The sequence below is a fragment of the Aulonocara sp. 'chitande type north' Nkhata Bay genome, linkage group LG17, assembly GCF_057382095.1.
Source record: "Aulonocara sp. 'chitande type north' Nkhata Bay isolate Kocher_YH1m ecotype deep benthic linkage group LG17, A_spYH_male_GT1.1, whole genome shotgun sequence".
NCBI lineage: Eukaryota > Metazoa > Chordata > Actinopteri > Cichliformes > Cichlidae > Aulonocara > Aulonocara sp. 'chitande type north' Nkhata Bay.
This window is the reverse complement of record NC_141360.1, coordinates 6812115-6873062: the sequence shown is the minus strand read 5'-3', so window position 1 is coordinate 6873062 and position 60948 is coordinate 6812115. Positions and strand designations below refer to the sequence as shown.

Here is a 60948-nt window from a genome sequence, read left to right as displayed (position 1 = left end):
CCCACTCCAGCTGTAAGGCCGGAGTCACGGAGACCTGCACCCACGTCACTGCTCTTCTGTTTAATGTAGAAGCAACAGTGTTGATCTGTGGCACAAGGACTGTTACAGGTGAACCTGCATACTGGGTTTTGCTGGGTAATGTGACCAAGATACAGTCAGAGGTTGGCCATAAGATAGACTTCTCCTCTTCCTCCTCTTATTGTATTTTGCACACCTCTGTTGCACACACATAAGAATTTCGCTCACATGTGCTGTACCAGTGTACCTGCACATGTTATGTGATACGGGAAATCTCCAATTTTTTAAATTTTTAAATTTTTTTTGAGATTAAATAATATACCATTGTAAAGACGACACAAGAGTTCCAGAGGCTCTTCTGGGAGCCAGAGTCGACCAGAAAAGGTTTCCCCGAGCTTGAGTCCTCTATGAAGAGCAGCCTTTCCTTATCGGCAGCGGTCACAGCCGCTACAGAGCGCTGGCAGGCTTGTTTCCCTGGGCCTTAAAACTGCAAAGGCGGCACGGTGCTGTCACGCTGATGGTAAAAACACAGGCCTTTACCACAGTGCCGCTGTGCCACTTTATTTTTTAACAAAACACTACGCTTTATGTATAAAGAACTGCCTATTCTACTACTTATTGAAGAAAAGAATCCACAAAAGATTAGTTTTACTTTCTTTTATTTGTTCCAGATAAATTATAAATTATTTTTTAAAAAGCAATGAAATGCATCAGATGTCTCCCATGCTTTCTTTTCTGCTGTAATTTTTTTTTTTGAACATAAATTGGTCTATTGAAAATAAAATGTAGTAAGAAACACTACATTTTTTCAATAGGCCAATTTATGTTTAAGAAAACCCCAACAAACAATCAAATGATCCCATCTGAGCAAGCACTGGGCGACGGTGGGAAGGAAAAACTCCTTTGTCTTAAAAAGAAGAAACCTTCGACAGAACCAGGCTCAGATGGTGCGGCTTCTGTCAAGACCGGTTGGGGGTTAGGTAGTTAAAAAACTACTCTAACGGTACAGCACTACAGCTTTTTGGTGGAAATGGGTGGAAGGATGGGTGTTACACCTCGTTTCATTGGAGGTCTTACAGGTGGTCGGGGTGTAGATTCAGCTTTTTTACAAATAGGTGGCAGAGGGACAGGACTAGGTTGTGGAATTATAACTGATTGGGTGGGAATCGGTTGCTTTCCACTTCTGGATATAGGTGGAACACACATCCTACGAAAAGGTGGTAGGTTGTCGGTCGAGAAAGTTTCCTTTTTCGTTGGTTGTGTGACTTGAGGAGCGGGTGTCAACTTTGTGTTTTTCGGTCTAATGGGTGGCAGTGGAGTCCGCTGTAACTGTTGTTCGTCAGATGCATCTTCCCTGCCTACGTAAATGTATTTATGTTCCTCAAAAAGGGCAATGTCTTTTTCAACTTGACTCATTGCCTCTTCAAGAAACATTTTGTAATTGTATTTTTTGTGCTGTGAAGGGGAGATAGTAAAAGGGAGGGATTGATATTCAAAGTTTAGCTCATTAAACCTCCTCTTTAGGCCCTGGAGAATGTTTTGTTTCTCCTGTTCGGCCAGTGGTTTAACTGTTTCCTGTTGTTTTGTTAACCAGGCATCATTGTCCTGCTTAGCCTTTTCTTTCTCTGCCTTTCTTCTACGCAGGTAGCCTGGAACGATTCCGTAATCGTTTTTCTGTAAATAAAAGGGGACAAGTCCAGATTTCTCAAGGAGCTGCTTGTCCCCTTTGCGTGTATCCACACAAGCAGGTTGAGCCATGACTTTCTTCATGCCTGTGTGTTCTGGTTTTTTCCTGAATGTGTGTTCAGGTTTTTCGCCTTCTGGCCTCTGTGGGCACATTTCGCGATGAGATGGGGCCTTAACTGTTCTTGGCACCATGGTCCTGTGTTCATTTTTATATTTATTTTCTAATACAATTGCTTCCCTGTATTTAGAAATATACATTTTAGGTTTGGGTGGAGGAAGAGTACTCTACTTTGGGAGAAGGTTATAAGCGCTTTCATCTGAAAACACAATTCAATCGCTAGCTTAAAATCACCTGCAAGGGAATTCTACAACTGTGTGTCGAGGCACCCCTATTTATAGATTTTTATGGCCTGGCATGTGACATCATGGTGGCCTGGCATGTGACATCATGGTGGCCTGGCATGTGACATCATGGTAGCCTGTCTTTGTTCTGTCATTTAAGCCCCACCCCCCTGGTTACTGTTGCTATTGTAACTATTATATTATGAATGCTGGTAGCTAGCATTCCACACACACACATACACTTTTTGCCAAGGTTCCAGCTGCAGTCACCAAGACATGTAAATGTATTTAGTAACCCTCTGGGGTCCAGAGTATAATTGGCCGTTTTTGACTACTTTTGATTTTACCTCTATATTTCACCTTTAAAAAAATCTTCTTCTTTTTTTTTTTTTTTTGGCACAACCTCAAATATCTGAAATTTGAGTTAATTTTTCATTTATACTATATTTGCACAATAGATCTAAATTCAGACAAAAAAAATTCAAAATCCGAGTAGAAAATACTTGTCATTTTTACTGTAAAAGCCACAAACATGTTTAAGGAATTGTTTTCATAACTTGAAATGCGAATAGAAGTTGTACATTTGTAAAAATTATGCACAAGTTTTGCAAACAACTTTATGTTCAGTATAATACTGTCGTTCTCTAAACCTAAAAGAGAATTATGGATTTGATCAACTGGTCTCTGAGTGCTATTGACACCCTTAACGAGAAGTCGGGGCTCGGGAGAGCCTGAGTGCCCTGGAGGGACTTTCCCTGCCGGTTACACGATGGACGGGTGGAGAACTGGAGGACCGTGTGCCTGGCGGGACTGTCGATCGAGGACGCTGAAGATATCTACCTATTCGGAACCATGATAACAGGGTTCATGCTGATCGGCGTTGGCTTAGCCCTGGTTTATCAGAGAAATAAGAAAGCGGAACCGGCTGTTCAAACCCCCACAAGGCTGCCCGCTGGATTCGAAGCGACGGGACGAGGTGCGACCTCTCACAACGAACGTAATATGGTCAACACCTTGGAGACGCTTACAGCTGCTGTGAAGGCTCAAAACAACACCATTGAGCGTATGAGGGGAAACATCAGAGAGAGGCCTGCTCAAAATGAGACCCTTGAGCGACAGTTGGAAAACATCGCGGAACGGATCACTGCAGTTGTGAGGTCTCAGAATCAAAAGACTGACAACACCACGGAACAGAAGTTTGATACCATCATGGGGAGGCTCGCAGCTCTTCAACGGGAGATCGAGAGACCAGCCTCGGAGTGCTAGAATTCGAGCTGCTCACAAAGGAGAAATCAACAATATTCAACATTTGGACACCACGGCCCCAGCTGCAGGCCCAAGGCTGGAGCCCACCAAAACAACTCCCTGATAACGACTGTGTGATGACTATTCTTCCCGCCCCATGAAGGACACCTGGATTGGCTGGAGGACTGTTTACTTAGCCTGATAGGCCGAAGGACACTGTCTCAGCTAAACTATGGACACGCACACACACACACTTACACTGATAAGCACTCACTCATCCCCCTCCCTTTCCAACGCCTTCGATGCTTGTGCCCTACCGGGGATGATAGCAGTCAACTGGACCAGCACAGATGCTGCAGGACCGGATGCGCTGTCTACGCCGGCTCTCTCTTACCCTTTACCCGCCCCTGTTGCTTGTCTCGTGTTTCTATGGTGTATTGATAGTCATGTGCTTTTGTGCTGAGGTGTTTTTTCTTTTATCAAACTGTTCTCCCACTAGGAGCTCAGTCTGAGTGGAGTTTTTTTTTTCTCCTCCTCTTACCTCATGTAGTGTATTTTCGTTGTTTTTTTCCTATCTGACATGTCTGCCCAATGTGATGTTTGTGTAAAGTTGGTCAGAAGGTTCCTTTGTGAGTGCGCATGCGCCATTAGCGTGCTGCCTGCTGTAACCCCTAATTTCCCTCGGGATGAATAAAGTATTCTGATTCTGATATATGCAGGTTTTCTTCCTGAATACTATCGTTGTTTATATTTACTGCGGGAAGAAACGGTTTTTATAAGGAAAAACACTAGAAAGCACTCAGTCCCCCTCCCAACTCCCCCAGCCTTTCCTATTGGTGAAAAAATATACCATGTGGACCAATCAAAAAATGATAGGGCAACATAGCATTTAGTTGTTTACGAAGGCGGGCAGGTGTATACATATAGTTTGAGTCTGACGGCTCTTTGTTTGCTTCTCATCTGTAAACTCTGCATACTCTCTCATGTGATTCAGTTTGTTTTGAAAAGTCTCAACAGGATCTTGAGCTTTATTGTGAAAGGTTTACGTGGAAAACAAACAAGCGTACAGCGGAACCACGCGATGGTTTTACCGTCATTGTTGCTAACGAAAACACGTAAAAACAGGCACTTGCCCGCCCATAGTGTGGTTATATTAAATATAAGAGAAAGAGAGAACTTTAAGAAATTAATATAGCCACTAAGGTGACCGTCAAAACGATGAAAAATACTGCTGTAAACAGTTTATTTTACGACATCGCGAAACAAACGATAGCGTAATAGGAAACGATAGACATTTTTATATCGTCATTTGATATATATCGTTATATCGAACAGCCCTAACATACACTCTTATATTTGTACATATATTTATTCTTATAATTCTCAGATTTACCCATTCGTATATTTTGCTTGTTCTTATGTTATTGTATTTTGCACACCTCTGTTGCACACACATAAGAATTTCGCTCACATGTGCTGTACCAGTGTACCTGCACATGTTATGTGATACGGGAAATCTCCAATTTTTTTTAATTTTGTTTTTTTTGAGATTAAATAATATACCATTGTAAAGACGACACAAGAGTTCCAGAGGCTCTTCTGGGAGCCAGAGTCGACCAGAAAACGTTTCCCCGAGCTTGAGTCCTCTATGAAGAGCAGCCTTTCCTTATCGGCAGCGGTCACAGCCGCTACAGAGCGCTGGCAGGCTTGTTTCCCTGGGCCTTAAAACTGCAAAGGCGGCACGGTGCTGTCACGCTGATGGTAAAAACACAGGCCTTTACCACAGTGCCGCTGTGCCACTTTATTTTTTAACAAAACACTACGCTTTATGTATAAAGAACTGCCTATTCTACTACTTATTGAAGAAAAGAATCCACAAAAGATTAGTTTTACTTTCTTTTATTTGTTCCAGATAAATTATAAATTATTTTTTAAAAAGCAATGAAATGCATCAGATGTCTCCCATGCTTTCTTTTCTGCTGTAATTTTTTTTTTTGAACATAAATTGGTCTATTGAAAATAAAATGTAGTAAGAAACACTACATTTTTTCAATAGGCCAATTTATGTTTAAGAAAACCCCAACAAACAATCAAATGATCCCATCTGAGCAAGCACTGGGCGACGGTGGGAAGGAAAAACTCCTTTGTCTTAAAAAGAAGAAACCTTCGACAGAACCAGGCTCAGATGGTGCGGCTTCTGTCAAGACCGGTTGGGGGTTAGGTAGTTAAAAAACTACTCTAACGGTACAGCACTACAGCTTTTTGGTGGAAATGGGTGGAAGGATGGGTGTTACACCTCGTTTCATTGGAGGTCTTACAGGTGGTCGGGGTGTAGATTCAGCTTTTTTACAAATAGGTGGCAGAGGGACAGGACTAGGTTGTGGAATTATAACTGATTGGGTGGGAATCGGTTGCTTTCCACTTCTGGATATAGGTGGAACACACATCCTACGAAAAGGTGGTAGGTTGTCGGTCGAGAAAGTTTCCTTTTTCGTTGGTTGTGTGACTTGAGGAGCGGGTGTCAACTTTGTGTTTTTCGGTCTAATGGGTGGCAGTGGAGTCCGCTGTAACTGTTGTTCGTCAGATGCATCTTCCCTGCCTACGTAAATGTATTTATGTTCCTCAAAAAGGGCAATGTCTTTTTCAACTTGACTCATTGCCTCTTCAAGAAACATTTTGTAATTGTATTTTTTGTGCTGTGAAGGGGAGATAGTAAAAGGGAGGGATTGATATTCAAAGTTTAGCTCATTAAACCTCCTCTTTAGGCCCTGGAGAATGTTTTGTTTCTCCTGTTCGGCCAGTGGTTTAACTGTTTCCTGTTGTTTTGTTAACCAGGCATCATTGTCCTGCTTAGCCTTTTCTTTCTCTGCCTTTCTTCTACGCAGGTAGCCTGGAACGATTCCGTAATCGTTTTTCTGTAAATAAAAGGGGACAAGTCCAGATTTCTCAAGGAGCTGCTTGTCCCCTTTGCGTGTATCCACACAAGCAGGTTGAGCCATGACTTTCTTCATGCCTGTGTGTTCTGGTTTTTTCCTGAATGTGTGTTCAGGTTTTTCGCCTTCTGGCCTCTGTGGGCACATTTCGCGATGAGATGGGGCCTTAACTGTTCTTGGCACCATGGTCCTGTGTTCATTTTTATATTTATTTTCTAATACAATTGCTTCCCTGTATTTAGAAATATACATTTTAGGTTTGGGTGGAGGAAGAGTACTCTACTTTGGGAGAAGGTTATAAGCGCTTTCATCTGAAAACACAATTCAATCGCTAGCTTAAAATCACCTGCAAGGGAATTCTACAACTGTGTGTCGAGGCACCCCTATTTATAGATTTTTATGGCCTGGCATGTGACATCATGGTGGCCTGGCATGTGACATCATGGTGGCCTGGCATGTGACATCATGGTAGCCTGTCTTTGTTCTGTCATTTAAGCCCCACCCCCCTGGTTACTGTTGCTATTGTAACTATTATATTATGAATGCTGGTAGCTAGCATTCCACACACACACATACACTTTTTGCCAAGGTTCCAGCTGCAGTCACCAAGACATGTAAATGTATTTAGTAACCCTCTGGGGTCCAGAGTATAATTGGCCGTTTTTGACTACTTTTGATTTTACCTCTATATTTCACCTTTAAAAAAATCTTCTTCTTTTTTTTTTTTTTTGGCACAACCTCAAATATCTGAAATTTGAGTTAATTTTTCATTTATACTATATTTGCACAATAGATCTAAATTCAGACAAAAAAAATTTCAAAATCCGAGTAGAAAATACTTGTCATTTTTACTGTAAAAGCCACAAACATGTTTAAGGAATTGTTTTCATAACTTGAAATGCGAATAGAAGTTGTACATTTGTAAAAATTATGCACAAGTTTTGCAAACAACTTTATGTTCAGTATAATACTGTCGTTCTCTAAACCTAAAAGAGAATTATGGATTTGATCAACTGGTCTCTGAGTGCTATTGACACCCTTAACGAGAAGTCGGGGCTCGGGAGAGCCTGAGTGCCCTGGAGGGACTTTCCCTGCCGGTTACACGATGGACGGGTGGAGAACTGGAGGACCGTGTGCCTGGCGGGACTGTCGATCGAGGACGCTGAAGATATCTACCTATTCGGAACCATGATAACAGGGTTCATGCTGATCGGCGTTGGCTTAGCCCTGGTTTATCAGAGAAATAAGAAAGCGGAACCGGCTGTTCAAACCCCCACAAGGCTGCCCGCTGGATTCGAAGCGACGGGACGAGGTGCGACCTCTCACAACGAACGTAATATGGTCAACACCTTGGAGACGCTTACAGCTGCTGTGAAGGCTCAAAACAACACCATTGAGCGTATGAGGGGAAACATCAGAGAGAGGCCTGCTCAAAATGAGACCCTTGAGCGACAGTTGGAAAACATCGCGGAACGGATCACTGCAGTTGTGAGGTCTCAGAATCAAAAGACTGACAACACCACGGAACAGAAGTTTGATACCATCATGGGGAGGCTCGCAGCTCTTCAACGGGAGATCGAGAGACCAGCCTCGGAGTGCTAGAATTCGAGCTGCTCACAAAGGAGAAATCAACAATATTCAACATTTGGACACCACGGCCCCAGCTGCAGGCCCAAGGCTGGAGCCCACCAAAACAACTCCCTGATAACGACTGTGTGATGACTATTCTTCCCGCCCCATGAAGGACACCTGGATTGGCTGGAGGACTGTTTACTTAGCCTGATAGGCCGAAGGACACTGTCTCAGCTAAACTATGGACACGCACACACACACACTTACACTGATAAGCACTCACTCATCCCCCTCCCTTTCCAACGCCTTCGATGCTTGTGCCCTACCGGGGATGATAGCAGTCAACTGGACCAGCACAGATGCTGCAGGACCGGATGCGCTGTCTACGCCGGCTCTCTCTTACCCTTTACCCGCCCCTGTTGCTTGTCTCGTGTTTCTATGGTGTATTGATAGTCATGTGCTTTTGTGCTGAGGTGTTTTTTCTTTTATCAAACTGTTCTCCCACTAGGAGCTCAGTCTGAGTGGAGTTTTTTTTTTTCTCCTCCTCTTACCTCATGTAGTGTATTTTCGTTGTTTTTTTCCTATCAGCCTACCTTCTGACATGTCTGCCCAATGTGATGTTTGTGTAAAGTTGGTCAGAAGGTTCCTTTGTGAGTGCGCATGCGCCATTAGCGTGCTGCCTGCTGTAACCCCTAATTTCCCTCGGGATGAATAAAGTATTCTGATTCTGATTCTGATTCTGATATATGCAGGTTTTCTTCCTGAATACTATCGTTGTTTATATTTACTGCGGGAAGAAACGGTTTTTATAAGGAAAAACACTAGAAAGCACTCAGTCCCCCTCCCAACTCCCCCAGCCTTTCCTATTGGTGAAAAAATATACCATGTGGACCAATCAAAAAATGATAGGGCAACATAGCATTTAGTTGTTTACGAAGGCGGGCAGGTGTATACATATAGTTTGAGTCTGACGGCTCTTTGTTTGCTTCTCATCTGTAAACTCTGCATACTCTCTCATGTGATTCAGTTTGTTTTGAAAAGTCTCAACAGGATCTTGAGCTTTATTGTGAAAGGTTTACGTGGAAAACAAACAAGCGTACAGCGGAACCACGCGATGGTTTTACCGTCATTGTTGCTAACGAAAACACGTAAAAACAGGCACTTGCCCGCCCATAGTGTGGTTATATTAAATATAAGAGAAAGAGAGAACTTTAAGAAATTAATATAGCCACTAAGGTGACCGTCAAAACGATGAAAAATACTGCTGTAAACAGTTTATTTTACGACATCGCGAAACAAACGATAGCGTAATAGGAAACGATAGACATTTTTATATCGTCATTTGATATATATCGTTATATCGAACAGCCCTAACATACACTCTTATATTTGTACATATATTTATTCTTATAATTCTCAGATTTACCCATTCTTATATTTTGCTTGTTCTTATGTTATTGTATTTTGCACACCTCTGTTGCACACACATAAGAATTTCGCTCACATGTGCTGTACCAGTGTACCTGCACATGTTATGTGATACGGGAAATCTCCAATTTTTTTTAATTTTGTTTTTTTTGAGATTAAATAATATACCATTGTAAAGACGACACAAGAGTTCCAGAGGCTCTTCTGGGAGCCAGAGTCGACCAGAAAAGGTTTCCCCGAGCTTGAGTCCTCTATGAAGAGCAGCCTTTCCTTATCGGCAGCGGTCACAGCCGCTACAGAGCGCTGGCAGGCTTGTTTCCCTGGGCCTTAAAACTGCAAAGGCGGCACGGTGCTGTCACGCTGATGGTAAAAACACAGGCCTTTACCACAGTGCCGCTGTGCCACTTTATTTTTTAACAAAACACTACGCTTTATGTATAAAGAACTGCCTATTCTACTACTTATTGAAGAAAAGAATCCACAAAAGATTAGTTTTACTTTCTTTTATTTGTTCCAGATAAATTATAAATTATTTTTTAAAAAGCAATGAAATGCATCAGATGTCTCCCATGCTTTCTTTTCTGCTGTAATTTTTTTTTTTGAACATAAATTGGTCTATTGAAAATAAAATGTAGTAAGAAACACTACATTTTTTCAATAGGCCAATTTATGTTTAAGAAAACCCCAACAAACAATCAAATGATCCCATCTGAGCAAGCACTGGGCGACGGTGGGAAGGAAAAACTCCTTTGTCTTAAAAAGAAGAAACCTTCGACAGAACCAGGCTCAGATGGTGCGGCTTCTGTCAAGACCGGTTGGGGGTTAGGTAGTTAAAAAACTACTCTAACGGTACAGCACTACAGCTTTTTGGTGGAAATGGGTGGAAGGATGGGTGTTACACCTCGTTTCATTGGAGGTCTTACAGGTGGTCGGGGTGTAGATTCAGCTTTTTTACAAATAGGTGGCAGAGGGACAGGACTAGGTCGTGGAATTATACCTAGTTGGGTGGGAATCGGTTGCTTTCCACTTCTGGATATAGGTGGAACACACATCCTACGAAAAGGTGGTAGGTTGTCGGTCGAGAAAGTTTCCTTTTTCGTTGGTTGTGTGACTTGAGGAGCGGGTGTCAACTTTGTGTTTTTCGGTCTAATGGGTGGCAGTGGAGTCCGCTGTAACTGTTGTTCGTCAGATGCATCTTCCCTGCCTACGTAAATGTATTTATGTTCCTCAAAAAGGGCAATGTCTTTTTCAACTTGACTCATTGCCTCTTCAAGAAACATTTTGTAATTGTATTTTTTGTGCTGTGAAGGGGAGATAGTAAAAGGGAGGGATTGATATTCAAAGTTTAGCTCATTAAACCTCCTCTTTAGGCCCTGGAGAATGTTTTGTTTCTCCTGTTCGGCCAGTGGTTTAACTGTTTCCTGTTGTTTTGTTAACCAGGCATCATTGTCCTGCTTAGCCTTTTCTTTCTCTGCCTTTCTTCTACGCAGGTAGCCTGGAACGATTCCGTAATCGTTTTTCTGTAAATAAAAGGGGACAAGTCCAGATTTCTCAAGGAGCTGCTTGTCCCCTTTGCGTGTATCCACACAAGCAGGTTGAGCCATGACTTTCTTCATGCCTGTGTGTTCTGGTTTTTTCCTGAATGTGTGTTCAGGTTTTTCGCCTTCTGGCCTCTGTGGGCACATTTCGCGATGAGATGGGGCCTTAACTGTTCTTGGCACCATGGTCCTGTGTTCATTTTTATATTTATTTTCTAATACAATTGCTTCCCTGTATTTAGAAATATACATTTTAGGTTTGGGTGGAGGAAGAGTACTCTACTTTGGGAGAAGGTTATAAGCGCTTTCATCTGAAAACACAATTCAATCGCTAGCTTAAAATCACCTGCAAGGGAATTCTACAACTGTGTGTCGAGGCACCCCTATTTATAGATTTTTATGGCCTGGCATGTGACATCATGGTGGCCTGGCATGTGACATCATGGTGGCCTGGCATGTGACATCATGGTAGCCTGTCTTTGTTCTGTCATTTAAGCCCCACCCCCTGGTTACTGTTGCTATTGTAACTATTATATTATGAATGCTGGTAGCTAGCATTCCACACACACACATACACTTTTTGCCAAGGTTCCAGCTGCAGTCACCAAGACATGTAAATGTATTTAGTAACCCTCTGGGGTCCAGAGTATAATTGGCCGTTTTTGACTACTTTTGATTTTACCTCTATATTTCACCTTTAAAAAAATCTTCTTCTTTTTTTTTTTTTTTGGCACAACCTCAAATATCTGAAATTTGAGTTAATTTTTCATTTATACTATATTTGCACAATAGATCTAAATTCAGACAAAAAAAATTTCAAAATCCGAGTAGAAAATACTTGTCATTTTTACTGTAAAAGCCACAAACATGTTTAAGGAATTGTTTTCATAACTTGAAATGCGAATAGAAGTTGTACATTTGTAAAAATTATGCACAAGTTTTGCAAACAACTTTATGTTCAGTATAATACTGTCGTTCTCTAAACCTAAAAGAGAATTATGGATTTGATCAACTGGTCTCTGAGTGCTATTGACACCCTTAACGAGAAGTCGGGGCTCGGGAGAGCCTGAGTACCCTGGAGGGACTTTCCCTGCCGGTTACACGATGGACGGGTGGAGAACTGGAGGACCGTGTGCCTGGCGGGACTGTCGATCGAGGACGCTGAAGATATCTACCTATTCGGAACCATGATAACAGGGTTCATGCTGATCGGCGTTGGCTTTGCCCTGGTTTATCAGAGAAATAAGAAAGCGGAACCGGCTGTTCAAACCCCCACAAGGCTGCCCGCTGGATTCGAAGCGACGGGACGAGGTGCGACCTCTCACAACGAACGTAATATGGTCAACACCTTGGAGACGCTTACAGCTGCTGTGAAGGCTCAAAACAACACCATTGAGCGTATGAGGGGAAACATCAGAGAGAGGCCTGCTCAAAATGAGACCCTTGAGCGACAGTTGGAAAACATCGCGGAACGGATCACTGCAGTTGTGAGGTCTCAGAATCAAAAGACTGACAACACCACGGAACAGAAGTTTGATACCATCATGGGGAGGCTCGCAGCTCTTCAACGGGAGATCGAGAGACCAGCCTCGGAGTGCTAGAATTCGAGCTGCTCACAAAGGAGAAATCAACAATATTCAACATTTGGACACCACGGCCCCAGCTGCAGGCCCAAGGCTGGAGCCCACCAAAACAACTCCCTGATAACGACTGTGTGATGACTATTCTTCCCGCCCCATGAAGGACACCTGGATTGGCTGGAGGACTGTTTACTTAGCCTGATAGGCCGAAGGACACTGTCTCAGCTAAACTATGGACACGCACACACACACACTTACACTGATAAGCACTCACTCATCCCCCTCCCTTTCCAACGCCTTCGATGCTTGTGCCCTACCGGGGATGATAGCAGTCAACTGGACCAGCACAGATGCTGCAGGACCGGATGCGCTGTCTACGCCGGCTCTCTCTTACCCTTTACCCGCCCCTGTTGCTTGTCTCGTGTTTCTATGGTGTATTGATAGTCATGTGCTTTTGTGCTGAGGTGTTTTTTCTTTTATCAAACTGTTCTCCCACTAGGAGCTCAGTCTGAGTGGAGTTTTTTTTTTTCTCCTCCTCTTACCTCATGTAGTGTATTTTCGTTGTTTTTTTCCTATCAGCCTACCTTCTGACATGTCTGCCCAATGTGATGTTTGTGTAAAGTTGGTCAGAAGGTTCCTTTGTGAGTGCGCATGCGCCATTAGCGTGCTGCCTGCTGTAACCCCTAATTTCCCTCGGGATGAATAAAGTATTCTGATTCTGATTCTGATTCTGATATATGCAGGTTTTCTTCCTGAATACTATCGTTGTTTATATTTACTGCGGGAAGAAACGGTTTTTATAAGGAAAAACACTAGAAAGCACTCAGTCCCCCTCCCAACTCCCCCAGCCTTTCCTATTGGTGAAAAAATATACCATGTGGACCAATCAAAAAATGATAGGGCAACATAGCATTTAGTTGTTTACGAAGGCGGGCAGGTGTATACATATAGTTTGAGTCTGACGGCTCTTTGTTTGCTTCTCATCTGTAAACTCTGCATACTCTCTCATGTGATTCAGTTTGTTTTGAAAAGTCTCAACAGGATCTTGAGCTTTATTGTGAAAGGTTTACGTGGAAAACAAACAAGCGTACAGCGGAACCACGCGATGGTTTTACCGTCATTGTTGCTAACGAAAACACGTAAAAACAGGCACTTGCCCGCCCATAGTGTGGTTATATTAAATATAAGAGAAAGAGAGAACTTTAAGAAATTAATATAGCCACTAAGGTGACCGTCAAAACGATGAAAAATACTGCTGTAAACAGTTTATTTTACGACATCGCGAAACAAACGATAGCGTAATAGGAAACGATAGACATTTTTATATCGTCATTTGATATATATCGTTATATCGAACAGCCCTAACATACACTCTTATATTTGTACATATATTTATTCTTATAATTCTCAGATTTACCCATTCGTATATTTTGCTTGTTCTTATGTTATTGTATTTTGCACACCTCTGTTGCACACACATAAGAATTTCGCTCACATGTGCTGTACCAGTGTACCTGCACATGTTATGTGATACGGGAAATCTCCAATTTTTTTTAATTTTGTTTTTTTTGAGATTAAATAATATACCATTGTAAAGACGACACAAGAGTTCCAGAGGCTCTTCTGGGAGCCAGAGTCGACCAGAAAACGTTTCCCCGAGCTTGAGTCCTCTATGAAGAGCAGCCTTTCCTTATCGGCAGCGGTCACAGCCGCTACAGAGCGCTGGCAGGCTTGTTTCCCTGGGCCTTAAAACTGCAAAGGCGGCACGGTGCTGTCACGCTGATGGTAAAAACACAGGCCTTTACCACAGTGCCGCTGTGCCACTTTATTTTTTAACAAAACACTACGCTTTATGTATAAAGAACTGCCTATTCTACTACTTATTGAAGAAAAGAATCCACAAAAGATTAGTTTTACTTTCTTTTATTTGTTCCAGATAAATTATAAATTATTTTTTAAAAAGCAATGAAATGCATCAGATGTCTCCCATGCTTTCTTTTCTGCTGTAATTTTTTTTTTTGAACATAAATTGGTCTATTGAAAATAAAATGTAGTAAGAAACACTACATTTTTTCAATAGGCCAATTTATGTTTAAGAAAACCCCAACAAACAATCAAATGATCCCATCTGAGCAAGCACTGGGCGACGGTGGGAAGGAAAAACTCCTTTGTCTTAAAAAGAAGAAACCTTCGACAGAACCAGGCTCAGATGGTGCGGCTTCTGTCAAGACCGGTTGGGGGTTGGGTAGTTAAAAAACTACTCTAACGGTACAGCACTACAGCTTTTTGGTGGAAATGGGTGGAAGGATGGGTGTTACACCTCGTTTCATTGGAGGTCTTACAGGTGGTCGGGGTGTAGATTCAGCTTTTTTACAAATAGGTGGCAGAGGGACAGGACTAGGTCGTGGAATTATAACTGATTGGGTGGGAATCGGTTGCTTTCCACTTCTGGATATAGGTGGAACACACATCCTACGAAAAGGTGGTAGGTTGTCGGTCGAGAAAGTTTCCTTTTTCGTTGGTTGTGTGACTTGAGGAGCGGGTGTCAACTTTGTGTTTTTCGGTCTAATGGGTGGCAGTGGAGTCCGCTGTAACTGTTGTTCGTCAGATGCATCTTCCCTGCCTACGTAAATGTATTTATGTTCCTCAAAAAGGGCAATGTCTTTTTCAACTTGACTCATTGCCTCTTCAAGAAACATTTTGTAATTGTATTTTTTGTGCTGTGAAGGGGAGATAGTAAAAGGGAGGGATTGATATTCAAAGTTTAGCTCATTAAACCTCCTCTTTAGGCCCTGGAGAATGTTTTGTTTCTCCTGTTCGGCCAGTGGTTTAACTGTTTCCTGTTGTTTTGTTAACCAGGCATCATTGTCCTGCTTAGCCTTTTCTTTCTCTGCCTTTCTTCTACGCAGGTAGCCTGGAACGATTCCGTAATCGTTTTTCTGTAAATAAAAGGGGACAAGTCCAGATTTCTCAAGGAGCTGCTTGTCCCCTTTGCGTGTATCCACACAAGCAGGTTGAGCCATGACTTTCTTCATGCCTGTGTGTTCTGGTTTTTTCCTGAATGTGTGTTCAGGTTTTTCGCCTTCTGGCCTCTGTGGGCACATTTCGCGATGAGATGGGGCCTTAACTGTTCTTGGCACCATGGTCCTGTGTTCATTTTTATATTTATTTTCTAATACAATTGCTTCCCTGTATTTAGAAATATACATTTTAGGTTTGGGTGGAGGAAGAGTACTCTACTTTGGGAGAAGGTTATAAGCGCTTTCATCTGAAAACACAATTCAATCGCTAGCTTAAAATCACCTGCAAGGGAATTCTACAACTGTGTGTCGAGGCACCCCTATTTATAGATTTTTATGGCCTGGCATGTGACATCATGGTGGCCTGGCATGTGACATCATGGTGGCCTGGCATGTGACATCATGGTAGCCTGTCTTTGTTCTGTCATTTAAGCCCCACCCCCCTGGTTACTGTTGCTATTGTAACTATTATATTATGAATGCTGGTAGCTAGCATTCCACACACACACATACACTTTTTGCCAAGGTTCCAGCTGCAGTCACCAAGACATGTAAATGTATTTAGTAACCCTCTGGGGTCCAGAGTATAATTGGCCGTTTTTGACTACTTTTGATTTTACCTCTATATTTCACCTTTAAAAAAATCTTCTTCTTTTTTTTTTTTTTTTGGCACAACCTCAAATATCTGAAATTTGAGTTAATTTTTCATTTATACTATATTTGCACAATAGATCTAAATTCAGACAAAAAAAATTCAAAATCCGAGTAGAAAATACTTGTCATTTTTACTGTAAAAGCCACAAACATGTTTAAGGAATTGTTTTCATAACTTGAAATGCGAATAGAAGTTGTACATTTGTAAAAATTATGCACAAGTTTTGCAAACAACTTTATGTTCAGTATAATACTGTCGTTCTCTAAACCTAAAAGAGAATTATGGATTTGATCAACTGGTCTCTGAGTGCTATTGACACCCTTAACGAGAAGTCGGGGCTCGGGAGAGCCTGAGTGCCCTGGAGGGACTTTCCCTGCCGGTTACACGATGGACGGGTGGAGAACTGGAGGACCGTGTGCCTGGCGGGACTGTCGATCGAGGACGCTGAAGATATCTACCTATTCGGAACCATGATAACAGGGTTCATGCTGATCGGCGTTGGCTTAGCCCTGGTTTATCAGAGAAATAAGAAAGCGGAACCGGCTGTTCAAACCCCCACAAGGCTGCCCGCTGGATTCGAAGCGACGGGACGAGGTGCGACCTCTCACAACGAACGTAATATGGTCAACACCTTGGAGACGCTTACAGCTGCTGTGAAGGCTCAAAACAACACCATTGAGCGTATGAGGGGAAACATCAGAGAGAGGCCTGCTCAAAATGAGACCCTTGAGCGACAGTTGGAAAACATCGCGGAACGGATCACTGCAGTTGTGAGGTCTCAGAATCAAAAGACTGACAACACCACGGAACAGAAGTTTGATACCATCATGGGGAGGCTCGCAGCTCTTCAACGGGAGATCGAGAGACCAGCCTCGGAGTGCTAGAATTCGAGCTGCTCACAAAGGAGAAATCAACAATATTCAACATTTGGACACCACGGCCCCAGCTGCAGGCCCAAGGCTGGAGCCCACCAAAACAACTCCCTGATAACGACTGTGTGATGACTATTCTTCCCGCCCCATGAAGGACACCTGGATTGGCTGGAGGACTGTTTACTTAGCCTGATAGGCCGAAGGACACTGTCTCAGCTAAACTATGGACACGCACACACACACACTTACACTGATAAGCACTCACTCATCCCCCTCCCTTTCCAACGCCTTCGATGCTTGTGCCCTACCGGGGATGATAGCAGTCAACTGGACCAGCACAGATGCTGCAGGACCGGATGCGCTGTCTACGCCGGCTCTCTCTTACCCTTTACCCGCCCCTGTTGCTTGTCTCGTGTTTCTATGGTGTATTGATAGTCATGTGCTTTTGTGCTGAGGTGTTTTTTCTTTTATCAAACTGTTCTCCCACTAGGAGCTCAGTCTGAGTGGAGTTTTTTTTTTCTCCTCCTCTTACCTCATGTAGTGTATTTTCGTTGTTTTTTTCCTATCAGCCTACCTTCTGACATGTCTGCCCAATGTGATGTTTGTGTAAAGTTGGTCAGAAGGTTCCTTTGTGAGTGCGCATGCGCCATTAGCGTGCTGCCTGCTGTAACCCCTAATTTCCCTCGGGATGAATAAAGTATTCTGATTCTGATTCTGATATATGCAGGTTTTCTTCCTGAATACTATCGTTGTTTATATTTACTGCGGGAAGAAACGGTTTTTATAAGGAAAAACACTAGAAAGCACTCAGTCCCCCTCCCAACTCCCCCAGCCTTTCCTATTGGTGAAAAAATATACCATGTGGACCAATCAAAAAATGATAGGGCAACATAGCATTTAGTTGTTTACGAAGGCGGGCAGGTGTATACATATAGTTTGAGTCTGACGGCTCTTTGTTTGCTTCTCATCTGTAAACTCTGCATACTCTCTCATGTGATTCAGTTTGTTTTGAAAAGTCTCAACAGGATCTTGAGCTTTATTGTGAAAGGTTTACGTGGAAAACAAACAAGCGTACAGCGGAACCACGCGATGGTTTTACCGTCATTGTTGCTAACGAAAACACGTAAAAACAGGCACTTGCCCGCCCATAGTGTGGTTATATTAAATATAAGAGAAAGAGAGAACTTTAAGAAATTAATATAGCCACTAAGGTGACCGTCAAAACGATGAAAAATACTGCTGTAAACAGTTTATTTTACGACATCGCGAAACAAACGATAGCGTAATAGGAAACGATAGACATTTTTATATCGTCATTTGATATATATCGTTATATCGAACAGCCCTAACATACACTCTTATATTTGTACATATATTTATTCTTATAATTCTCAGATTTACCCATTCGTATATTTTGCTTGTTCTTATGTTATTGTATTTTGCACACCTCTGTTGCACACACATAAGAATTTCGCTCACATGTGCTGTACCAGTGTACCTGCACATGTTATGTGATACGGGAAATCTCCAATTTTTTTTAATTTTGTTTTTTTTGAGATTAAATAATATACCATTGTAAAGACGACACAAGAGTTCCAGAGGCTCTTCTGGGAGCCAGAGTCGACCAGAAAAGGTTTCCCCGAGCTTGAGTCCTCTATGAAGAGCAGCCTTTCCTTATCGGCAGCGGTCACAGCCGCTACAGAGCGCTGGCAGGCTTGTTTCCCTGGGCCTTAAAACTGCAAAGGCGGCACGGTGCTGTCACGCTGATGGTAAAAACACAGGCCTTTACCACAGTGCCGCTGTGCCACTTTATTTTTTAACAAAACACTACGCTTTATGTATAAAGAACTGCCTATTCTACTACTTATTGAAGAAAAGAATCCACAAAAGATTAGTTTTACTTTCTTTTATTTGTTCCAGATAAATTATAAATTATTTTTTAAAAAGCAATGAAATGCATCAGATGTCTCCCATGCTTTCTTTTCTGCTGTAATTTTTTTTTTTTGAACATAAATTGGTCTATTGAAAATAAAATGTAGTAAGAAACACTACATTTTTTCAATAGGCCAATTTATGTTTAAGAAAACCCCAACAAACAATCAAATGATCCCATCTGAGCAAGCACTGGGCGACGGTGGGAAGGAAAAACTCCTTTGTCTTAAAAAGAAGAAACCTTCGACAGAACCAGGCTCAGATGGTGCGGCTTCTGTCAAGACCGGTTGGGGGTTAGGTAGTTAAAAAACTACTCTAACGGTACAGCACTACAGCTTTTTGGTGGAAATGGGTGGAAGGATGGGTGTTACACCTCGTTTCATTGGAGGTCTTACAGGTGGTCGGGGTGTAGATTCAGCTTTTTTACAAATAGGTGGCAGAGGGACAGGACTAGGTTGTGGAATTATAACTGATTGGGTGGGAATCGGTTGCTTTCCACTTCTGGATATAGGTGGAACACACATCCTACGAAAAGGTGGTAGGTTGTCGGTCGAGAAAGTTTCCTTTTTCGTTGGTTGTGTGACTTGAGGAGCGGGTGTCAACTTTGTGTTTTTCGGTCTAATGGGTGGCAGTGGAGTCCGCTGTAACTGTTGTTCGTCAGATGCATCTTCCCTGCCTACGTAAATGTATTTATGTTCCTCAAAAAGGGCAATGTCTTTTTCAACTTGACTCATTGCCTCTTCAAGAAACATTTTGTAATTGTATTTTTTGTGCTGTGAAGGGGAGATAGTAAAAGGGAGGGATTGATATTCAAAGTTTAGCTCATTAAACCTCCTCTTTAGGCCCTGGAGAATGTTTTGTTTCTCCTGTTCGGCCAGTGGTTTAACTGTTTCCTGTTGTTTTGTTAACCAGGCATCATTGTCCTGCTTAGCCTTTTCTTTCTCTGCCTTTCTTCTACGCAGGTAGCCTGGAACGATTCCGTAATCGTTTTTCTGTAAATAAAAGGGGACAAGTCCAGATTTCTCAAGGAGCTGCTTGTCCCCTTTGCGTGTATCCACACAAGCAGGTTGAGCCATGACTTTCTTCATGCCTGTGTGTTCTGGTTTTTTCCTGAATGTGTGTTCAGGTTTTTCGCCTTCTGGCCTCTGTGGGCACATTTCGCGATGAGATGGGGCCTTAACTGTTCTTGGCACCATGGTCCTGTGTTCATTTTTATATTTATTTTCTAATACAATTGCTTCCCTGTATTTAGAAATATACATTTTAGGTTTGGGTGGAGGAAGAGTACTCTACTTTGGGAGAAGGTTATAAGCGCTTTCATCTGAAAACACAATTCAATCGCTAGCTTAAAATCACCTGCAAGGGAATTCTACAACTGTGTGTCGAGGCACCCCTATTTATAGATTTTTATGGCCTGGCATGTGACATCATGGTGGCCTGGCATGTGACATCATGGTAGCCTGTCTTTGTTCTGTCATTTAAGCCCCACCCCCCTGGTTACTGTTGCTATTGTAACTATTATATTATGAATGCTGGTAGCTAGCATTCCACACACACACATACACTTTTTGCCAAGGTTCCAGCTGCAGTCACCAAGACATGTAAATGTATTTAGTAACCCTCTGGGGTCCAGAGTATAATTGGCCGTTTTTGACTACTTTTGATTTTACCTCTATATTTCACCTTTAAAAAAATCTTCTTCTTTTTTTTTTTTTTTTGGCACAACCTCAAATATCTGAAATTTGAGTTAATTTTTCATTTATACTATATTTGCACAATAGATCTAAATTCAGACAAAAAAAATTCAAAATCCGAGTAGAAAATACTTGTCATTTTTACTGTAAAAGCCACAAACATGTTTAAGGAATTGTTTTCATAACTTGAAATGCGAATAGAAGTTGTACATTTGTAAAAATTATGCACAAGTTTTGCAAACAACTTTATGTTCAGTATAATATATGCAGGTTTTCTTCCTGAATACTATCGTTGTTTATATTTACTGCGGGAAGAAACGGTTTTTATAAGGAAAAACACTAGAAAGCACTCAGTCCCCCTCCCAACTCCCCCAGCCTTTCCTATTGGTGAAAAAATATACCATGTGGACCAATCAAAAAATGATAGGGCAACATAGCATTTAGTTGTTTACGAAGGCGGGCAGGTGTATACATATAGTTTGAGTCTGACGGCTCTTTGTTTGCTTCTCATCTGTAAACTCTGCATACTCTCTCATGTGATTCAGTTTGTTTTGAAAAGTCTCAACAGGATCTTGAGCTTTATTGTGAAAGGTTTACGTGGAAAACAAACAAGCGTACAGCGGAACCACGCGATGGTTTTACCGTCATTGTTGCTAACGAAAACACGTAAAAACAGGCACTTGCCCGCCCATAGTGTGGTTATATTAAATATAAGAGAAAGAGAGAACTTTAAGAAATTAATATAGCCACTAAGGTGACCGTCAAAACGATGAAAAATACTGCTGTAAACAGTTTATTTTACGACATCGCGAAACAAACGATAGCGTAATAGGAAACGATAGACATTTTTATATCGTCATTTGATATATATCGTTATATCGAACAGCCCTAACATACACTCTTATATTTGTACATATATTTATTCTTATAATTCTCAGATTTACCCATTCGTATATTTTGCTTGTTCTTATGTTATTGTATTTTGCACACCTCTGTTGCACACACATAAGAATTTCGCTCACATGTGCTGTACCAGTGTACCTGCACATGTTATGTGATACGGGAAATCTCCAATTTTTTTTAATTTTGTTTTTTTTTGAGATTAAATAATATACCATTGTAAAGACAACACAAGAGTTCCAGAGGCTCTTCTGGGAGCCAGAGTCGACCAGAAAAGGTTTCCCCGAGCTTGAGTCCTCTATGAAGAGCAGCCTTTCCTTATCGGCAGCGGTCACAGCCGCTACAGAGCGCTGGCAGGCTTGTTTCCCTGGGCCTTAAAACTGCAAAGGCGGCACGGTGCTGTCACGCTGATGGTAAAAACACAGGCCTTTACCACAGTGCCGCTGTGCCACTTTATTTTTTAACAAAACACTACGCTTTATGTATAAAGAACTGCCTATTCTACTACTTATTGAAGAAAAGAATCCACAAAAGATTATTTTTACTTTCTTTTATTTGTTCCAGATAAATTATAAATTATTTTTTAAAAAGCAATGAAATGCATCAGATGTCTCCCATGCTTTCTTTTCTGCTGTAATTTTTTTTTTTGAACATAAATTGGTCTATTGAAAATAAAATGTAGTAAGAAACACTACATTTTTTCAATAGGCCAATTTATGTTTAAGAAAACCCCAACAAACAATCAAATGATCCCATCTGAGCAAGCACTGGGCGACGGTGGGAAGGAAAAACTCCTTTGTCTTAAAAAGAAGAAACCTTCGACAGAACCAGGCTCAGATGGTGCGGCTTCTGTCAAGACCGGTTGGGGGTTGGGTAGTTAAAAAACTACTCTAACGGTACAGCACTACAGCTTTTTGGTGGAAATGGGTGGAAGGATGGGTGTTACACCTCGTTTCATTGGAGGTCTTACAGGTGGTCGGGGTGTAGATTCAGCTTTTTTACAAATAGGTGGCAGAGGGACAGGACTAGGTCGTGGAATTATAACTGATTGGGTGGGAATCGGTTGCTTTCCACTTCTGGATATAGGTGGAACACACATCCTACGAAAAGGTGGTAGGTTGTCGGTCGAGAAAGTTTCCTTTTTCGTTGGTTGTGTGACTTGAGGAGCGGGTGTCAACTTTGTGTTTTTCGGTCTAATGGGTGGCAGTGGAGTCCGCTGTAACTGTTGTTCGTCAGATGCATCTTCCCTGCCTACGTAAATGTATTTATGTTCCTCAAAAAGGGCAATGTCTTTTTCAACTTGACTCATTGCCTCTTCAAGAAACATTTTGTAATTGTATTTTTTGTGCTGTGAAGGGGAGATAGTAAAAGGGAGGGATTGATATTCAAAGTTTAGCTCATTAAACCTCCTCTTTAGGCCCTGGAGAATGTTTTGTTTCTCCTGTTCGGCCAGTGGTTTAACTGTTTCCTGTTGTTTTGTTAACCAGGCATCATTGTCCTGCTTAGCCTTTTCTTTCTCTGCCTTTCTTCTACGCAGGTAGCCTGGAACGATTCCGTAATCGTTTTTCTGTAAATAAAAGGGGACAAGTCCAGATTTCTCAAGGAGCTGCTTGTCCCCTTTGCGTGTATCCACACAAGCAGGTTGAGCCATGACTTTCTTCATGCCTGTGTGTTCTGGTTTTTTCCTGAATGTGTGTTCAGGTTTTTCGCCTTCTGGCCTCTGTGGGCACATTTCGCGATGAGATGGGGCCTTAACTGTTCTTGGCACCATGGTCCTGTGTTCATTTTTATATTTATTTTCTAATACAATTGCTTCCCTGTATTTAGAAATATACATTTTAGGTTTGGGTGGAGGAAGAGTACTCTACTTTGGGAGAAGGTTATAAGCGCTTTCATCTGAAAACACAATTCAATCGCTAGCTTAAAATCACCTGCAAGGGAATTCTACAACTGTGTGTCGAGGCACCCCTATTTATAGATTTTTATGGCCTGGCATGTGACATCATGGTGGCCTGGCATGTGACATCATGGTGGCCTGGCATGTGACATCATGGTAGCCTGTCTTTGTTCTGTCATTTAAGCCCCACCCCCCTGGTTACTGTTGCTATTGTAACTATTATATTATGAATGCTGGTAGCTAGCATTCCACACACACACATACACTTTTTGCCAAGGTTCCAGCTGCAGTCACCAAGACATGTAAATGTATTTAGTAACCCTCTGGGGTCCAGAGTATAATTGGCCGTTTTTGACTACTTTTGATTTTACCTCTATATTTCACCTTTAAAAAAATCTTCTTCTTTTTTTTTTTTTTTGGCACAACCTCAAATATCTGAAATTTGAGTTAATTTTTCATTTATACTATATTTGCACAATAGATCTAAATTCAGACAAAAAAAATTCAAAATCCGAGTAGAAAATACTTGTCATTTTTACTGTAAAAGCCACAAACATGTTTAAGGAATTGTTTTCATAACTTGAAATGCGAATAGAAGTTGTACATTTGTAAAAATTATGCACAAGTTTTGCAAACAACTTTATGTTCAGTATAATACTGTCGTTCTCTAAACCTAAAAGAGAATTATGGATTTGATCAACTGGTCTCTGAGTGCTATTGACACCCTTAACGAGAAGTCGGGGCTCGGGAGAGCCTGAGTGCCCTGGAGGGACTTTCCCTGCCGGTTACACGATGGACGGGTGGAGAACTGGAGGACCGTGTGCCTGGCGGGACTGTCGATCGAGGACGCTGAAGATATCTACCTATTCGGAACCATGATAACAGGGTTCATGCTGATCGGCGTTGGCTTAGCCCTGGTTTATCAGAGAAATAAGAAAGCGGAACCGGCTGTTCAAACCCCCACAAGGCTGCCCGCTGGATTCGAAGCGACGGGACGAGGTGCGACCTCTCACAACGAACGTAATATGGTCAACACCTTGGAGACGCTTACAGCTGCTGTGAAGGCTCAAAACAACACCATTGAGCGTATGAGGGGAAACATCAGAGAGAGGCCTGCTCAAAATGAGACCCTTGAGCGACAGTTGGAAAACATCGCGGAACGGATCACTGCAGTTGTGAGGTCTCAGAATCAAAAGACTGACAACACCACGGAACAGAAGTTTGATACCATCATGGGGAGGCTCGCAGCTCTTCAACGGGAGATCGAGAGACCAGCCTCGGAGTGCTAGAATTCGAGCTGCTCACAAAGGAGAAATCAACAATATTCAACATTTGGACACCACGGCCCCAGCTGCAGGCCCAAGGCTGGAGCCCACCAAAACAACTCCCTGATAACGACTGTGTGATGACTATTCTTCCCGCCCCATGAAGGACACCTGGATTGGCTGGAGGACTGTTTACTTAGCCTGATAGGCCGAAGGACACTGTCTCAGCTAAACTATGGACACGCACACACACACACTTACACTGATAAGCACTCACTCATCCCCCTCCCTTTCCAACGCCTTCGATGCTTGTGCCCTACCGGGGATGATAGCAGTCAACTGGACCAGCACAGATGCTGCAGGACCGGATGCGCTGTCTACGCCGGCTCTCTCTTACCCTTTACCCGCCCCTGTTGCTTGTCTCGTGTTTCTATGGTGTATTGATAGTCATGTGCTTTTGTGCTGAGGTGTTTTTTCTTTTATCAAACTGTTCTCCCACTAGGAGCTCAGTCTGAGTGGAGTTTTTTTTTTCTCCTCCTCTTACCTCATGTAGTGTATTTTCGTTGTTTTTTTCCTATCAGCCTACCTTCTGACATGTCTGCCCAATGTGATGTTTGTGTAAAGTTGGTCAGAAGGTTCCTTTGTGAGTGCGCATGCGCCATTAGCGTGCTGCCTGCTGTAACCCCTAATTTCCCTCGGGATGAATAAAGTATTCTGATTCTGATTCTGATTCTGATATATGCAGGTTTTCTTCCTGAATACTATCGTTGTTTATATTTACTGCGGGAAGAAACGGTTTTTATAAGGAAAAACACTAGAAAGCACTCAGTCCCCCTCCCAACTCCCCCAGCCTTTCCTATTGGTGAAAAAATATACCATGTGGACCAATCAAAAAATGATAGGGCAACATAGCATTTAGTTGTTTACGAAGGCGGGCAGGTGTATACATATAGTTTGAGTCTGACGGCTCTTTGTTTGCTTCTCATCTGTAAACTCTGCATACTCTCTCATGTGATTCAGTTTGTTTTGAAAAGTCTCAACAGGATCTTGAGCTTTATTGTGAAAGGTTTACGTGGAAAACAAACAAGCGTACAGCGGAACCACGCGATGGTTTTACCGTCATTGTTGCTAACGAAAACACGTAAAAACAGGCACTTGCCCGCCCATAGTGTGGTTATATTAAATATAAGAGAAAGAGAGAACTTTAAGAAATTAATATAGCCACTAAGGTGACCGTCAAAACGATGAAAAATACTGCTGTAAACAGTTTATTTTACGACATCGCGAAACAAACGATAGCGTAATAGGAAACGATAGACATTTTTATATCGTCATTTGATATATATCGTTATATCGAACAGCCCTAACATACACTCTTATATTTGTACATATATTTATTCTTATAATTCTCAGATTTACCCATTCGTATATTTTGCTTGTTCTTATGTTATTGTATTTTGCACACCTCTGTTGCACACACATAAGAATTTCGCTCACATGTGCTGTACCAGTGTACCTGCACATGTTATGTGATACGGGAAATCTCCAATTTTTTTTAATTTTGTTTTTTTTGAGATTAAATAATATACCATTGTAAAGACGACACAAGAGTTCCAGAGGCTCTTCTGGGAGCCAGAGTCGACCAGAAAAGGTTTCCCCGAGCTTGAGTCCTCTATGAAGAGCAGCCTTTCCTTATCGGCAGCGGTCACAGCCGCTACAGAGCGCTGGCAGGCTTGTTTCCCTGGGCCTTAAAACTGCAAAGGCGGCACGGTGCTGTCACGCTGATGGTAAAAACACAGGCCTTTACCACAGTGCCGCTGTGCCACTTTATTTTTTAACAAAACACTACGCTTTATGTATAAAGAACTGCCTATTCTACTACTTATTGAAGAAAAGAATCCACAAAAGATTAGTTTTACTTTCTTTTATTTGTTCCAGATAAATTATAAATTATTTTTTAAAAAGCAATGAAATGCATCAGATGTCTCCCATGCTTTCTTTTCTGCTGTAATTTTTTTTTTTTGAACATAAATTGGTCTATTGAAAATAAAATGTAGTAAGAAACACTACATTTTTTCAATAGGCCAATTTATGTTTAAGAAAACCCCAACAAACAATCAAATGATCCCATCTGAGCAAGCACTGGGCGACGGTGGGAAGGAAAAACTCCTTTGTCTTAAAAAGAAGAAACCTTCGACAGAACCAGGCTCAGATGGTGCGGCTTCTGTCAAGACCGGTTGGGGGTTAGGTAGTTAAAAAACTACTCTAACGGTACAGCACTACAGCTTTTTGGTGGAAATGGGTGGAAGGATGGGTGTTACACCTCGTTTCATTGGAGGTCTTACAGGTGGTCGGGGTGTAGATTCAGCTTTTTTACAAATAGGTGGCAGAGGGACAGGACTAGGTTGTGGAATTATAACTGATTGGGTGGGAATCGGTTGCTTTCCACTTCTGGATATAGGTGGAACACACATCCTACGAAAAGGTGGTAGGTTGTCGGTCGAGAAAGTTTCCTTTTTCGTTGGTTGTGTGACTTGAGGAGCGGGTGTCAACTTTGTGTTTTTCGGTCTAATGGGTGGCAGTGGAGTCCGCTGTAACTGTTGTTCGTCAGATGCATCTTCCCTGCCTACGTAAATGTATTTATGTTCCTCAAAAAGGGCAATGTCTTTTTCAACTTGACTCATTGCCTCTTCAAGAAACATTTTGTAATTGTATTTTTTGTGCTGTGAAGGGGAGATAGTAAAAGGGAGGGATTGATATTCAAAGTTTAGCTCATTAAACCTCCTCTTTAGGCCCTGGAGAATGTTTTGTTTCTCCTGTTCGGCCAGTGGTTTAACTGTTTCCTGTTGTTTTGTTAACCAGGCATCATTGTCCTGCTTAGCCTTTTCTTTCTCTGCCTTTCTTCTACGCAGGTAGCCTGGAACGATTCCGTAATCGTTTTTCTGTAAATAAAAGGGGACAAGTCCAGATTTCTCAAGGAGCTGCTTGTCCCCTTTGCGTGTATCCACACAAGCAGGTTGAGCCATGACTTTCTTCATGCCTGTGTGTTCTGGTTTTTTCCTGAATGTGTGTTCAGGTTTTTCGCCTTCTGGCCTCTGTGGGCACATTTCGCGATGAGATGGGGCCTTAACTGTTCTTGGCACCATGGTCCTGTGTTCATTTTTATATTTATTTTCTAATACAATTGCTTCCCTGTATTTAGAAATATACATTTTAGGTTTGGGTGGAGGAAGAGTACTCTACTTTGGGAGAAGGTTATAAGCGCTTTCATCTGAAAACACAATTCAATCGCTAGCTTAAAATCACCTGCAAGGGAATTCTACAACTGTGTGTCGAGGCACCCCTATTTATAGATTTTTATGGCCTGGCATGTGACATCATGGTGGCCTGGCATGTGACATCATGGTAGCCTGTCTTTGTTCTGTCATTTAAGCCCCACCCCCCTGGTTACTGTTGCTATTGTAACTATTATATTATGAATGCTGGTAGCTAGCATTCCACACACACACATACACTTTTTGCCAAGGTTCCAGCTGCAGTCACCAAGACATGTAAATGTATTTAGTAACCCTCTGGGGTCCAGAGTATAATTGGCCGTTTTTGACTACTTTTGATTTTACCTCTATATTTCACCTTTAAAAAAATCTTCTTCTTTTTTTTTTTTTTTGGCACAACCTCAAATATCTGAAATTTGAGTTAATTTTTCATTTATACTATATTTGCACAATAGATCTAAATTCAGACAAAAAAAATTCAAAATCCGAGTAGAAAATACTTGTCATTTTTACTGTAAAAGCCACAAACATGTTTAAGGAATTGTTTTCATAACTTGAAATGCGAATAGAAATTGTACATTTGTAAAAATTATGCACAAGTTTTGCAAACAACTTTATGTTCAGTATAATATATGCAGGTTTTCTTCCTGAATACTATCGTTGTTTATATTTACTGCGGGAAGAAACGGTTTTTATAAGGAAAAACACTAGAAAGCACTCAGTCCCCCTCCCAACTCCCCCAGCCTTTCCTATTGGTGAAAAAATATACCATGTGGACCAATCAAAAAATGATAGGGCAACATAGCATTTAGTTGTTTACGAAGGCGGGCAGGTGTATACATATAGTTTGAGTCTGACGGCTCTTTGTTTGCTTCTCATCTGTAAACTCTGCATACTCTCTCATGTGATTCAGTTTGTTTTGAAAAGTCTCAACAGGATCTTGAGCTTTATTGTGAAAGGTTTACGTGGAAAACAAACAAGCGTACAGCGGAACCACGCGATGGTTTTACCGTCATTGTTGCTAACGAAAACACGTAAAAACAGGCACTTGCCCGCCCATAGTGTGGTTATATTAAATATAAGAGAAAGAGAGAACTTTAAGAAATTAATATAGCCACTAAGGTGACCGTCAAAACGATGAAAAATACTGCTGTAAACAGTTTATTTTACGACATCGCGAAACAAACGATAGCGTAATAGGAAACGATAGACATTTTTATATCGTCATTTGATATATATCGTTATATCGAACAGCCCTAACATACACTCTTATATTTGTACATGTTAAAGATATTCTATTATCAAAGTACTCAGATGCAATGAAATATCACTCAGACACTTAGAGCAGTTTTAAACGTGCACGGGTGAGATACTCAGGGAGAGACTCACACACCTCCTTGGTGCAGTCTGGCTTTATTTATACACATCATGAAGCATACAAAAAAGGAAATATCATCCTTATCTTGTCAAGAAAACAGGTGTGGTTTATCAAAAAACTTCGTGTTCTCTACAAGGTTGTTTCTTACTCGTGGGTGGCGGTTTCCTGCTAGTGTGAAGGCAAACAGTGACAATGTGAAGGCAAAGACTGATAATGTGAAGGCAAGCAGTTTCCGTTATAAAGTAGGGAGCCAGCAATTAAAATATGCAGCTGGTTAAGTACAGAACAGAAATATAAACACTCTTAGCTGATTATTATATGAATAATAAAATCTTTAATAGCAAAAATACTCTGACATTCCCTCCTGTTGTTTAGATTTCTCACATGACAGTACTGTTATTTTTGTCAGTTCATAACCTCTTGTCTAAACATTTTCGGTTTGAACGTCATAAAACAGTCCTGTGTTCAATTAAACTAAACATTACTGTATGGATCATCTTTCAAAATTTCTTCCATTTGAGACATCATCACATAAGCATTGATAGAAGTTGTCACCATGTTTGATACCATTTTCTTCAGACAGGGTACTACACATGTTGTGAAAACACATAACAGTAAAAGCAAAAATGCTATTCCAACAAGTCCTTTAATCAGTAGGGACTTCCATGAACCACCTAGTAACCATGTCAACCAATCATCACTGCTTGTGACATAGTCTTGTTGTTCAGCATCTTTAATCTTTCTCAAGGTGTTCAAAGCGTCGGTCATGTTTTGTGAGTGTATTTTGTCTGGGATGTATGTACAACATGTAGTGTCAAACAATACACACAAACCTCCTTTTTCAGCTAGAATCATGTCTAGTGCGACTCTGTGTTGCATCACTACAATGCGTATTGCGTCGATTTCTTCATTTTGCGCTTTGTTGATTTTCATTGAAGCATTTAGGAACAGTCCAAATCGATAGTCAAGTGTCTCGATCCTCAGCATGTTTTTCCCAACTCCTACCCAAGGGAACAAGGAGTGGAGGACTTTCTGACCATCAGTCCATAGTTTGAAGTTCTTGGGCACATCTGATCCATAGATTGAGTCATGTGGCATTACTTCAGTGACTTCAGCAACTTCACGTTTTGCTCTTGACGTGTGTGTCTCTGCTGTGATCTTGAAGGTGTGGTCTGAAATTAGTACTGGTGCACACAGACCGGTGGAGTTTGGTGGGAGCATGAAGTAGGTTTTAGGCCCGCAGGCCCAAGCGACTCCCTGGACCCAGAAAGTTCCATTTTTGAAGGTGTGTATTCCTTTGGATTGGGTCAGGTCAAGTGTCTGTGTGCAGTTGCGGTTTCGTCCAAGTTTCCTGTTTCCATCGGAGAAGTTGAAACACATTGGGTGCTGTATGTCCGGCGGCAAAACTATGGCGAATGATTTGTTTTTTGTGTTGTTGGCTTTGACGTTTACCCAATGTTTTTCGTTGCAGGTGTAGTTCCAGTTCGTCAGATTGTAGGCACAAGGGGTTGTCTGTTCAATTAGGATACGTCGTTGTGAAAGTGGTTTCGTGACACGTTTGACGTCTGTGTCACTACACCATGGAATTAGGTCTTCTTTCTTTGTGCTTTGACCTTTTAGGGTCAGTCCTGTTGCCATCAAATCTCTGCGTGTGCAATTGCCAGTTGTTGCTTTGTTGAACACACACATCGCTTCGTCAAGTTCAGGTGCCTTTCCATATATTGTTGCGTGTACGGCTGTTGTTGGCATATGTGAACATACATAGCATTCCGTGCTGTTGTCGGTGCATGTTCTATCATACACATATCTATACCACGCGTTGTTCATCCATGGGTGGTTATGGTCTTGGTTCAGGTCACGCAGATGCGAATTATCATGTGTCCATCTTTTTTGCAGGTGGTGTTGTTTATTTCCTCTCATCTGGGTGAGTGTTAGTAGGCTCACTAGGAGCGCAATGCTGGCCACTAGGAGGACAAGTGTCTTCATGATGACCAGGCACACCTAGACTTCTGGTGAGTAGACTATTGGCGAGAAGTAAAAAAGGGCGGGATATACCCAATCAGCCCTTCCCTTCACCAATAGATCACCTAGAAGCCAGGGGAGCCGGCGTCTAAGCGTCTGGATTGTCACTCACTTTTTTACAGTGGCTTTGGTGGATCCAAGATGGTCTTTCTGCTATTTTGCAGGCGGTGGGTGTGGTAAGTAGGACTTGGTATGGGCCCTCCCACCTTGGTGAACTCCAATTCTTTCTCTGGAGTACTTTGATCAGGATCCAATCACCTGGTTGTAACCTGCAAGACACTGGAGAGAAATCACTCGGCAGTTGGTTGTTTAACACAATCTCTTTATTTTCAAACAGTTTAGTCATCCATTCTGCTAGGGTAGTTTCCCTTATTGATTTATTAATAGGTTCACTGGTAATTGGCAATGGAAACGCTCTCCCGTGGATGATTTCAAAAGGTGTAAGTTTCTGAGAACCTTGTGTTATTCTCATCCACATCTTTACTAGGCCTAGACATTCAGGCCATGGTCTTCCTGTTTCTTCCATGCATTTTCTTAATCTCTGTTTTATTGTGCCGTTAGTTCTTTCCACTAATCCTGCGCTTTGTGGGTGATATGCACAGTGATGTTTGATGCTAAATCCTAGAGCTTCAGAGACTTTGCTGATGATGTCATTAACAAAATGTGTTCCATTGTCTGACCTTATCAGACTGGGAATGCCATATGTGGGGATGAAGTGATTGCATAAACACTTTGCCACTGATATTGCATCTGCTCTTTTTTACTGGATAGATTTCTGGCCATTTTGAAAATACATCTATAATTACTAGAGCATATCTTGATGCTTGGCATTCGTTAAGTTCAATAAAATCCATGTGGGTTTCCTTGTGAGTTGTGTTGTTTTTTTTGTTTTTTGTTTTTTGACAGAATAGGCATGTTCTTACGAATTATTCGCTAAAGTTTCAAAATTTATAGTGTGTATTGCATTGTTTATCTATACTATATCTCCCTCCTGTTGACACAGGTGTTTACCTCATGTGTCACTACAACCGCTGTCCTGTGTAATGACTCTGTTAATATAGGTTTTCCATCACAGACCATTAAGTCATCTTTCAGTTTACTCCACATTTCAGCCACTTGTTTTGTTCAGTGATTGTTGCAGCTTGTTGTTCGGTTTTTAGTACATCAAGTGGTATTTGTAGGCAGTAGTTGGTTTCTAGTAGCTCTGCCGATTGTTTGCAGCCTGTTTTGCTGCTTGTTCTGCAAAATTATTTCCTTTTGTGACAATATAATTGTCTTTTTGATGTGCTCCACATGTGCACAGTGCCAATTGTTTTGGCAAGGTGATCACTTCCAGCAAGATTTTTTTTTCTTCTCTATAGATGGAACATTACATTCTCACTTGAGGCATTTTTAGATAATTTCTAGTTTTTCAAAGAATTCACACATCTCACACATCTTACATATTTTAAACAAGTATTGTCACGAATTTGTTTCCAAATCAACAAAATAAAATAATCAAACAAAACCGAAAACATACATGAGTCAGGACCCAAAAAGAAAAATGCTGCTACTGAAACAGAGCAGACATGTGAGGGAAAACTGAGCTCACAGACAGCTGCATGTGTTGGCTTTTATGCAGCTTCTGCTCTAAAAACAAATAAATAAAAAATAAAAGAAAATGTGTAACATGCTCATCAACTTAGCGGTGTCCACATATTTAATTCAGCTTCACAATCCTGTAACTTTAGCTGTTGTCTACAGGGTTTGGCTTATTAGTTGTTACTATAGATGTGCTCTATATCTCAGTAATATTTTATCCAGGTTTTCAAGCATGTCAAGTGCCTCTATGCACCTAAGTAGTTTAGATATTTCCTTTATTTTCTTCATCTCCTATGTCATTATACTGAGTTTGAGCAAACCTTAAGCTTGATGCAGACTACTTCATAACAATTGTCCATCTCACATCATACTGACTAGGTTACTTCTTATTATTATCATCTTTTTCTTTCCATATAATAACAACAGTATATTACAACATTTTATCAGTGTATATAAAAGTGTATATTACTATACTACTACTGAGCCAATTTAATAGTTGGGATCATCTTACTCAGCAAACAGATAACTTAGAATTCATCCAATCTGTACAAATTTGCTTCTTCTCTGAACAGGTTTGTGCCTACTTTTTAGACTGGTCTTCTGTTTGCCTCATCTCAGATCCAACCTTCGGTCACTTTCATTCTTTCTGTTGCATGTCTAACCAAGCAATTTATTATTATATATTTTATATTTTATTTTGTGTCCATCAAGGGCTTCGGGTGATCTGCAGCTTCACCTTTTCCCAAGCTGGAGACATTTACCTTTTCACACACTTTCCTTGGCTGACCAATGACACAGCCTTAATGTACCTTATGCATCTCTCTATTTTATTTAAAAGGTTTTCGTGTGAATTATTTCCTTTTATTTATTTTATACATTCTGGGCATGAACGTCTTGCCAACTATGTTTCATTGTTAATATAAGTTTACAGGTTGTTATCCTTCCTATTATTAGTTTCAATACATTAAAAATAAGTTCTAATGTAATTTTGTCTTTATTTATTTTATTTTTGTACTTCTTATATTTATATCTATTCGTTGAGGTCTGTTTCCAACCTTTTTAAACTACTTTGATCTCTAGTTTTCACTTAATAAGGGTTTTATCAGTCACTGCAGTTTGTCCGGCGCCTGGACATTTTTCTCTAGCCACTGCTCGTCAGCAGTGAGTTTTGTTGATTTATTACCCATTTTTCTTTTTCCTCTTGTTATTATTATTTATTTATTTATAAATATATTTGCGTTTACACACACACATACACACCCGTGGTGCTTTCTCTGGCACGAGGAATGGGAGAGGCTATTGACACGGCCTTCTACTTTCAAGCTAGCCTTGAAAGCGGTGTCAATTTTATGTGATGAAACACAACCTTTTCCCGTTCCACCAGAACTCGAGCAACCAACGGTAAACAATTCGGTGGAGTAGTTCAGCCTCCTTAATGTGCTGTAAAATCAACTTACTCCACCAACAAAACAGTAAAACAACAGATTATACGCGTAATGAGTTTTTTATTCTGGGCAACACTGTGTCTTTCTACATTGCTCCAAGCCCTCTTTCAGGCGAGCTGCTTCGTAACCTCTACGAGTCCTTTTTCAGACGAGAATGTTACTATCCTGTCGTATTTTGACATTAAACTTGCTCCAAGCCCTCTTTCAGGCGAGCTGTAACCTCTACCAGTCCTTTTTCAGACGAAAATGTTACTTAATTAATCTGTCATACATTGACGGGAAACTATTTAATGTATAGACCACAGGTTGCCTCAGTCGTTTTGCGCAAGATGTGAGTGAGTGCTAAATATTCACCTGAGTTATTGTGTGGTTGCTTTGGTTTCCTTCATCAACCCCTGAAGTCGTGGACCTCTTATAAGAACGCTGGCCAGAACCCGAACGTCACGTCTCTGGACTTTATCCTCTGCCTGGAGAGGAGTCGACAGCGTGGGCTTCTCACGACGTCAGGACTTGACGAAGGTCTCCTATTGGAGCATTGAAAAAAATATCAATGTCCACTCCGGCTCGAAGGACCAATTAAATGTTAAAGATATTCTATTATCAAAGTACTCAGATGCAATGAAATATCACTCAGACACTTAGAGCAGTTTTAAACTTGCACGGGTGAGAGACTCAGGGAGAGACTCACACACCTCCTTGGTGCAGTCTGGCTTTATTTATACACATCATGAAGCATACAAAAAAGGAAATATCATCCTTATCTTGTCAAGAAAACAGGTGTGGTTTATCAAAAAACTTCGTGTTCTCTACAAGGTTGTTTCTTACTCGTGGGTGGCGGTTTCCTGCTAGTGTGAAGGCAAACAGTGACAATGTGAAGGCAAAGACTGATAATGTGAAGGCAAGCAGTTTCCGTTATAAAGTAGGGAGCCAGCAATTAAAATATGCAGCTGGTTGAGTACAGAACAGAAATATAAACACTCTTAGCTGATTATTATATGAATAATAAAATCTTTGAGAGCAAAAATACTCTGACAGTACATATATTTATTCTTATAATTCTCAGATTTACCCATTCGTATATTTTGCTTGTTCTTATGTTATTGTATTTTGCACACCTCTGTTACACACACATAAGAATTTCGCTCACATGTGCTGTACCAGTGTACCTGCACATGTTATGTGATACGGGAAATCTCCAATTTTTTTTAATTTTGTTTTTTTTTAGATTAAATAATATACCATTGTAAAGACGACACAAGAGTTCCAGAGGCTCTTCTGGGAGCCAGAGTCGACCAGAAAAGGTTTCCCCGAGCTTGAGTCCTCTATGAAGAGCAGCCTTTCCTTATCGGCAGCGGTCACAGCCGCTACAGAGCGCTGGCAGGCTTGTTTCCCTGGGCCTTAAAACTGCAAAGGCGGCACGGTGCTGTCACGCTGATGGTAAAAACACAGGCCTTTACCACAGTGCCGCTGTGCCACTTTATTTTTTAACAAAACACTACGCTTTATGTATAAAGAACTGCCTATTCTACTACTTATTGAAGAAAAGAATCCACAAAAGATTAGTTTTACTTTCTTTTATTTGTTCCAGATAAATTATAAATTATTTTTTAAAAAGCAATGAAATGCATCAGATGTCTCCCATGCTTTCTTTTCTGCTGTAATTTTTTTTTTTGAACATAAATTGGTCTATTGAAAATAAAATGTAGTAAGAAACACTACATTTTTTCAATAGGCCAATTTATGTTTAAGAAAACCCCAACAAACAATCAAATGATCCCATCTGAGCAAGCACTGGGCGACGGTGGGAAGGAAAAACTCCTTTGTCTTAAAAAGAAGAAACCTTCGACAGAACCAGGCTCAGATGGTGCGGCTTCTGTCAAGACCGGTTGGGGGTTAGGTAGTTAAAAAACTACTCTAACGGTACAGCACTACAGCTTTTTGGTGGAAATGGGTGGAAGGATGGGTGTTACACCTCGTTTCATTGGAGGTCTTACAGGTGGTCGGGGTGTAGATTCAGCTTTTTTACAAATAGGTGGCAGAGGGACAGGACTAGGTTGTGGAATTATAACTGATTGGGTGGGAATCGGTTGCTTTCCACTTCTGGATATAGGTGGAACACACATCCTACGAAAAGGTGGTAGGTTGTCGGTCGAGAAAGTTTCCTTTTTCGTTGGTTGTGTGACTTGAGGAGCGGGTGTCAACTTTGTGTTTTTCGGTCTAATGGGTGGCAGTGGAGTCCGCTGTAACTGTTGTTCGTCAGATGCATCTTCCCTGCCTACGTAAATGTATTTATGTTCCTCAAAAAGGGCAATGTCTTTTTCAACTTGACTCATTGCCTCTTCAAGAAACATTTTGTAATTGTATTTTTTGTGCTGTGAAGGGGAGATAGTAAAAGGGAGGGATTGATATTCAAAGTTTAGCTCATTAAACCTCCTCTTTAGGCCCTGGAGAATGTTTTGTTTCTCCTGTTCGGCCAGTGGTTTAACTGTTTCCTGTTGTTTTGTTAACCAGGCATCATTGTCCTGCTTAGCCTTTTCTTTCTCTGCCTTTCTTCTACGCAGGTAGCCTGGAACGATTCCGTAATCGTTTTTCTGTAAATAAAAGGGGACAAGTCCAGATTTCTCAAGGAGCTGCTTGTCCCCTTTGCGTGTATCCACACAAGCAGGTTGAGCCATGACTTTCTTCATGCCTGTGTGTTCTGGTTTTTTCCTGAATGTGTGTTCAGGTTTTTCGCCTTCTGGCCTCTGTGGGCACATTTCGCGATGAGATGGGGCCTTAACTGTTCTTGGCACCATGGTCCTGTGTTCATTTTTATATTTATTTTCTAATACAATTGCTTCCCTGTATTTAGAAATATACATTTTAGGTTTGGGTGGAGGAAGAGTACTCTACTTTGGGAGAAGGTTATAAGCGCTTTCATCTGAAAACACAATTCAATCGCTAGCTTAAAATCACCTGCAAGGGAATTCTACAACTGTGTGTCGAGGCACCCCTATTTATAGATTTTTATGGCCTGGCATGTGACATCATGGTGGCCTGGCATGTGACATCATGGTGGCCTGGCATGTGACATCATGGTAGCCTGTCTTTGTTCTGTCATTTAAGCCCCACCCCCTGGTTACTGTTGCTATTGTAACTATTATATTATGAATGCTGGTAGCTAGCATTCCACACACACTTTTTGCCAAGGTTCCAGCTGCAGTCACCAAGACATGTAAATGTATTTAGTAACCCTCTGGGGTTTATTGTATTTTGCACACCTCTGTTGCACACACATAAGAAATTCACTCACATGTGTTGTACCAGTGTACCTGCACATGTTATGTGATACGGGAAATCTCCAATTTTTTTTAATTTTGTTTTTTTTGAGATTAAATAATATACCAAATAATACACCGATATTATTGCAACTTGTTTTTAACACACCAAGTGGCGACTGTATTAACATGTACAGGATTCTGACAAGGAGCTCAGCACGTGCAGCTTTTAACAGAAAAAGTACAACCTGAAAAAAAAGTCTGACCGTTTTGTCTGTTTCCCAGTGAAGGATGATGAAGTGTGTGTTTGGTGAGTCTCAGTTTCGTAGCCGCACAAACTATGCCTCAGCCATCCACGATGGTTTATGAGAGGCCAAATATGAAGCTTCTTTCATTCCCTCAAAACAAAAGTCAGAAAACCAGCAGTAATGTGTCAAGTCAACAATCTATGGGTGCGAATGTTCCTGAGTGCATGTTTTAACTACAGCAATAACACATCCGGGTTGTTTTTACTGAGGACATGCAGAGAATAAAGTGCATTTCTGAGTTGTAAAGTAAGTGGACACATGTGAAATGTAGCAACAAGAAAAAAGTAGCTGCAAAAATGGCATCACAATCAAATTCAGTTGTCTTTATAAATCCTACTGCTCTTTAGTTTTCCTCAGCATTCAAGTGAGTAGAGGTCAGTAGTGAAGCTGGTTGGCTGTTATTAGCAGCATGAAGGGTGTGCTCTTGTTTCCATGCTATTTGAAATCATTTGAGAGTGTATTTTTCAAATGCCTTTCCTCTCTGTGTGTTTTTGTAATTCTATTTTTCTAAAGCAGAGTGAGCTACCTAAGCATCTTTACCCATGAGCCCCAGCAATGTAAATGATGTACGAATACTAACATAGACTGTATATATAAGCTGGACTTTGCTTCCAGATTTAAAAAAGCAAGGCCAACGCAGTCTGCACTGATGGCCAACAGGGGGCGACTCCCCCAGTCCAGTCCACTTCTCACTTGATTTTTGACATCAGTGAAGCCTTATTTAATACAGGACGTTTCTCATTTTGTTAAGGATGCTGTCACTGACAATTGCTAATAAGGCAGAGAATAGTATAAGGCATGGCTACCGTATGAGTGTACAGAGTCTAATAGAATAAAATAATAAAAGTGAAAATGCTCAAGTGAAGGTTTCAACCATTGGGTGCCGTCATTGTGGCTACAGTCATCTTTTTTTATGTAGTCTATGTACTAATATAGCAGTGCACAAACCACTTGTACACAAGACTGTGAATCTTAATCAAGTTTAGGTATTTTTGTATTTGGCAAAAATTCATTATAGTGCCTTTTTTTGTCTTTTATTGGTAAGAAGAAACAAAAGTATATGTATATTTCAATGCCAGTGTACCCATAACAGGTTTACATGCATATTGATCAAGAGAGGCCTTGGCTTTGTATTTTGTCTGAATATTTTTGCACAGATGTTTTGTATTGCAAAATCATTTATTAAATGTTTGGTAAATCCCGCTGCTTCTGTTGTATGATCGATCCGTTTTAAGAATACAGACTTGTAATAGCAATGTGAATCCACTGGGGGCCACCAAATCACCATTTCTGAGAACAGTTTTGAATATCTTTGCCTTGTAATTGCAGTGACCACTGTTGGCCAAGTGGTGGGGCCCTTTAGCTGTTTGATTACTGTAGTCACAACTGGAAACAGTTGGAAATAATAGTCAAAGATGAAAAAATGGCTCCTGTGTAGCCTTTCCGGGTGTGTGTTTGTCTGCTTCACTTCATTTCTTTCAGGCTCAAATTCAGATCTTTCACCTTGAATTGGGAAAAAAAAATAAGTGAACCAGAGTGACTGTCATCCAGCATATGAATGTCATAACAGATGTAATGTTCTACATTTACAGACATACAGACTGTGTCTGCCAGTAAAGTCATACGAGCATGGAGGACATTCCAGGAGAAAGGAGGCTACTCTATGTCGACTGCACAAGATTGTTATTCCATCAGCAGGAGCAGTATCTGCCAGAGCTACAAACTGACCTCCAGCAGGCCGCTGGTGTTGATGTCTCTGACCAGATAATCAGAAACAGACTTATGAAGGCCAGACATCATCTAGTGGGCCCTTTGCTCACTGCTGGCACAGAGGAGTCTGATTAGCATTTGCCTCAGAATACCTGAATTAGCAGGTCCACATCTATTGCTTTTTACAGATGAGAGCAGGTTCACCCTGAGCACATGTGACATACATGAAAGAGCTTGGAGAAGTTGTGGAGGATGTTATGCTGCCTGTAACATTGTTCAGCATAACCGGTTTGCTGGTGGGTCAGTGATGGTCTGTGGAGGCATATTCATGACCTCAACAGGCTCAACCTAGACAACAGGACTCTGAATGCCATTAGGTACCAGGATCAATTGATATCATTGACACTTCACACTTACCTAACCTAAATGTTCTAGAACACCTCTAGGACGTTATGTTTCTGTCCATTCAACGCTGCCAGGTTCAACCTCAGAGCTCAGCTCTGATCTAGGTGTTTTGCTTCATTGCCTTTAAAGGCCTGAAAGGGTTAATGAACTCATGGACCAGAAAATGCTATCAGAATATTTAGTAATGTTTTTCTTCCCTTTTGCAGAGATAAGATATAATTACCAACAAACTAAATAAGTATTCTGTCATTTGAATGAACTAGTCATGCAAAAAACAAACCAAAACTGAAGCTCCATTTTGCAGTGCAGGTGTCCTTTCTTCCCCCTGTCAAGCATGAGCCTGCGAGTGTTCGCGGGAAAAGAGAAGACAGTCGGTCATTAGCAGCAATGCAGACTTTCAGACTGCTCAAAACATTTTCTGCTGCCGGTCTGGAACAGTTTGTTTTGTGATTGTGTTCTGTGAGCAGCGGTAGCACAGCAGTAAACCCTCACGACTCCTACATCAGACACTCTGCGCTCTGACACCATTTAATGTAATTTCTCCCAAGGCATCAACCAAAACCATTTGCTACGCATGCAAGTGCAACCAAAGAGAGGAGTGCACAGGAAACAGAAGAGAAGAAAGGAGGCATCTGTATTTGATAGAAACCAACATCTGCGCTGATGGGAGATGCCAGCATCGTGTCATCCAGAAAACCAATTTGTACATCCAGTACTGATACACCATGTGCTTGCTGACTGAGCAACTGATGTTGCTATCAAATGCACCCTTTTTAATTCCTAGTCCTTTAATAAAATCCTGTTTACTAGCTTCTGGGTGACTATATTATAGGTGCAAGCAATGGTTATTTTCCATCCATTAGTTTTTTGGGGAAGTTTGCAGCTAATTGTCAGGAAGTTCAATCAACATTTGCCGTAGGGCAGAGTACCATGTGGACATGTGACCGTTCTTGCTAACATTCATGGGTGATTTAGAATCATGGTTCAGAAACATAAAATATCAAAATGAAAATAATGTTCTATTGGGCAGACTTTTCCTACCTAATACTCAAATGTAACCTTCTTATGGAGTGTTGAATTTTACCTCACAAGCTGATTAGGAAAAAAAACCCTAATCAGTCAACCTTCAATTTGAATCTTTTCACCGTCTTTTCTTTCCTTAAATTCTAAAAAGCTGTTTAATATTGTGTCTGAATGAACTTTATTTTGGCCATTTGTGGGAAGGCAAAACAATATCAAAATATGAGAAATCTGCAGCCAGATTTCTGGCCATCTGTTGAATTCAGTCTATTATTCACTATTTTTTAAGCTTCTTTGTGATTCTTGAGGAAAACATCTGGATATTTAGGTGCTAAATATTCCACATCTTCATTAGCTTTTCTAGAAAGAAGCTGCTGTTTGGTGAACGTAAGAAGCATTTTAATTGCAAACAGCAGCGTGCTTTGGCAAAAACACTGCTATAAGATGAACTGAGCCGCAGAGTCATATGAGAGATCTGACACTAGGGGGCGGACCTCTTGCATATTAACACATAGTAATATCACATAATTAGTAAGATCAGTTATACTCTCCACCCAGCTGACAATCTCGGGACATGCTGTCTTATTTTAACCGTCTGGTCCCAGTGCAGGGCTCTAATGTATTGTATGAACTGGGACTGACACCTATTTGGTGCAAAACTGCTGTAATGGCACCGACTGTAGGGAAACTGCCATTTTTGGCCCTTCTGTACTGGCTTAAGTTTTCAGCTCTGGAGGTTCCTTTGGAATCTCTGGGAAGTGAGATTGGAGCCAGCCTCAAGTGGCTTTTCTAGGAACTATGGTTTCTGTTGAAGTGAAGACGAAAATATTTTGAATGGTTTAGGGAAATAGTTTTAAACTTTTATTTTATTTTATTTCAACATCTTTTTTTCCCATAGTTTAATGTAATCAGAATCTTAAAAGCGACAAGTAAATCCAGTATGGCGATAGACCTAAAAGACAATATAAAGAGTATAATATTTTTATCTGACATGTAGCAGAGTAGAAGTGCAACCGAAATAATTCAGTTAAAAAAAAACAGTACTTATAGCTATTATCTGCCACAGCTATGCAGACAAGAACATGTCTAAATAAACACAAACAAGTCTAGCTGATGCGTGCGACTCGCCCTGATGCTTAAATCTCTTTGGTTCAAAGCCAGAGAAGCAGCTTCCTGCATAACTAAGGATGACCACTCCCTTCGTTACCAAAGAAAGGTGAGCCCTGAGGGTGTTTTCTGCTAAAGAAGCCTCATTTAGCCCCTTTATTTCAGAATGAAATGGGCTGCAATGGGCTTTGAAGATAAAGAAGAGCAGAGGTGTGTATAAGAAAAGCAAGATGAATAGAAGGGGTAGGGAAGCAAGGGATACAGGCAAAGTGCAGTGAATGGCTCTTGAGGTAATGTCTGGCTTAACAGCATTTGAGCAGAGAGATCAAGGTGTATCTGCTTTACCATAAGATTCCTATGGAGACAGCATGTAAACAGTGAGTCAAGAGGGCCTTTTGGTTTTCTTTTGGTTTTCCAGGATGGAATCTAGCATCATCTCATCGCACTGGGAGGGTCAAGATGAGAGAGTAAAGGGATAGGTGTGTTCAAACTACTCATTTAACCACCACTGCAATTGTATGTCCATGAAGCTATCTACCTTGCTGTTAGTAACATCATCTGAAGCACTCACTGTTCAGGTTAAAATGATTCAGTCATTTTAAAAATAAACAGTCCTTATTGTGATACAGATACTCATATACAGTCCTGATCAAAAGTTTAAGACCACTTGAAAAATGGTAAAAAAAAAAAAATCATATTTTGCATTGTTGGATCTTAACAAGGTTCCAAGTAGAGCTTCAACATGCCACAAGAAGAAATGGGAGTGAGACAAAACATTTTGATCAGGACTGTATCTTGAGATTGAAGGTGCAGGCATTAATTAAAATTTGCCTCTGCTGCACATGAATGCCAAAGACTTTTTATATCCTCCGCCTTTGGCGTGCTATGTCTGTGTTTGATCTTTAGCCACATACATAAAGTGTGATTAGGCAGAATGGAGAAGTCCATCTTTGTCAGTTGGGACAAAGATGGGAGCAATGTGGGAGCTTACAGAAACCTCCCGCTATGTAATTTTATTGGTTTAACTCTAAGTTTATGAGAATATATAATTAATAATTTGTTATGTAATATAATTACACACTAATCAATCTGTAGGATGAAGTATATCTGTAGGTACAACACCCTTTCATCTCTCATATAATCTCAAGAAACAACTAACTGTATCTTGAGTTATAAACATAATAGTCTGGTCATTGATGCAGTCTGGGTGACTGGGCACTTAAATAAATCAGCCAGTCTCCAGATACTGTTTTCTGCTTTAAAGTGTGTTTTCCTTTTTTAAATGTTGGTTCCTCTTCTGATGATGCTTCTGGTGTTTCTGCTCTCCTCGTTATTCCCTGTCTTGAGTTCCTCTGTGCATAAGTAGATTTGTCAATCCATGTTCCCCTGTCCGGTTTAGTACTAGTCTTGGCGTACTAGTCCCGCTTTACTTTTTCCTCCTGTGCCTTGTTTTAGTTTCACTTCTGGTTTTTACCCCTCCTTTTTATTCAATCTTTGTTGTCTCGTCACCTTTGCCCTGCTCCAAGCTGTTTTTTTGTTTGTGCTCCCTGTGTGTTGTTCCTCATGCTTGGTTTCTGGATTCCTGTTTAAAGTTTATTACCTCGCCTGCCTTAGCATTTTAGGGCTTGGGTCCTCCCCATCGTGTGTACTTATATCATTGATTGTTCACAGTCCAAATGTAATGTTCCATCCATTCATTCGCTTCCGCTTATCCTTTTCAGGGTCGCGGGGGGCGCTGGAGCCTATCCCAGCTGTCATAGGGCGAGGGGCGGGGTACACCCTGGACAGGTCACCAGTCTGTCGCAGGGCCAACACACAGGGACAGACAACCATTCGCGCACACATTCACTCGCACATTCAAACCTAGTGGCAATTTGGATTATCCAATTAACCTATCCCCACAAGTTGCATGTCTTTGGACGGTGGGAGGAAGCCGGAGTGAACCCACGCAAACACGGGGAGAACATGCAAACTCCACACAGAACTCAGGACCTTCTTGCTGTGCGGCAACAGTGCTAACCACCGTGCCACCGTGCTGCCCCTTAAAATGTAATGTTATTTAGTTTTAATCACACAATCTTGCTATGTCCCTCCTTGGTAATCAAGACAATGATTGAGGCAGGACTTACGGCACAGGACTTTGAGAGCATGCAATTACCTTTCCCAGGTTATTTATTTATTTATTGTAGCAAAAAAAAAATTCATGCTGTTTTTCCACTTATTTGTTCTAGTAATGACATGATAATCATCTCTACACCTTTAGTTTACACTTAAAATGTTTTGAGTAAGTATGATTGTTTGGTCAAACCAAAAATAAAATGAATAAATAATGAGATTTAAATGACTAAGGTAGACCAAGTGGATAATTAAACTAGGTGTGTATTAAATGCTACGCTTAGATTTAGTGAAGAAACATCTGTTAGAGGTTAAGAGATAGGTATCTTCAAACACACCGCATGTAAAAGTAAAGAGAACGCTTATGTTTATGTGCAGAGACAGCGTGCATAAATAGCTCTGGGATTAAGGTCACAGCCTTTAGCGAGTGACTCACTTATAATGTATACAAATGCACACAAAGACAGATTCATGCATGCATGTTTCTGTGAAAGATCTTTTTTAAGCCACATACTGTACCTGCTTAGAAGATCTGGCTGTAAGTCCTCAGTGATGAAAGTGATGGTAAAGACTTCAATCAACAAAGCATTTATAACTAAGAGATATTTTAGAAAGTTAAGTTCATATAAAAAAATCATCTGTGGCGTCTCAGTCTTGAATATCTCGTAGCTGGCCGTAGCTTTAATAAAAAGTTGGAAAAGGGTGATACAGATTCCAGATTGTAGGTGACACTGCAAGAAAGGCTGGAATAAAACTGATCCACTTTGGTGGGGAAAGACGCCTCACTTATAAAAATTCAGTATCAGTGGAAAAGCACTCCATCACCTGTGTTACATATGTGGACTTTGATTACTGAATAAATATCCTGGACAAATGTATATGTATATGTATATGTTGACTTGATCAAAGCATGTCTAAACTGAATCAGCACAAACCGTTTCTACTAAGATCCGGTCTCTATATGGTCTTCCTCCTTCCTCCTCATATGTGTTGGGTTTTTTTTAATTATCATGTACTGTTTACATGTCAAAGTTCTTCGACATTTTTACATGTGAATGCACGTCTCATCTCCTCTCAGTCTCTTGGCCTACACTCACACCCCTTTTCCTCCTTCTTCTCCTTCTCTCCTCTCCAACTCCACTCAGACTTTCTATCTAATAATCCATCCATCTTTGTGCTCGAATGGAGGGCTAATGCTTTCCATCTGTGTGTATCAGTTGTGGGGCTCCAAGGGCAAGGCCTGCCACTCTTTGCCTATTCACCCCGCCCACCCCTCCCATCTCCACTTCAACTCCTTTCTGACAAAACCCTGTCTGGTTCCACTCAGCCCTGAAGTCTAAGATCCCACTCCACGCTGGGGCCCCTCCTGGCCTGAGGCAGCAGGGGGAGGCTGGTCGGGCCCCTGGATCCTGCAGATTCTGAGTCACTGTGAAACGATTCATTTCTTTCCAAACATGCATAAACATACACGACTATTAATATGCTGATGAGAAGCAAAATAAGAGCTTTTTAAAAAAAAAAAAAACTATCTGTAGAGCACAAGCTACATATTCAACTTAATGCTGCACCTTTTCTGCTTTTGCAGACTGGAAAAAAAAACAAAATAACATTTACATATTTAAATATTTACATATTTACATATTTACATAAGGCAAAGGCATAGAGGTTAATTTGGTAAAGAGATTTTCCAACTTGTTTTAAATCACCCTAATAGGAAAAGAAAAAATGCATTTTGTTGGGCATAAAATTCTATATATAAAACGGATTTTATACATATATGTAAAATGTGTAAAACAGATGATCCAAAAACAATACTGTCCACAGGTGCTGTATGTCTACAGGAAGAAATGACAGCGTTTTTTGTCTAAATCACACTTTTTCTGTCTTCTTCTGGGGCTTCGTGTCTCTGTGATTGTGAATGTGTCAGATGTTATTTTGACTGTGCTCTTATTGAGGGAACAGAATGTTGTGTTCTCAGAATATTTTTACAAACGTGCATGAACAAAATAATTAATCAGTTGTTGTACTGCCACCCACTGGACAGCCAGTGGGTGGCAGTGACTGATGTTAAACTATAACATCAGTGTGTGATAGTTTATATAGTCAGAGACTATTATATTGTCATATTTAAATATATATATATTTTTGTTATTTTATAGTTTTTACACTGCGTATATTATTTATTTGTGTGTCAAATTCATAAGTTAAAATGTCTGTTGTAACAAACTCTTTGAAAAGCACATGTTTAAAAAAATGAAGTTCAGAAATCTTTTTTTCATGCCTAAAGATGAGTACGAATACTTGAGTATGAGTACGAGAAAATCTTGATTGAGGTTGTCATAATTCATGCATGAAAGGGTTTACTGTAAAAAGTACAAATTTTAAACAAACTCTATTTCCAGCACTTCAAAAGGTACTGATCTGCTGCCATTTTGTATCATAGTCATGAGTTTTCACTATAGGACCTCTGACATTTTGGTTAGACAATTTGAAGATGTCAGCATAGACTTTGAGAGATGTGATGAGATTTCTTTCTTCTATTATATGACGTTTTACTGATTAAATAGTCCCTCAGTTAGCCATAATGTTAGAATAAAAAAAATGAATGATTTATAATACAATGAACAGCATCTGAAAACCCATTCCACCATTGTTTCCTCATCGACTCATCCCGCTGTCATTCAAAGAAAAAAAGCAGGTTAAGCCCTGCATGGGTGAGCCATCTATCACAGGGACCAGCTGAAAACCACTTTTTAATGTTCATTTATATCTGGACTAAATTGACACATACCAGGGATGTAAAACCCGTTTGACATCGTAGGTCCAGACATCGCGCACTTTGATCTCTAGTGGGCTGGACCAGTGAAATTTCCAATTTTTGTCGGCACAAAGAAGTTTAACTACGCATGTTATCTCGGCGATAAAGGAGCACAATTTCTGCAGCACATTTCAGTTTGTCAACATGATAAAGAAATCCTACACAACACAAAGTTTTGATTATATTCACAGAAAATATACTACTTTGTAAAAAAACTAAACAAAACAGAAATTTCTATAGTATACAATTAATAGCCATGAACAGTTCTGTCGTTAATTGTGTATCTATTACTTTAATTACTTTGGTGTAGTAAAGATGGCTATAGAGGAGGTCTTTATCAGTAAGAAAAACTGTAAAACCTGTTTTGAAAATACAGTTAAATGTCCAAAATTCATGTCTTCCTTCCTATTTTCCAAAGCCAACCAGTGAGCCGGATTAGAGTCTTTGCCAGGCTGATTCCGATTCTTATGTGTGATACCCCTGACATGTGCAATGAATCATTTGACCATGGGATAGACCACCCAGTATTTTTCTTAAAGTCTGATTGCACAGAAATCAACCCACTCTCTGTGGGGATAGTTAATGCTTCAGCAGCATGTAATCATGGTGGAGCAATGCAAGTGCCATAAAAGGGAACACTCACCATAATACTCAAAGCAGTTTTAGCTGTTCCTCAGATTTCTAGCTGTGTAGCAAAACTTCAGTCAGAGACTGTAAATGTGTTATTTGCAACAACATTGTCTGGGCTGCAACATTAGCCTTCATTTCAAAAGACAAACAGTGGGCAGCAGGTGTTTTTATGTCAGGTGAAAATGTGTGGCAACAAAAAATATGCATGTTTGTATGGTTAGCATGTCTGGGTGTGATACAACTGTACAGCTCAGTGTTCTGGAAAACGCTCCTTTTTTTATCTGTTCTTCCATCAGTGACAAACGCATTACTGCAGTCCCAACAAAACCGCTTTTGTGGAAAAGCCTTGGTTTGGATTAAAAGCAACGAGTGCGTTTTGGGTACATGGACTTGAAAGGGACCTTGAGCCGAATGTGCAGGATCACCGTGGAGATCAGATGTGTGATTATGATAGGTCTCCCTTTTCCTGGAGATAAAGGCTTGAATGGATGTCTGTCCTCTTTTTTTCTTGATTCTAAAAGAAACAGTTTGACATTTTGGGAAATTGTGTCTGCACAGTAGGGGCCTGTTAGCGATGAATAGGGGAATAGGCTCCCCCGCAACCCGAGTTATGTAAGTGATGGGATGGCTGTACCGCATACTGTATATAAATGATGGAAGTTTAAAGCCTCTAGTTTGGCATTTTGGTCAAAATGCTAAACAATTTTGGGGGGGATTTGTCTTTTAAACTGGATATGATCATATTTGGCAGCGACCATAAAGTCATAGTGTAATTCTGTAAGTAAATATATGCAGTTTACTTAGACCTACAGTTCATGAAGCCTGAAAAAGCTATGATAAACTTAACATTAAAAGGTCAAAATTAAAATCTAGCATAGGATAAGAGGCAGGTTTCATCCTGAATCACCAGTTAATCGAACATACAAGTGTTTGAATCCAGTGAGAGGCTGTGCAGACACAGGGAGAACATGCACGCTTCACACAGAGGGACCACAGGCGGCCACTAGATTCAAACCCAGGATTTTCTTGCTGTGGTGTGACAGTTCTAACCACTGCATCACAGTGAAATATATATTTATCATTAACATCGTTAATGCATTTTGTAAGCTGGCCACCAATCTGTAAATTTATCATGTAGATGCAGGCAGCAGTGAAAACAGCAATTGTTTCCATGTTTTTGTTTCATACAATGTCATTTAAAAAAGATTCCTGTCCCCTCAAAAAATAAAGAAATTATTTTGAGTAAAATGCAACTAATATATATAAAATCAAAGGCTGATTAATTCAAGTAATTCATTTTTACTTACAATGTGCTTGCTATGAACTGAATGTACAAAAGAAAAAACAAGTAAATGTGATTTGAGCAGACTTAATCTTGTATATGTACTTGTGTAACAAAATTACAAGGAAATTTTACATGTATTTTTTTTAATTAATTTTAATTAATTTTTGAATGTTTAAATAAATATATGAAAACCACAGAGCCTAACAAATTTAAAGACTTCTACCCAATCCCCATCCATTCATGTTTAAATCATTTTTTTTTAGAAATCATGTTTCTTTAATAGTTAATCCACGGATTAGATAGATAGATAGATAGATAGATAGATAGATAGATAGATAGATAGATAGATAGATAGATAGATAGATAGATAGATAGATAGATAGATTTCTGTTATTAATTTGCTATTTTAAAAAAACACTAAAACTAAATAATAACACAAATTATTATTTTTCCATGAATATGCCAAATTAGCTATTTACATGCATTCATTAACAGATAAATTAATTTCATTGGTTGAATGATATTTTATTATCAATGGCATTTGATGTTATTTCAAATGTTAATTTGAATATTAATTTCTAACAGAGAGGTCGAGTGTGCCAGCTCAAGTATAGGTATGAAAACAAGACTGCAGTTTATTTGCTGAATTTATTTGGGACTTGCTTTTTTGCGGGAGATACCCTGCACCCCAGCTGTTTGCCCAAATTTTATGTCCTTAAAATACTTTTTGCTTGTGCTAAATGTATTATTATGTATTCCCTCACAACATATTTTTGTAATTTTAAACAAGCTTTTGACATATTTCAAAAATATTTGTTTTCCTGTTCTTGTAACAGGTGATCTAATAAATTTGTTATACACTGTATAACTCTGCACTGATATCCACTGATGTCAGCGTTTATATTTAACAAAAATTCTTGTGTAATAATCTACATAAGAGCATGTTTTGAAAAAAAAAATGGAACAAAGTCTGTTAAATCAAAGCCATATGGGCTTTTTTTCTCACTGGCCACTCAAGCCTCAAAACCCACAAAAAGCTGTTTTTAGCATAAAACTGATCCAGGAGTGAATACTGACTTGCATGCATGGAGTTTGGTATAAGTAGAAAGTAAAAGTTATAATTAATATTTTATCCTTACCTATGTACGACACAGATCTGAAATAATGATGAGGCAACATGCCATGTTTTTACTGCCTCCTCCTGTCTTCCTCTTCCTGTCTCTCGCCTCTTCCTGTCCTCCTTTCATCTCTTCTCCTCTCCCTCTGCTCCCGCCGTCTTCTTTCCATTCCCTGCTCTCTCTCCCCCCTCCTTTTCTTTTGATATCTTTTTTTTTAAAGGTCTGTGTCTGTACTCGCATGCAGCACGCACACTCACAGTCATACATTCAGTGAAAAAACATGTCTCATTATCGGTCCCGACCAGCTGGCAGCTTTGTAATTAAACTATTTGTTTTTGTTTGTTGTTCTGCACACATTCATACGTCTCTCTCTTCAGGATTTTCTCTCTTACACCAGCACACCGAGTCATGTTTGTCTTTCTTTTCTTTTTTTTCCTTTTCCTTTTTTTTGCCATCTTTCGCGCACTCACATGTCAAAAACTGCACTGCACAAAGCCACAGCCTCAGTCTTGAATAGAGCCAGAAATAGCATTGGGTTTGACTTGGAATCGGCTTAAGTCTTCAAAGAGAAAAAATTTTGATGCTGCAATAGGAGTGACTGTGGGAGAGGGGTGAGCGAGGGGATAGAAGCTGAGAGGAGAACAGAGCAGATCTGGTTGTTATATCCAGCTGTGAAAAAAAAAAGAAAAAAAGAGGGGGGGCAAAAACTTCAAAGACTCATGTTGCCATGGTAACAGCATGGTGCCTGCTTTAAAGCCCCACCCCACCCACCCAGCGCCCCCATCCTCAAACACGCACACACATACATACACACAGAGAAATGTAATAAATGTATTCATAAAAATTGATGTCAGCCGAGGAGGAGTGGGTGCAGACTCACATCCTAATCATTCCTCTTTCTGCTCCATCCCTCACTTTTCTTCCGTGGACGCTGCTGCTGTCCGGCCGAGATCACATTGACGTGTTCAGTGACGGGCACCACTGCAGCTAATTAAAACCCGATAGGGTTAGCAGCCAACGCTTCAGTTTCCCTGTGTGATATGATTGGTTTAGTCTTATCTGATGGTAGTGGAGTTGGCCTCTTCATGTCTCTCTGGATTGATGTTTGGGGCTTGTTCCCTATAATTTGACGTGCCATCACTTCATAGCCGCTGGATCTTAAATTCCATTCATAATCAGATCCATCTCCCAGTCGGGCTGTTTTCCTTTTTCGTGTTTGTCAGATGAAGTTTTGTGGTCTTGCTGGTTTTCCATCGACTGTCAGGCAGTTTTTAGGCACAGGCTACATCTTCATCCTTTCACGGATAAAGCGCTACGAGACCTTCCATTTTAATTTCTGTTTATGTGATCTGCTTTGATGATGTTATTTTCACATACTAGTGTTTTATAAATTTGTACTATCTGGATTTTTATTTGTTGCTCTGTGAAATAGTTGGTCCGACTTATTGATTCAGATAGCAATATCTGAACGGATTAAACTGCCATGAATTTTCTTGCAAAGCAGTCACAAGCACTTGATTTCTCCAGTAATTTAGCTTTTAATCAAATACACCTTTTATCAAAGCAACTGCAGTAATATACAACTAACCCCCCACCCAACTAATATACAGCTTTGCAACAGTAAGTAACATATTACAATAATGGTAATATTATTGCTATCTTGGGATTTCGTCATGATATTGTTGGTATGAAGTGAAAACTTGCTCACCTCTAAATGTCCCATTTAAATGGGTGTTTTTGTTGTCTTCCAACTTTTCCCTGCTTCTCTGACTCAAGCACAAAGAATATCTACATTTACTTTTTATTTTCACAAGTCACAGCAGGCTGTTTTCACCCGCACATACCTAATATTGTAGTTATTGTCCAGTATTTCCTTTATCAATAGTATTTGTGGTACCTAAAAACAAGTACTATGGCAACAACTTTTCATATCTTTGTGCAAATCTAACCATCTAACCACCTCTGGCCAGCTCTGGTGCAGTCGATCAAAGATGTAAGGCTCAAGGTAAAAGCAGACTTGGCCATCTGTCAGTTTGCTTCCACTTATCCAACTGAGGATCACATGGTGGCTGGAGCCCATCCCAGCTTTCATGGGGCGAGAGGCGGTCCACCAGTCTAACTCAGAGGGACAGGCAACCAGTCATGCTCACCTTCACACAAAAAAAGCCCCTGGAAGCCAGTGGATTCAAACCTACAACCTTCATTCAGGTCTTCAGTAGTTCCACTTTTGTTTTTAAATTTTGGAATGTTTAGAAATAGTGATTGTTGATCACTTTAAACTGCAGTTTTATTGCAGTTTAAAGTGTGTGTGTGTGCAGGTTCAGTGTTTAACGGCTGCTTCTGTATTGTCCTGCAGGTGAAACGAGGGACCAGAAGTGCAGCACGCACAGGGTGTGCAGTAACACAACAGCGGGGAGCACGAGCACGAGCACAGACGTCGGAGGGAAGCACGCACATGGGGTTCGAGGGAGCAACGGGGAGTTATTGTGTTTACAGCTTTCCACTGTAAATAAAGAGCACTGTTTGCATCGCAGAGTCTGCGTTTTGGGTCCTCCTTTCCCCACATCCCCACGGTCTGCCCTCCAGACCGTGACAATTTCTCTTTTTTTCTTTTCTTTTTTTGTTCTGTGGTTCTTGTTGTCTTGTCAGAGGGTTTTTCTAAATAGATATCTTAAAGGTGAGGGGGGGATCAGCGTTTCTATCATAAAGGTCGATGGTTATAATACACCCAGGTTTCGAGGTCATACAAACATAATGTCTTTCTGAGACCCCCCAGAACAATGTGATCCTTTCTGCTTGTTTGACTCGTTTCTCTGCTCCAGTCTCCTTTCGTGGCCTCGCGAAGTGCAGGGGTCTGTCATGCATTAAAAAAGAACTGGGTCCAGCTAGTTTGTCCCTGGAGCGTTTCCTGTCTGCTGATGGATGGCTGCCCAGAGACTCCGAGGCTCAAGCTCAGAAGCTGCCAATGAGTTCATGTCAGCTGGAACTCAGAGGTTATTTATGTCTAAAATTCCTTCTGTTTTTACAATTGAGTAATCACCTCGGCGCCATGGTCATCGAGACAGAAAATCAGGTTAGTCGTGGAGGATCTCTCCTCTGCACTTCCATGTTATCAAATGTAATTGGTGCTTAGAGTTCTTGAGAAAGTGGTATCAAGTGTCACATTTTGTCTTACAATGGTCCTGTTGTGCTAATTACTGTTTCCACAATTAAATTATGAGCCTAAATATGAGCCACAGTGTGTCATAAGTTGAACTGGAAGTTAGCACCAACCCTGAAACATTGCTGCTCCCTTCATCTTTCTGATGAGACCTAAACATCAGATAAATGATGATTTCTTTTTTCCTTAACACGATGATGCTGTTGTCTGAGGCAAAGAGGAGTATGAGGAGCAGCTGTACCCAAAACATTCCCTCCAAGTGGTTTGAGGCGACCCAGGGCCAGCTGGGAAGAGTGCTGTGGTAAGGACACTCATGCAATGTAACACAACCACTGACATGCAGCCTCATACCTCCCATAAGTCACCTTACCATGACTAGTAAACTAAGGTTGATGCTGCATCAGTGTTAATTTACATATTTCATGATTACATTTTTTTTTAATATCTTACAGCAGTGACTGATTGTTATTACAGCCAAATTACTGTCAAAATTAAATTAGACTTTCTTCATCAAAGAGATCTTTGTGGAGGCGTCTCCTGCTGCTCCATCCGGAGCAAAAATGAAAAATCGTGATGCAAATTCATTTTATTCAATTTATTACCTAATGACCTAATGTCTTCTGCGTTTCAGTCATCTGGTTAGTTTAATGGGACTCCGCCTTCAGATGAACAAAAACTGCAACCCTGGCAAAAATATTGGAGTATATTAGGAAATACATATTAGCTTTCCTATGGAGAATAAGATGAAAAGATTAACACCACTTAACCCACAGATAGAAGCGGGTTGGCTTTACTAAGCAGATGTACTGCAAGCAGAAGAGACATATTTGCCTCTTTTAAAGTAAAAATCTTCAAAAACAGGAACGCTAAAGTAGATTATACAAAAAAAAAACAAAGTACAAAATGCAGTTTGTGGATTTCTAGAGTTGTCTGTGATTTGCCAGGAAACTCACAGATTACAGGAGACCAGCATCGATGTGTAATCTTCTTGCCTGCTGATCCTTTTGCTTTGCCCTTGCACCAACTGACATGTCAGCCCAGCATCTGATATGTATCTCTGGTTGAGCTGTGTTTTCAAATGGGTTCAGATCTGGTGACTTTAAAGAGCATTTTATTCAGATCATTTTTTTAATACTCATCAAATCATCCAGCAACACCCTGCGTCCTGTATTTGGGGTCAGTCCCATCCTGAAAGAGAATACTCCGGCCAGGATTACAATGTTAGATAGAAAGGATAAAAGTTATCAACATTCCTACTCTCAACTACGGTCACGAGCTCTAGTTAGTGTCACGTCACAGATCCAAGCAGCTGAAATCAGTCTCCTTCGAAGGGTGAGGCGCTCGGTGTTGTTTTTCAGTGGGAAAAAGGAGCAACCTTAACTCTTTGCCATGCTGTCAAAGCTTTTCCCCTTTCATCTGTCACCCAGCAAACAAGTCCTTTCTACTTGTATCCACATCCTACACTTAAAGAATGAACTACAATCATTCTGCATCATACATGAGCAGATTTCCTTATAACCTTATGGAAGCCTGAGTATCGCTTGAGGAAGGATCTGTTTATATGTCCAGCTGTCGTCCTGTACTGGTGGACCACGACTCCAGTGTTATATGAAGCTTTTATTGTTTTCAGTCTTTCACTGTAAATATCTTTGTGTTACCAACACCCATGCTTAGTGATTGCAGTGTATGCTCCATTAACTGAATCTGGCTTTGGCTTTATTTACACAGCATGACAAAATCCATTTGTTGTATCTTCTAGTTCCCACGCACCGAGGCACCTACTCTACCAGAACACCATTCTGTATATATGTAGCTGTGTAAGCTCACAGAAGAAGGATTCAAAGATGGTTTTGGTTTAACCCTTCCACGGGTAATAGCCATGTTTCCTTCTGTTTATATGCCAACAGAAATTTCAGTCAAAGTCTTTGAAGCCAGATGTGGAACCCTACAGTCTTCCTGTTGTGATTAGGACTTTGCTGGATCTCACCCCAAATGTAATTTAATATATTCACAAATCCTGAATCCTGGTCTAATCAGCCTCAGTTTCTCCTCTTCGCCTCCTTTATCATCCCAAACCAGGTGGTTCTGTGGGCCTGTGCTGTAATTAAAAAAATGCAAATGGGGTAATCCTGTAAAACAAATCCTTCTGTCTCTGTTAATGAAGACCCCCTAACTGCTTTTTTGTGTAATGAAATATTTGTCTGTGAGTAAACCAGCATTGCTCTCTCCAAAGAGACATGCCAGTCAGACAGCCAGTCGGGATTAGCAGTTTCACGGACAGACTGGGCCACTTTTGGCTGAGCTGCAGTCTGAAAACGATCCAAGAGATAAATGTTTAAAAAAAAAGAGAAACAATGTAAGTATGTCAAGCTGGAGTTGTGGTTGCAATTTGTTGTAATAGCTCCAAAATGCTGCCATATTTAAAGGCAGAAAACTATCTGTAACATATATTTAATTTTACCTGTTGAAAAATCAAACACTGACCATCAGAGACACAAAAGATCCAAACCCCAGCGACCAGAATCAAGAGAAAACAAATATTTGTTAAGTGTCCCATCCCATCAAAATGGACACAGCTACAGTTACATACAAACTTTCTTTCCTTGCTTTAATTGAAAAATGTTGTGGTTGGTGAAAGGGCTTGGGATAGGCTTGACAAAACCCAGATTAAATAGATTCAGAGTGATCCATCCCCTTAGGCTTCTTCTTTTGACAATGCATTGCCGATTCATTCCACACCTGTAACTACAGCTCGTGCAATCCAGTGCAACTGCTCCACAGTAGACACTGCATTTGTGGCCCTTTTGATATTTAGTCTTTATTGAACTCAAGCCAAGGAGAGCATTGGTGCCTCCTCTGGATTCAAAAAGAAGTTTGATTGTCTCGCAGGAAAATGACCATACTTCTCACTTGACCTACACTGTGACCTCAGTACATGCTTTTTTAATGAGTTCATGCTATCTCATTGGCAACATCATTATTGTTCATGTTGGCCATTAAACCAACATTAAAGGAAAGGATGCCTGAGTCAGAGTCAGGCCATGTCCACACTAATACAGTTTTGTTTGAAAACACATCGTTTTCTCTCCGTTTTGGCCTCCCGTCCACGCTGAGACGGTGTTTTCGGTCAAGGAAAACGCAGCGTTTTGAAAACGCTCTCCAAAGCGGATAGATTTGAAAACACAGTTTTTGTGTCACATTGTGGCCATCGAACCGGAGCCTTGAAAACGATGACACATTTTAGTCATGTGATGCAGTCATGTGACCAATTAAACTAAGGTAGCGGAGGGCATTAAACAGCAGTTGTTTTCTTTGCTCTCAAATTTTCGTGGTGGGGGGCGGCATCACGGGCCTCGGCAAAAATAAATAAATAAATAAAAATAGCTCGTATTCATGCTGCCCCGACGTCATGCCAGCGCATATTGGGAATGGCATAGGCACTGATTGGTTTTCTATCGCCCATTTGCTGGGAGTAAGGGCACCCTCCATTTGCGAGGTGCGCCTGCTGCTTGCGGCACAGGGAGGAGAGGGCGGGGCGGCGGGGGATTCTCTGGCTGGCTGGAGCAGCATCCAATAACCAACTCACAAAATAAAAACAAACCAACAAACACGAAAACACCAGACATTATGATACAGACTTATAATTTGCACCGATGTTTTTCGAAATTCTGTACGCGAAAAGTGAGCGCGAGAGCCCTCGGTGCGCCTGCTCGCTGCTGAAGTCAAAGTAAAACTTTATTGTCAACTCCGCTACAGTACAGAATATAGAGAGACGAGACGACGAGGCTCCAGTTACAGCAGTGCAAGTAAACAAACAATATATATAAGAAGAGTAAGAAAATAAATATGCACTTTAGGACTCGGGATAAAGGGATCAATAACAATTTAAAATTTATATTTTACAGTTTGATGATTTAAAGTCTCACACACAGCCCGTCGAAAGGGGAGGGGCCCTGCTGCTTCCAAATAGAGCACATTTCATTCATAATGATGTAAATCCAAGCCCATTATGTATTCATGATCTGAATCCTGGGTTGTGTGAAATCCCAGAAATAAACCTTAGACAAAGTGAATCTGTGAACTAAGGTGTAGGTGTGCTAGGTTATGTTGTGGTGATCCTCGATATGGGGGATGGGTGTTCATACTGGAGTGCAAAATTAAAACCAATGGAAGATGGATAAGAAAAGTTCAAATCCATCAGGTGCTCAGTTTAGAAAAAATAGAAAAGAAGAGGAGGAGAAGATGCAGGTAAGCAAATGTGTCATTGGATAATGGCAGGTCATCCTGAAACAATCAGAATCAGAATACTTTATTAATGCCTAAAGAAATTATGTGGGTTACAGTTGCTCCAAGAAGAAATGGTTAAAATAGCAACAGTAACAGACTAAACTCCAAACAATACATTATGTTACAGATTTTAATATTAATTAGTCATTGTCAGTTGTTGATTTGTTCTGTTCGCATTGTATGACGAATTATGATGGCTGTTTGGTAGCTATTTGCATACTATGCCTCTCTCTCTCTCTTCATATGTGTGTGTGTGTGTGTGTGTGTGTGTGTGTGTGTGTGTGGTGGTGGGTGCCAGAGGGTGTGTTCGCCCAGGGCGCCAAACAGGTTAGGACCGCCACTGCGTACAACTCTGTAAAAACGACTGAAAACAATAGTGTGGACGCAGAGTGTTTTCAGATGAAAACGCCGTTTTCAAATTTATCCGGGCTAGTGTGGACGTAGCATCAGTCAGATCCACCTTTCACTGATCATGGCCAGCTTCAAAGCACCAAAATGATGATGGCCAAAATGGTCCACTTAAGGCTTCAAGATGGAACTTTGTTATCTGGCAGGTGACGAGATGTTCACTGTCTATGTTGTATTAAAGATTAACTACTAAAATGTGGTCATATTGCTCTTTCCTCCTATGAATGTTTGCTAAACTTGTCTGCTACTGAATCCTGTGCAGCAGACCAAAATTGTTTGATAATATAAAATATTGCTGTTTGAGTGACCTCTGCACACAGCTAGTGCATTACCACACTACCAAACTACAAACTGCAGCATTCTTCCTAGACAATGTGTACAATCTGTGACAGGACTGATCAGTACAACTGAATAACTGCTGGCTCAGACACCTGACATCACTTCCTTTTTTTTAAGAAAAAATAAAAGTCAAGTTGTCAAACAAACTTCATTTCTACATCACTGCAGTAAATGCGCCTGCCACAGCAGTGCACTTATGTACATACATGAAAACATGCGCGCACACGCACGCACACACATGCAGACACATGCACACACATGGTATTCAAACACTTCTCTCACCACCGCTAGAGCTTTGATGAGGTTAGCCCTGCTGGTGGCTTTAAAAAAGAAGAAGAAGCACAGAACTGACTGTCACGGCGGGGTGCGCCAGTGTGTTTTTGAAACAGGACCCAAAAGCAGATGTGGACGAGGTGTTGCAGGTTTAAACAGAAAGCGATCCTTTATTTGGATGATTGCAGGAGTAAACCAGGAAACCAAAGTAAACTGACAAGACACTAAGAAACAAAATACTAAACGGTACTGAGACCAAAACCTAAACTATAACTATGACTGAGGTGGAAATAAACAGGCTAAGACTATGACTAACGTGGAAATAACAGCCGAAAACTAGACCTATGACTGAGGTGAGGTAAACAGACGAACCGACAATGGCATGCAGAAAACAAAGGGCTTAAATACATACAAGAGGTGATCAGGGGAAGTAGAGACACATGAGGGGAACAGCTGACTAACATAAACCTAATGACAGGACCAGGAGAGGAAAGCTAAATACAATAAACAAAGAACACATGACACTGTCAGAATAAAACAGGAAACACTAAAACTAGACATGACAGCACAAACTAACAGACCTAATACATAATGAATAAATACAAGAACCCAAAACATAGAAAACCAGAGGAACAATAAACAAAAGCTGCCCAAACTAAAGACAGAGAGGAAATGACACAAAACGAATCACATAACAAAATGAGACAAATACAAACATGAACTCAGAGCGCTGGGTCAGAGACCCAGCCTGTGACACTGACCAAATAATTTTAAATAGTTTGGGCATTTTTTTTATTTTACCCTACCCTGAGCCACTGAGTTCTGCTTCAAATTATGTTAATTTTGACATTCTTTCCAGTATTTGTGCAAGGATCTTTAAATATTTTCTCCCTAGCAAAGAACAACTAAAACTCTTGCCTGATGAAGGTGAAAAAACACAGAGCCTGGAACACTGGGATTTTCTGGGGAAGTGATAATGTATGCGATGCACACACTACAACCTCTCAACAAACTTCCTTGTGTTTGTAAGTATCCAAAAGCATCTGACAGCCACACAAACATCTGACGGAGTCCTCAGCCAAAGATACAGACAGACGACCTATTCAGGAGCACGGCAACCGAGTCCGGAGTCGAGGACCTTTCTAACGCAGACTACAGCCTGCAAAGCTGTGTGTTCAGCCAATGAATCAATCACACTTGCATCTGATAAGCAGTGCAACCCATTTGACTTAAGTCATCAAACAGAAGCATCATCAGTAACCACAGTGTCAACATTTTGCCTTTAACCCCCTAAATAATTTTACTTTTTCATTCGCTTCATTTGGTGTAAGAATGTGTCTTGATTTTGCTTCTTCAAATAAGCCCAAACTAAAAATACTTCTTAGCTTGACAGATGCGGACAGGCGCTGAAGTTATTTTGGCTTCCCTGTGAAATCATCTGGCAGCGCGTCTATTCTACACTGTGATCAAAACCATGACTAAACACGTTTGAGTGAGTGACTGAAACCTAAAATGCATGCACACACCTAAAGATGCCAGCTGTCTAGAAAGTGACGCATCTAAAAAAAACACTAAAGAAAGAACTAAACTCTCGCCAGTGATGAAAACAGGACCAGTATTGGCCACACCAATATCGATACTTTTAACCTATAAAAGCAAGCTTACATTGGGAAGAGCAGCTGAATCATCATTAATTTGCAAATTCTGAACACACTTTAAGGACTACTAAATCACTATGATTTTCTCTTTTTAAAATATTTAGTTAATACAGCAAAACAAGCCTTTCAGCTTCTAATATATTTTGAAACTGGGTTTTTTGGAGTGCTGGAATGTAAAAGTGTCCTTGTATACTAAACTTAGAAGATAGAAACAAAGTAACGATCCTATTGTGCTAGTATCAGTCCCATAGCAATCTGCACACCTCTATTCAATACTCTTGGGTAACAGAACTGATGTCATTGCTTATTCTTGTAACCCCTTTTTCTTGTTAGGTCATAACACACAGTAATGAAAAATGGAGTCTGTATAGGAAAAAAGGCAGAAGAGATGATTTTTTAAAAATCTTTTTGTGAATGAGTTATAAAGTGGTACACTGCCACTGAGGACCTTATTACGTGACCACGAGAGCTGGATGTAATGTTTTTATGCTGTCCGAGCTTACTCTGCACCCAGTCTAAAAATTATGGACTGATTTGACAGAAAGTGCCTAATTGTTCCTGGAGGAAATATAAAAATGAACATGTTGTATCTACACACGCAATCTTCCTTCATCAAATAATCCCATCAAACACCAATGAACATCTCACCCACCCAAAACCTCAGTCAGTTGTCTAACTGAAAATGACACACAGCAATTGCTAATATTACAGGGCTAGTGATCACTTTGAAGTGATTCCTGGACTTTATTGTCTTACAGCAGGCCTGTTCAGT

At 40.6% G+C, this 60948-nt stretch overlaps 9 protein-coding genes across 9 annotated transcripts; all 9 read right to left on the bottom strand.

Annotated features, from left to right (window-relative positions):
* Positions 1-324: 324 nt before the first annotated feature.
* LOC147309571 (uncharacterized) lies at positions 325-3854 on the bottom strand. Its single transcript, XM_086269766.1, has one exon. It carries the CDS (start codon positions 1960-1962, stop codon positions 1030-1032), a length of 933 nt encoding a protein of 310 aa, XP_086125892.1. The 5' UTR covers positions 1963-3854; the 3' UTR covers positions 325-1029.
* Positions 3855-4342: 488 nt separating this feature from the next.
* On the bottom strand, positions 4343-7025 carry LOC147309570 (uncharacterized). The gene has a single exon (XM_086269731.1). It carries the CDS (start codon positions 6474-6476, stop codon positions 5544-5546), a length of 933 nt encoding a protein of 310 aa, XP_086125857.1. The 5' UTR covers positions 6477-7025; the 3' UTR covers positions 4343-5543.
* Positions 7026-8880: 1855 nt separating this feature from the next.
* Positions 8881-11243, bottom strand: LOC147309569 (uncharacterized). Its single transcript, XM_086269814.1, has one exon. It carries the CDS (start codon positions 11012-11014, stop codon positions 10082-10084), a length of 933 nt encoding a protein of 310 aa, XP_086125940.1. The 5' UTR covers positions 11015-11243; the 3' UTR covers positions 8881-10081.
* Positions 11244-13417: 2174 nt separating this feature from the next.
* On the bottom strand, positions 13418-17600 carry LOC147309568 (uncharacterized). The gene has a single exon (XM_086269713.1). The coding sequence runs from the start codon at positions 15549-15551 to the stop codon at positions 14619-14621; it is 933 nt and encodes a 310-aa protein (XP_086125839.1). The 5' UTR covers positions 15552-17600; the 3' UTR covers positions 13418-14618.
* Positions 17601-17948: 348 nt separating this feature from the next.
* Positions 17949-20616, bottom strand: LOC147309567 (uncharacterized). The gene has a single exon (XM_086269006.1). The coding sequence runs from the start codon at positions 20081-20083 to the stop codon at positions 19151-19153; it is 933 nt and encodes a 310-aa protein (XP_086125132.1). The 5' UTR covers positions 20084-20616; the 3' UTR covers positions 17949-19150.
* A 501-nt stretch (positions 20617-21117) lies between these two features.
* Positions 21118-25331, bottom strand: LOC147309566 (uncharacterized). Its single transcript, XM_086269703.1, has one exon. It carries the CDS (start codon positions 23250-23252, stop codon positions 22320-22322), a length of 933 nt encoding a protein of 310 aa, XP_086125829.1. The 5' UTR covers positions 23253-25331; the 3' UTR covers positions 21118-22319.
* A 323-nt stretch (positions 25332-25654) lies between these two features.
* On the bottom strand, positions 25655-28338 carry LOC147309565 (uncharacterized). Its single transcript, XM_086269009.1, has one exon. It carries the CDS (start codon positions 27787-27789, stop codon positions 26857-26859), a length of 933 nt encoding a protein of 310 aa, XP_086125135.1. The 5' UTR covers positions 27790-28338; the 3' UTR covers positions 25655-26856.
* Positions 28339-29249: 911 nt separating this feature from the next.
* Positions 29250-35309, bottom strand: LOC147309564 (uncharacterized). The gene is made up of 2 exons (XM_086268324.1): positions 34633-35309; positions 29250-31531 (listed from the first exon to the last, which is right to left on the bottom strand). Exon 2 carries the CDS (start codon positions 31214-31216, stop codon positions 29705-29707), a length of 1512 nt encoding a protein of 503 aa, XP_086124450.1. The 5' UTR covers positions 31217-31531; positions 34633-35309; the 3' UTR covers positions 29250-29704.
* A 66-nt stretch (positions 35310-35375) lies between these two features.
* Positions 35376-37359, bottom strand: LOC147309563 (uncharacterized). The gene has a single exon (XM_086268325.1). It carries the CDS (start codon positions 37137-37139, stop codon positions 36207-36209), a length of 933 nt encoding a protein of 310 aa, XP_086124451.1. The 5' UTR covers positions 37140-37359; the 3' UTR covers positions 35376-36206.
* Between the last annotated feature and the right edge of the window lie 23589 nt (positions 37360-60948).

Coding starts and splice junctions, on each gene's coding strand:
- LOC147309571 (XM_086269766.1), bottom strand. CDS start 1,962: ATGTATATTTCTAAATACAGGGAAGCAATTGTATTAGAAAATAAATAT.
- LOC147309570 (XM_086269731.1), bottom strand. CDS start 6,476: ATGTATATTTCTAAATACAGGGAAGCAATTGTATTAGAAAATAAATAT.
- LOC147309569 (XM_086269814.1), bottom strand. CDS start 11,014: ATGTATATTTCTAAATACAGGGAAGCAATTGTATTAGAAAATAAATAT.
- LOC147309568 (XM_086269713.1), bottom strand. CDS start 15,551: ATGTATATTTCTAAATACAGGGAAGCAATTGTATTAGAAAATAAATAT.
- LOC147309567 (XM_086269006.1), bottom strand. CDS start 20,083: ATGTATATTTCTAAATACAGGGAAGCAATTGTATTAGAAAATAAATAT.
- LOC147309566 (XM_086269703.1), bottom strand. CDS start 23,252: ATGTATATTTCTAAATACAGGGAAGCAATTGTATTAGAAAATAAATAT.
- LOC147309565 (XM_086269009.1), bottom strand. CDS start 27,789: ATGTATATTTCTAAATACAGGGAAGCAATTGTATTAGAAAATAAATAT.
- LOC147309564 (XM_086268324.1), bottom strand. CDS start 31,216: ATGAAGACACTTGTCCTCCTAGTGGCCAGCATTGCGCTCCTAGTGAGC.
- LOC147309563 (XM_086268325.1), bottom strand. CDS start 37,139: ATGTATATTTCTAAATACAGGGAAGCAATTGTATTAGAAAATAAATAT.